General features: G+C 36.3%; 8 protein-coding genes across 13 annotated transcripts in view; 6 read left to right on the top strand and 2 right to left on the bottom strand.

Annotated features, from left to right (window-relative positions):
- The window catches only part of LOC140884554 (uncharacterized), a 2965-nt gene extending 1310 nt beyond the window's left edge, over nucleotides 1–1655 (top strand). For 3 of the 5 annotated variants that reach the window (XM_073291353.1, XM_073291346.1, XM_073291365.1), the window contains 6 exons: nucleotides 1–49; nucleotides 217–335; nucleotides 557–652; nucleotides 736–811; nucleotides 1154–1307; nucleotides 1392–1652. The exon at nucleotides 1–49 is cut by the window's left edge and continues 160 nt beyond it. In XM_073291353.1, coding sequence (XP_073147454.1) covers nucleotides 1–49; nucleotides 217–335; nucleotides 557–652; nucleotides 736–811; nucleotides 1154–1307; nucleotides 1392–1529 — 632 coding nt within the window. In that variant the 3' untranslated portion in view covers nucleotides 1530–1652. Of the gene's footprint in view, nucleotides 50–216; nucleotides 336–556; nucleotides 653–735; nucleotides 812–977; nucleotides 1049–1153; nucleotides 1308–1391 lie in introns of those variants that run through there. The other 2 variants (XM_073291358.1, XM_073291370.1) reach the window with 2 other exon arrangements.
- An 854-nt stretch (nucleotides 1656–2509) lies between these two features.
- Nucleotides 2510–5168, top strand: LOC140894149 (two-pore potassium channel 3-like). Its single transcript, XM_073302761.1, has 2 exons — nucleotides 2510–3860; nucleotides 4504–5168. The coding sequence occupies exons 1-2, from the start codon at nucleotides 2713–2715 to the stop codon at nucleotides 4649–4651; spliced, it is 1296 nt and encodes a 431-aa protein (XP_073158862.1). The 5' UTR covers nucleotides 2510–2712; the 3' UTR covers nucleotides 4652–5168.
- Nucleotides 5169–35948: 30780 nt separating this feature from the next.
- LOC140874601 (WRKY transcription factor 71-like) lies at nucleotides 35949–37791 on the top strand. The gene is made up of 3 exons (XM_073277916.1): nucleotides 35949–36517; nucleotides 36622–36768; nucleotides 37253–37791. The coding sequence occupies exons 1-3, from the start codon at nucleotides 36066–36068 to the stop codon at nucleotides 37647–37649; spliced, it is 996 nt and encodes a 331-aa protein (XP_073134017.1). The 5' UTR covers nucleotides 35949–36065; the 3' UTR covers nucleotides 37650–37791.
- Nucleotides 37792–40440: 2649 nt separating this feature from the next.
- On the top strand, nucleotides 40441–42710 carry LOC140874905 (uncharacterized). The gene is made up of 2 exons (XM_073278385.1): nucleotides 40441–41239; nucleotides 42586–42710. Exon 1 carries the CDS (start codon nucleotides 40529–40531, stop codon nucleotides 41237–41239), a length of 711 nt encoding a protein of 236 aa, XP_073134486.1. The 5' UTR covers nucleotides 40441–40528; the 3' UTR covers nucleotides 42586–42710.
- LOC140874907 (glucan endo-1,3-beta-D-glucosidase-like) lies at nucleotides 42081–43371 on the top strand. The gene is made up of 4 exons (XM_073278388.1): nucleotides 42081–42585; nucleotides 42687–42724; nucleotides 42812–43046; nucleotides 43133–43371. The coding sequence occupies exons 1-4, from the start codon at nucleotides 42519–42521 to the stop codon at nucleotides 43165–43167; spliced, it is 375 nt and encodes a 124-aa protein (XP_073134489.1). The 5' UTR covers nucleotides 42081–42518; the 3' UTR covers nucleotides 43168–43371.
- Nucleotides 43372–43500: 129 nt separating this feature from the next.
- LOC140874906 (transcription factor bHLH144-like) lies at nucleotides 43501–46220 on the bottom strand. Its single transcript, XM_073278386.1, has 4 exons — nucleotides 46019–46220; nucleotides 45251–45384; nucleotides 44727–44860; nucleotides 43501–44617 (listed from the first exon to the last, which is right to left on the bottom strand). Exon 4 carries the CDS (start codon nucleotides 44402–44404, stop codon nucleotides 43712–43714), a length of 693 nt encoding a protein of 230 aa, XP_073134487.1. The 5' UTR covers nucleotides 44405–44617; nucleotides 44727–44860; nucleotides 45251–45384; nucleotides 46019–46220; the 3' UTR covers nucleotides 43501–43711.
- A 1136-nt stretch (nucleotides 46221–47356) lies between these two features.
- On the bottom strand, nucleotides 47357–55066 carry LOC140883175 (tobamovirus multiplication protein 1). Of its 2 annotated transcripts, none has more exons than XM_073289553.1 (13): nucleotides 54596–55066; nucleotides 53824–53874; nucleotides 53366–53399; nucleotides 52706–52792; nucleotides 52372–52423; nucleotides 51568–51733; nucleotides 51388–51483; nucleotides 51218–51278; nucleotides 48871–48935; nucleotides 48446–48520; nucleotides 48280–48355; nucleotides 47846–48012; nucleotides 47357–47758 (listed from the first exon to the last, which is right to left on the bottom strand). In XM_073289553.1, exons 1-13 carry the CDS (start codon nucleotides 54698–54700, stop codon nucleotides 47735–47737), a joined length of 1059 nt encoding a protein of 352 aa, XP_073145654.1. In that variant the 5' UTR covers nucleotides 54701–55066; the 3' UTR covers nucleotides 47357–47734. The 2 variants fall into 2 exon arrangements, with proteins under 2 accessions (XP_073145654.1, XP_073145647.1); XM_073289546.1 differs by having other exon boundaries at nucleotides 47357–47702.
- Nucleotides 55067–58298: 3232 nt separating this feature from the next.
- Nucleotides 58299–60203, top strand: LOC140869420 (uncharacterized). The gene has a single exon (XM_073272960.1). The coding sequence runs from the start codon at nucleotides 58299–58301 to the stop codon at nucleotides 60201–60203; it is 1905 nt and encodes a 634-aa protein (XP_073129061.1).
- The last annotated feature ends 11416 nt before the right edge of the window (nucleotides 60204–71619 follow it).

The following is a 71619-nucleotide window of genomic DNA, read 5'->3' as shown; positions in this document are numbered from 1 at the left end:
CCGGGATCCTGGCAACTTCTTGTAGAATCACCTCAGAAGGATATGATCAGTTATTACTTCGAGTATTTCCGTATACTTGTTATAGCATCACATAACTTGTAGTGGACTGACTGGCTTGACTACTTGTAACTTACTTCCAAGAAAGGATGAGTATAAAAATAATCTGCTGTTTTATGTTTATGACAATGAGCAAACAATTAATTGCTAACTTTTCAGGATGATGGCTATTAATTATGTTGGTGCATTTTGTCTCACCAAAGTTTTACTTCCTCTTCTGGAAAATAGCCCTGTTCCTTCTCGTGTGGTCAATGTCTCATCCTTCACACATTGGAATGGTAAGTTTGTTTATGACCTGCACTAGTGATTCAATGTCATGCTGTTGTCATTAGCCTATGTTTCCACTTCGATTACCGTGCCAGCTGGCTGTTTCTAATGATCCTTCTGCATACCATGTCCACGTCCTTCCCATTTTATTAAAATTTCTGCCTCTGATGATGGTTTGCACTTTCATATGCATCATTGTTTCTGTGTGCATCATTGTTTCTTTCGGTTTCAGTTTGGAAAATGCAGTCAGACAGAAAAACTGTTTCAGGAACGCGATTTATGAAATCTAGATGCTACCCATATGCTCAAATATACGAGTATTCTAAATGTGAGCAACTTGTTTTGAAACTCAGATTAATTTGATTTTTGCCAATTTGATTGCTAAGATATATCACATATTTTGGTCGACAGTATGCCTTCTACTCTTCTCATATGAACTTCATCGACAAGTTGGGCAGGCAGAGAAATCTCATCACCTCTCTGTTGTGTAAGCATCAAGCAATTGTCATTAATTTGGTTTGTATCATATTGTATCATTTCAAACTTGTTTTTGTTTTCTAGCTGAAGTATTGTGATTTGTCTTACGATATTGTCTTTTAGTTCATGTTACGAAATGACACAGTAAGAGCATTGTTTGATTGTTACAAGTCTAGGCTTAAAAAATTGTGCCAAGTTGTAGAGGTTCCAAAGGACTTGTCATTTTTCGGCTTTGGAAGAAAGTCATGTAAAGATCAAACCTATATGAATGTTCATTGCACAAGTGTAACAATTATCATGACTCTGCTTTCAATGCTTTCTAATAAATTTTGGCTTTCTTGATACTCTTAAGTGCCGTAGATCCTGGAGCCGTGAAAACGAATATCATGCGAGAAGTTCCCTCGTGCATCTCCCAGATGGCTTATATGGTCTTGGATCTTTTGGGTCTGCTTCAGTCTCCTGAAAGCGGTGCACGCTCTATTGTCGACGGAGCGCTTGCCCCTCCAGTAAGCATCCCACATTCTAACTGTGTTCTGCTTATCGAATGCATCTTAGTATAATGTCAATTCACTGCTCATAATTTATCTCAGGAAATATCAGGAGTATACTTTTGCGGAGGAAATGGGTGTTGTCTGAAATCTTCTGTCCTATCTCACAATGCGAAGCTTGCTGAGGATCTTTGGGCTACTTCCTGCTATCTGTTTCATGAATTGCAGTTGGCTTCCTGATATTTTTTGTTAGCCAAGATTGTTTCTACAAATTTATTCATTATTTATCAAATCTCACATGATTTCCCTCTTAAACTAAAATATTATCCATTTTCTAGCCAACTTGTATTTGCCGTTGGTCGTATTCCTAAAATTAAATTTTGTGAGAAAAATGGCTCTTAAAATTACAATATACATGTTACTGCTAGACATATTAAACAAGAACCCTTTACGTCTATCACCCAGTTTAATTTTTTTAAAAATAATTTTTCCTTGAAGATTATGAGATTCGGTGGCAGTGACGTTGACAGCCACATACCATATTTTTCAAGAACACTTGGCATGATTTGTGCCATATTTCACGTTTTAACTAAAATTGTTGGGCCAGCCTTTGGGCTTTGGCCCTTTTATTCATAGGAAGACAAGTTTTCTTGCTTCAATTTTTATTTTATTTTTTTGAGATATTGGCTTCAAATTTAAAATTTTAAATAAGTGAAAATTGATCTATGTATAATGTTCCATTTATCACGGCAGAAATCAAATTTGAAAATCTAATCACTGGAATTTTTTATTTGTTCGGATTATGACATTTAATATAATATATACGCATTTCGTCTCAATTATAAAATGTTTTCTTAAATGAATTAAATTGAGATAAAATTGAAAATTTGTATTATTTTCTTGATTTCTATGAATGTATATATATTTATAATCAAAACGATATTACAAAAACTTCTATAAATCGTTCTACAATCAATTTTGTTATTTAACTTGACCATAATTTTTTTTTTTTATTATTATAAATGTGTATCAAGACGATCTATTTCATATATACTTATGATTATACCTCACAAAAGAGTAACTCAAAATATATATGTATTATTCAAGTAAAATATATAGGCTTTAACGCGCGCATGTACATACACAAATATATATATATTACCTAGTTCAATTTGCTAACAATCGTTACCTCTATTCAAAAAAAAAAAAAAAAAAAAAAAAACAATCGTTACCAAATAGCTAGAATGTAGGTTATCCAAGAATCACAGATCCCATCAGATATATCATGGTTCCCTGACTTTTGGTAAACAAGCATTCACGGGTGTTTGCATCCCCACCGTCGCCGCCGTTGCCACCACCGGGGAGACTTGGAATACAGCGGCAATCCATCGAGCTCGAACGCCTATTTCCCCTCGCAACCCAAATGGAAAAAGAACCCCTCCTCCCTCGTATCAGCCCCTGGAAGCCCCAACCATCACCGCCACCACCGCTTTGCCCTGTACCAGAAAACGCTGAAATTACAGTTCCGCCCACGCCCCGCACCCCTTCCTCTAAGGAACTCAAAGACATGCTCATCTTTGGTTCCCCTTCATCTCCATCATCCCTTCTGAAGGAAACTTCCTCTTCGAGCATTCTCGAGGCCTTGACTCTAAGCCTCACGTCCCCAAAACCTTCTGTTACCAATCTTCACGATGAAAGATCCAATCTTGATCCAGAAAACCAAAAATCTTGGTTGCTTGATCCTGACTGTTCAGCTTCTAAAAGCAATCTCCACAGGTCCAAGACTGCGCCTGCCATGTCTACCATCAATGAGATTGACCATTCTCCGTGCTCAAAACAGCCACAGTTTGGTAAATCTTCAATCGTGAGACAGGGTTTTCTGCTTTTGATAGTGTATTTGGCTCTTGGTGTGGTCATTTACTCTGTCAACAAGGATAAATTCAGGGCGGTTGAGACGCATCCTGTGGTTGATGCTTTGTATTTTTGCATTGTGACTATGTGTACTATTGGGTATGGCGACATAACCCCTGATAGTGCTTTAACTAAGCTCTTTGCCATTGCATTTGTGCTTGTGGGATTTGGGTTTATTGATATTTTGTTATCTGGGATGGTTAGTTATGTGCTGGATTTACAAGAGAATTATCTTTTAAGGACTATCAAGAGTAGGGGATCTCATGATCCTGGATCTTATATCATTGATGTGAAAAAGGGGAGGATGAGGATTCGGATGAAAGTGGCATTGGCCTTAGGGGTTGTGGTTCTTTGTATTGGAATCGGGGTTGCTGTTTTAAATTTTGTTGAAAAGCTGGATTTGTTGGATTCGTTCTATTTGTCAGTTATGTCTGTCACAACTGTTGGATATGGTGACAGGGCGTTTAATTCTTTGACTGGTCGGATTTTTGCATCGGTTTGGTTGCTTGTCTCTACCCTTGCGGTTGCTAGAGCCTTTCTTTACTTGGCTGAGGCCAGAGTTGATAAGCGGCATAGAAGGATGGCAAAGTGGGTGCTTGGCCAAGATATGACGGTAGCTCAATTTCTTGCTGCTGATATTGATAACAACGGTTTTGTGAGGTAGTTCTTAACTATCTGTTTTTTTGAAGGAAGTTCTTAACTATCTGTTAATAATGTAGTTAACTTGAAATTGTAGTTGATTGACATATTTAAATCGTGATGGTTTACTAGGTGCTAGTGTATACCGTGCATCCATTTTGAACCTCCTAACTATGCAAGAACCAAGCTATAGTCACTGATGTATAGGTCCAAGAACCAACCAGTGTACCACATTTCCCATGAACCTACCGATGAAATGCGCTTTGAATTTCACTTAAATGGGCAAATAAGATCTTTTCATGTTCATTGCTTCTTGAAAAGTTTTTGTTCTTTAATTTGATGAGATGGCCTGTTTAGGTTGTAGATGATGAGATTGATATTATCCATATACGTATCCCTTATCCTGTGTACTGGACTACTGGTAATAATTGCAGCAGGGTATCCCCATTTAAAATGCAGAGAAATTATATGGTTCGAGTGAAAAGTTCTGTCCGTTTATTTAGCACTATAATACTTCTCTTCGCGATTCCTCAAAGAATGAAATCTTATCATGGAATTCGATATTTTTGTTTGGAGTGCATATTTTATCTTTGCTCTTTCTTGACACTCTGCTCGTTTATATATATATATATATAATTGTTTGTTCCTTCCGTGTTATGTGCAGTAAATCCGAGTACGTAATATACAAGCTTAAAGAAATGTGCAAGGTTTCAGAAAAAGACATCTTGCAGATATGCAAACAGTTTGATCGTTTGGATACAGGAAACTGTGGTAAGATCACTCTAGGCGATCTTATGGAAAGTCACCACTGATCAAAAAGATGCAGGATTCTATGAAGCCACAGTATCATCTGTTGTTTTCTTCTACAAAATGGAGGTTCCTCCCCTGAATTCTTGAAACTGATGGTAGCATACAAGAGTTCATTAAATACAAAGGACCCATGTGACTTCTGCTTTGGTTTGCAATGATCGTGGGTCAACAGATGAAACGAGTTTCTCTACGTCGAAGCATCCGGTTCTTTTACGATACACGGCTCTGTCTCTGGTGGAAATCCATGAGCCAGTTAATGCTAGCAAAGTATGGAGGTTCAACATGTTCGTTTAGTTGTATATATGATAGCCGTTTTTGTTTCTTCTGTAGGTCGCTTAGTAATAGATTGCTAGAAGGAAACTTGAAATGCATGAACTAATTTATGATAGCAGGCAGGGGAAAAAGGAAGAAGAAGAGATGTTTGTGTTTATTAAGGATATAAACATTGATTTTTAACGAATGATCAAATAGATGCTGACAATTTTTTATGTACATACTGAATGTGTGTTTTCATGCTTTTACGCATGGACGAGTTATTCTGAAACTAAAGTTCTGTCTTAAGTTATAAATATCATTTGAAGTATCAGTAACAGCATGTCTGTGCTGCTTTTCTCTCTTGATTTTGGTATAACCTAAACTGAAAAAAAAAAATTGTAACTTCGGAATTAGTTAAACGCCCAAGGAATAAATATATTAATTGTTTGTTATAGTCTATTTTTTCCAAGATATTTATATGTATAAAATAACAAAAATCATATGTATAACAAAAGATTTTTATTTGAAGGTGATAAATTGTATTTTGGTTTTGCATGTTTGGTTCATTGCGAATTTGGTGGTATCGAACTTCAGTTTTTGTGACATATTTTTCGATTATTTTGTAATTTCAGTAACTTTTTGTCGTGAATATTGATGTAACACTGCATACGTCAATATCAACAATAGTGCCAAGTAAAAAAAAAAAAAAAATCAAATTGCAATAAATAAAAAAACAAAGATAATTAAGTACCTAAAACTAAAATTTGACGGCGTAAAATTATAAAGAAACAAATATATATTATCAAAAACTCAAATTTTTTGACAGTCCAAACTTGTAGGTGTACTGTCAACCATGTCGCGTATCTTATTGCTTCTCATGATTTATATCATGGGACAGTTTTAAATTTTAAAAAGTCGTATCTTTTGTTTTTGGATCATTCTATAAATTATAATTAATTGACTGATTAATGAATTTAATCGTTCCACCTAAAAAAACAAATTTTCCCTAGCCTCGCAAAAAAATCTATTTACAATTTCCCGTTGAAGTGTTTCGCAATAAACTTTAAAATAAGATGGGGAGCCATGAACCATGGTTTATTCGTGTTTTTTTATTGGTGAAGTTAACTATCAACATGGTCACATATAAAAATCAAATAAATGGTTGAAAGACTCTTGGTTCATATGATATGACCCATATCATATAATTTAATCTTATTTTAGATAACTAATAACAAATCGGGGTGACCAAGTCAAGTCTTTTTCTCATTTCTTGCAACTAGTAAAGAATCATATGATTATTTGCCTACTATCACTTAGTGATCATACTTTAAAAAGGTGACATATAATCTCAGGAGTTATTAATTAATATTAATATTAATATATGTCTAAATGCATTATATATTAAAGCATTAAAATTTAATCGATTTAAAAAAAATACATTTAAGATTGTGTAAAACATAAATATTTACCGGTAAAAGGGAATAATTGCTTTATTATTTTATTTCTACATAGTTAATTTGTGGGATTTTTCTAATATAGTCTTTTAATGCAACAGAGGGTGGGATATTAATAGACATATGTGGGAATTCAAGTTGCGCTTCAACATAAGTATTTCAAAATTTATAGATCTAAAATGTATTTTTGTTGTTTTAAAAAGTAAAATCATAAATTTCAAATTCACATATTCGATGTGATGTCTATTGTCTATATAATATTTTATATAATTATAATGGATTTATATTTTATCGAATAATGATATCGTTTAAAATCAATGATATATTCTTAATATAACTATAGTATAATGTATAAATAAGTAAATTCAAAATCACATGTCTATCTCGTTATTAATTATTCATATATATATATATATATATATATATATATGGGATATTTATACTCAATTTTTTGTTAAATACACTCTCGTCTTTAATTTTTATAGTATATATTGACAATGATACTCTTTTATTGATTTTTTATATTTTTAGTAAATTTATTAATGATGATCTTAATTCCTAAAATAAATTATTTAAAACATTAAATACGTAAAAGTTTAGAAAAAAATATTACAAATATAATTCATTATCTTAAATTATCGTTACTTTTGTTTTTCGGTTTCTTTTTACCGATTTGTTATTTTTTAATTTTAATTTTTTTTTTGTTTAAATTTTTTTCAACTAAGTGATATTTCATTCCCATATTTTAATATCTTATTCCATGATGATATTTTATTATAAATATAAAAAAATTAAATTTTCAAGTAAAATATATTTATATTTTAAAACTAAAATAAAAATTTATAAAAATAGATAATATATTTGTTTGTTTGTTTTTTTTTTTTACAATAAAAAATGGCTATGGTAATGTTTACAATATTTTATTAAAATTATACAATTTACTTTTAGAAATTTTGTAAAAACAAATAAACATAATATAATAAAAAATTAATTTTAAGTTTTATTTAAATTCGTATTTTATTCTAAATTTTTTAGACCCCAATAGTTTAAAGTATTTTTGAAAATAATTATTAATAATTTATAAAACCTGTTAAAGATTTGAGACAAAATATGAAAAATATTATGTAATATTAAAATTATTTTAATATTATGTAATAAATAAAATTATTTAAATTCGTGTTTTATTTCAAATTTTTTACACCCCAATATTATGTAAGACAAAACTCCTATGAAACGGTCTCAAAAGTCATTTTTTTTAGACGGGTCTCTTATATGAGTTATCCATTAAAAAGTATTATATTTTATGCCAAAAATATTACTTATTATTATAAATATGGGTATGATTGACCCGTCTCACGGATGAGACCGTCACACAAAAGTGTTACTCATTATGTATATATGATAAAAGATTATGGTAGTAAATGAATGAAAATATTTAATTATTAAACGTGGGATATATATTGCATTTACCTTTTAGAAATTAATCAATTTCATCATTAATATATATACTTGAAATAGAATAATGAAGAAAAGTATATCATGTCAGTTTATGTCATAAAACTTAAAAGTGGGGTGCATTTAACAAAAGATGGAAGGTAAATATCAATGCTCATATATATATATATATATATATATATATATATATATAACAGTTTTACTATGGTGAGCAACCACTGTGAGTACTTTTGTGAGCACCTACTCACGTGGCATTTTGCTATGGTGAGCAACCACTGTGAGTATTTATGTGAGCACCTACTCACGTGGCATTTACTTATTGGATGTATAAGATGCCACATCAGTTGTGCTCACAAAAGTGCTCACGGATATATATATGTGTGTGTGTGTGGATCAATCAACATCAAATTAAACACGAAAATCTTTCACATTTCGAGGCTCTAGCCCATCTTCAAATTTATTAATGGAGGTTTAATATAATGCTTCAATTAGAGTTGGCGTGAGACGCAAATTCAGAAGCAATTAGCATTTAAATGTTTTAAAAAAATAAAAAATGTTGACTAGTTCAATACATTCCAAATTTCCGAGTGGAGTAGATGGAATATAATGATTGGGGACATTGACTTTGGTTCTTCTTCTAATTGTCTATATGTGATACATAAAATAGAATAACTATTATTAAATATATAATCTTTAAATGTCAAATGTATATAAAGTTCACGAGTAATTTTTAGAATCATGTGGACTAAATTTTGTCCAATATATTATAAAGTATACCAAAAAAAGGAGCTTAAATAAAAAAGCCAAAGACAACATTTTTTTTAAAGGGGTTGGGGGATGAAACTCAACTTACTACAAGTTTTAAGATGTTATAGAACAACGGGATGTGAACACCTTCTAGCTCGTAGCATGCACTTATTTTTAATTTAATCAACTTGTAATTAATTTGGTGGAGATATAACTAATTAAGGATGGAATAGGATCGGGACCCGTTCCGTAAACCTCTTACCCAATTTTCGTCCCGAAAAAAATCGGAAAAGCTTTTTTCTCTCGATCCCGTACTCGACACATTTCGGGATCCGAATATTCAAGATCTCGTCGGGTAGGAAGAGGAAATCCTAATTTTTTTTCATTTTCAAGATTTCGTTAAAAAAAATGTGATTATTTTATAAAAAAATATTATTTAAATTTTTAAATTAAAAATAAATATTCAACTTAAAACATATAATATTAAAATAATCGGATAATGTTTCAAGATTTTGTCGAAAAAAAAACATCATATTATGCATCGGATAATTATTAATAAAATATTCGAATACAAACAGGGGCAGGGGGACATGGTCCTCAGGCCCCCCCAACCCCAATATATATATATATATATATATATATATATATATATATATAAAGTTTATTATATAATTTTATTATATAATTTTATTATTATTTTTTTTTTTCATTCATAACAAAAAACTAAAAATTTCCAAAATCGATCCAAAAAAAAATAATGACAGTTTTTAGTTATTGCATGAGTACTCCTTGTAGTTAATATCTAAAGTCTAATTAATATAATAATAGTTAATGCAGTATTAAATTTTTGAACTAATTAGTTTTAGAAACATGATCTGCTGACTTCAATTTTTTTGTCTCTTCCTTCCCTTCATCTCACTTTTATGTGAGGATTTCATCTTTCTTTATTCTCTTGAATTCTAATCCACTTTTAAATTTTAGTAAGACATGTTTGTTTTAAACAAAAAAACTTCATTGATATTAATTTTCTATTACTAGATAAAATTATTATTATGATGCAAAGTAAAACTTGAAACTTATAGATTTTCTTTCTATTAAAATATGTCATATTTAAATAAATAATATTCTTAATGACTATTGTTGATATATATTGAGAAGCTAATTGCTCAAAAAAAATTAGTAGATTTTTTTTGAGATGCAAGAGAAACGTTTTAAATTCTAATTTATTCGAAAAATAACGATGTATTTCAGAATTTTCATTAATGATGCATATTGATTATTATTTGATTAAACTATAACGTATTTAAATTTTATTGTTATATATGATAACTTTTTTAATCTTTCTCACTATTGTTACTGGCCCCTCTCAATATTTAATCCTGGCTCCGCCCCTGAATATAAATTACTAGATAAATTTTGTTAAATAGATTGTCAAATTACATCTCCTATTCTACATAGTTGTTCTAATTAGATAATTATAAATATGAATTAATTAAATTATTAATTATATTTTTAAAATAACACAAAAATAAAATATCATTTCGTGATTCTATTATTTGATCATTTTAACAATAAACAATTATATAAATTATGTCCATAATTAATTGTTATATGAGTTGAAACACGATAATATTTAGTTCAACCTATTAATAATAAAATATATTATATTATTATTTTGGGACAGATCGGAAATTTTGTCGGATAAGATTTTATTCCCGATCTCTCTCGATATTAATCGGGATGGAAAAAATTCCTAAAATTTGGGTCGGAAAAATGTCGGGTTGAGATATTTTCGAGACGAGAATGAGATGAGATTCGGGAAGGATCGGGATTTCGGAAATTTTTGACACACTATAACTAATTACATCAATGCAATATTTTTTTTTATTGCGGGGCAAATATTATATTAATTCAAATGGAAATTTAATCTAGGATTTAAAAATGATATCTACAATTTCTTTCTTCTTTTTTCTTCCAAAAAAAAAATTGATTTCAATGTCATATAGGTTTCATACTGGTCCAACCATTATAAGACTATCGACTGAAATGACCGCAATTGCCTCCTACTGTAGTCGTATATTCGTCTAACTGTGATTTAGTCTCTATATTAATATATTATATAATATCATAATTTTAGTATCTATTTTCCTTTTTTAATATTATTAATATTTTTTTTGGCAAATGTGTTGATGTGATATTGTATATGTCAGTTAACGACAAATTAAGATTGCTTAGAGACTACTTAAAATAAACATTGGTTCATGAGTGTGTTAACAAACAATCGATGAAATTGTTCTTCATCTAAACTGCAATAAATTGAGTGTGAATTTATGTTCAAATGCGGAAAAAACTCGAGCCAATGCAACGAGCATTTTGGTCATACAAATATAATACAAATCACGAGACATGTAAGAAGTATTTGTGTGTATTAACTTTATCTCTTTCTATTATATTAAGTTTAAGACTCTCGTATAAATTGAATTAGTACGTTAGTGTCTCAAACATTAAATTAAATTACAAATTAAACCTATTTATTCTAATTTTAACGTAATGAATGGGTTAGTGGAAAATAACTATCATCTCCAACTTCTCCTCATAATTTTGAAAATAACTATCATCACCAATCTACTATCTCACTAAACCTCCCACCCACTTCATATTTTGCTTTAAAAAAAACATATAAAATTTTTTTATTTTACACACGCATGACGTGTCCATTTTCACTAGTTTAAATAGTGTTTTCAACCTCTAAAAATAAGTGATTATATTGCTTTATAAATATGTTAACAAAAAATCGATAGTCACTTATTTTTAGAGGTTGCAAACACTAATTTAATACAGTAGATAATTGAGCATATAATACGTATCATAGTAAAACTCTCAAAATTAGAATCTTAAATAATTAAGGTAGTATTGTAAACATTTAAAATAAGTGATCATGTAATTTGTTAATAAAAACTCATAATCATTTATTTTTAGAGGTTGCAAAAACTACATACCTAAGAGTTTTTGGTCTCAAAATATATCATTTATTTTTTGAGATTGCAAAAACTACATACCTCAGAGTTGTTGGTCTCGAAATATTTAATGCTTGTAGCGCAATGAAAAAGATGTCTGAATTTTTTTGGTTGTGGATGAAAGCTCACTGTTACTTGGTTGAAACCCACATCATAATTCCAACTTCAAATTGAATATTTGATTATTCTTGGGACTAAAATTTCCATGTAAATGAAAACCAAACGTGTGAACATGTTTTATGATTGTGGGAGAGGATCACAGCTTATTAGTACTAGAAAAGGAAACATTATTAAAATATTTTATTTTATTTTTATCTTTTTCGCTGGAAACCGAGACCATTGAATCAGTCATCAGCTGACTTAATAACTTTTTCCAACAAATAACTTTAGACTTTGCAGTCCAATAATATTTATCACATTGTAACATTATTAACGTAACTTTCGATAAACGAAACCCGATCGATCCCTATTTTTTTGTCAAATAAAAATGCAATATACCAAATTAAGATTATAGAATTGATCATATTAAGGAAATATTTTAAAGTAATGTATAAAATTGATTGGTGGATAGGTCAATGTCCCGATTCATTTTGCACTACAAAAATGATATATATTTCTAGAGTTTTGATCACATGAGCAATTATCATGGGCAACAGCTGACGGTCACACCTTATACCTCAAATAAGTGAATGACACGTCAACTATTACTTACGTAATTACCCATAATGATTGTTCATATATAATCAAAACTCTATATTTCTAATGTACCTTTTAATTAAGTCCGCAGTGATTGGGACTTAGTTGGAATCAAATACCAAAGACCATTTACGTACACATATCGACGGTCAATAATATCATGCCCCTTCTTTATTTATTTTCATTTCATGGAAAAATATTCCTACATATTCCAATCACATCCTTTCTCTCTTAATTATTTTGTAACTGTGGATTTTTCATCTACTCTGATTTTTTTGGTCAAAATCTACAAGCGACTCATTCGATATTCTTTTTTTTTTAAAGATTTTCTAAAATTTATTGCAACTAGTGAAAGGGATGGGTTTATCCTTTATCCTTAAAATATATATATTCGCCATCATATTGTTTTTCAATTTTTTAAAATATATACCCTCTCTAAAATTGAATTATTAATTTAATATCTAAATCAAAAAAATTAGATTAACAAGATCTATGTGTACGAAATAAAATATACCTCAATATTTATTAAGACTGAGATTGAGGTTCGTGTACGATAAAAACGTTTTTTTGTGTTTTATAAGTGAAAAAAATTTAAAGTACATGTCTGAACAAAAATTTTGTAAAATGTTTTTGAAAAAAATTAAATTTTTTTCATCCAAGTATAATTTATAAATAACAATTGAGAGGTATTTTTCAATGCTTTTAGAATGGAGGACAATGATGAAAATCAAAACACATTATTTTTAAAATATTAAAATATTTTTATAAAATAGTTTTTCAAACACATTTATTCTTAAAAAAACCTTTAAAATATTTTGTAAAAAAAACTTAAAATCACTTTTATAAAAATGTTTTATAAGTACGTGTCCAAACTGATGAAATACTTGGAGTAACTAACTTTATATCCCATCTATAACTAATATATGATTATAAAATATTTATTCATCATTATCTAGACTTTTGCATTTTAAATAATTATATCATCCACAACATAAAAAGATTTATAGTTTTTTCATACAAAAATTATTTAACACCAAAATTTCTATCATATATGCATTTATAATCGTGTGCACAACATATATGTGCTCACTTGCTATAAGTTCATTGTGAAATATATCGACTCGAATAAAGTGACAATATGCATGTATATAAGTTATGAAGTTACATAAATACAAAACACTACCGATTTGCATGTTACGATATATATAAGAAAATGATATTTACACTCCAAATATTTATAATTATCTTCAATTTGGATATTTTTTTTCTTACAAAATGACCCCTTCATAAATTATTCCATATTTTTATAAAATTAATATGTCATTTCATCAATCCTACAATTTATTCACATGTCCTATATTTCATTAGTTTTATTCAGATAATTTCACGATTTTTTCTTATATTCTTTTGTTTCCTTTAACAATGGAGAAAAATGATGGTATTCAATATTTAGAGTTTGGTGATGCTATTGATCGAATAATAAAATTACCAAACTCCAGAAAATATTGAAGAAAATTCTCACGTACGAAGATTATTGTCATTCTCCAATGAATGATAATTATTTAAATTTCAAGTATTTTTTTTCTTTTTTTTTTGTTCGTAATGATTTCTTGCTATTGAAATTTAATTCCTAGTTGAGATTTTTCTGAAATTTTTAATTGAAAAATTTATGGTGATAAATCTTCAATAAAAAATTGCTTTGTAGTAAAGAAAAAATTTATATTAATCATGATATTAGTGACAACTATGCCTTTTTTTTTTCTCTACCAAAAAATTATGTGTTAAATGAATAATGTTTAATTTGTTTGTTTTGTATCATAATTGAACGAAAAAAAGAGAAATTCACAAGCTATAAGATTATGTGAATTTTTATTCACATATAAAATGCATTATAAATAGATACCATTTTGATCATGTTATTGTTAAGAGTATAAAAAGAAAAACAAAATAAGTAATAATATATAGGACTCGTGGATGTGGAAGAACTACTGTCTTTATTCCAATTAAGTGTTTTGCATTCAAAATTTATACATAATTTTAATCAAAATTTAAAATATTTTTTTCCAAATGACATAGGTACATTTATTTTTTTCTTATATTTATTCAAATATTATATTTTATTGATGTTTTTATCACTCATATTTTTTTCAAGAAATATTTTTGAGAAAAAAATGTAAGATTCTCTATAACCCCATATATATGGTGAGATCAATTGGAAAGATATAGATATATAAAGAATGGTATATTAGTCTTAAAAAATATGAAATAATTAATTGAGGTTAATTTTGTAAGAAAGGACATTAAATATAAAAAAATGAAATGTGTTTATAAATTTTTGAAGTACAAATATAATTCTCAGTCGACATAAACTTGATGTCAGCTTAAACACTATCTTCAACTCTTACTAGGGTAACAATTTATTGGCAGGCAAAATGCTTTTTTTTCGTTTATATATTAATTTGTACATTTTTTTTTTTATTTTGGTCCATTGAATTTTGGAACTTTGGTTTTTTTTTTATTAAATTTTATTTTCAGTTATTTTGATTCAATTGCTGACGTGATAATTTAACATTTCAGCATTTTCCTATGATACGACGACATTTTTTCAATACCACGTCAACATTGGACCAAAATATTTGAAAACTAAAAGTTAGTGTATTAAACCAAACTTTAAAAAGTTAATATACCAAAAAAAAAATCTACAAGTTAATGGACAAAAACGAACTATTTTCCTTTATTGGCATTGTCATTTAAAAGTTAAATAATGAATCTTTCCGTAGGATCTCAAGCATTTATTCTAAGTTTAGGTAACCGGTGAGACAATCTCTGAAAGGTTTTGACAGTATGAAATCACAAAAACACCAGAAAACTTTTCGAGTGTGCGTTATATTTCAGTGTTGTCAACACTTCACGATAACACTATGCAGCAGAATAATTAACTAAAATTAAAAGTAAATAACACACAGATATTTATACACAAGTACTAAGTACTTGTACTATGCCTCATGGCGAAATAATCACTAGAAAATTAAATCAGTTTATAAAAAACAACTAGTGATTGTTTTACGAAAAATCTACTTTTCTCAACAGATTGAGAAAATAAAAGACTTCCTAAAAACTAGTAAAAACTATAATAAAACATCAATAGGAAGTTCTAAACCGAAAAACGAAAACCAAATAAACACTTTCTGAACAACACTTCACTCGTGTGTTCTTCAGTGTTTCCAACACTACTCGGCAACACAATGTAGCAGTAGTATCTCTTCAGAAATTCTTCAATGACTGAACTTTAATACTCTAGAATTTCTGCAGTACTTTCTCTATGTATTTTGCGCTCTATGTTTCACTCTCTTGATCTCTCTATCTCGTTGTTGTACCATCTGATCGGTCCAAGCACTCCTATAAATAGATCTTCAATATGTTTCCATAAATAAGAACCTACAAAGTTTGGAAACAATATATCATCAGAAATCATATATTTCGAATCAAAATATATCTGATATTACCAATTTTAAAACATGTTCTAAGAAAGGCAAAACTATAAATATAGAAATTGAATGCAATAAGGAAATAATTTAAAAGACATGTGCACAACATGTTCTTTCAATCTCCTCTTTTTTGCCTTTCTGGACAAAACACACAAACAAGTGCAAATAACTCCCCCTATCTTATGTAACTAAAGCTCCCCTGAATTTAATCATCTCAGAACATAGTGTTGTGTGATTGTGTTGGCAACACCAACTCTCAACACTTACTAGATCAGAGTAGCAAATAGTTTAATATCATATCAGAGAGTAATAAGGAGCACAACCTAATCAACTCAGAAAAACATTACTAACTCAGAGCAAAATAAGATAAAAAATCCTAAAACCAATTATGATCAACCACATCTAATCATCTGCCTCTTCAACTTGCTCAGCACTTGATTCTACTCCCCCTTTTTGTCCAGAGGGTCCTGGTAGTCCAAGTTTAGTCCTGTACTCAGCCATTAAGGCTTCATAGTACTCGAGATCAGCTTTGGCTTGTGCAATTTTTAGTTCAACATGAGCCATTTGAGCACGAATTGCAGTAGAATTCAACATAATCACAGCAGTGCTATGAATAGACATAGGTGGAGCAGACTCAGTGTTGGCGACACTGGGTACAACACCAGTCCATGGTATCAATCATCCTATTTCCTTTCAGCAAACTAGGTGCGATCTTGATAAGCTCATCTCCTCCAATCAATTCTTCATCATCCTCTTTTGTGAAGCCTTGAGATTCCAGCATACCATAGATCAATGAAGGAAACGGAAACTTAGTTGCTTTCCAACCACCTTCTCGAAAGGTCATAATATTTTCAAACACCAAATTACCAAAGGCCAAAGGAACTTGAGTTCCAATGGCAAACAGCGCAAGGGCTTGTGGCTTAGTTACCACTGTTGTATTGGTAGATGGCGTCCAATTTCTTATCGCAATTTTGTGAAGCACATAAAAGAAAGAAGAAAGCTTTGCAGCTGACAACCTGTCTGGGTGCAGTGGAAATTTTTGAACCATCAGATGGAACTTGTGAAGGTGCAACTGATTTAGCCTTGGTTTTCCGAATATTCGCCATGAAAGTGGCCAGGGAAATTTCTTCATCAGTAGACACTGGAGCCTCTGTGGTTGGCTTTGTGGTATCATCAGCAACAACAGCACTAGATGACTCTTTCTCAGTAGAAGCCACATCATTAGAAATTTCATCAGAAGAATCATCACCACTAGACGAAACTCCTTTCTTTGATTTGGCCTTTTCAGCAACAGAGGTTTTTGTCCTAGCAACCACCTCAAAATTTTGATCCGCAGAATCATCTCCAGATGAGAAATCTGGATCATCCAAAATAGGACGTGAAGTCTCCCCCTTACCACGAAATCTCTTATTGGTAGTGAAATCGGGGTTGAATCCCGCTTGGCGCTTTGACCTTCTCGCTATTGGCTGTGTTGGGAACACACGATTCAACACTGAGAAATCAGGAGGATTCTCAAGGTCGATTTCGTTCCTGGGTTCTCCTGGAGCAATTGCTGCCAACGGTGTAGGTTGAATGGCAACAGGTACAATCGAGAGAATAGGATCAGAAGATAGCTCCGAAGGCTTGTCTTCCTCTTGATAACCCATCTCCGATCGTATATCATGCGAATCGAAAGCTTTTTCTGCCATTATAAACAATTTAGGAAGTAAGGGTTTCAGAGAATTTTTGCAGAGAGAGTTAGAAAAGATTGAAGACGATAAGAGCAATTTCTACAGTGCTTAGAAATATATAGGATATGGGGTTCAAACGATAAAAAAAATCAAAAGCCCCTATCTCTCATATCAGACTAAGAATCTCCCCCTAACGGTAACAATTCTCCAACGGGAAAAAAAAAATCTCTCTAATTAAGGAAATTAAATTTGATTAATTAAGGATGCCTTGAAACTCTTACTTAAGAATATATCAATATTCCCCAAAAATAAATAACTCCACATCGAGTTTTAACTCCACTGAAACATATTCAATCTCAATCAATTCAATTTTCAGCAAGTTGGGCAATTTTTCCAATTTTTGTTCGTCTTTGAACTGTTAACCCTGAGCACGATATGATCACAATAAATGCAAAATGCATGACCTAATTTATGTCTAAAACAGAATGTAATGAAATTAGATCAAAAATGATGCATGCAAAGTGTGTGCAGCAAGTGTTAAGCACCGTATTGGCAGCACTTCTCAACAACACTGTAGTCTTCAAAATGCTTTTGAATTTGTCACACTTCCAGAGCCATGTGTTTCTTCTTTTTTATTTTGATTTAGAAGTGGTAGCCTGCACACTAAAAGAACGGTCTTCATTGGACTCTTTTAGGTAGCTTTTTCCAATTTTCTTCCGATTTTAGTTTGATTTTCAAGACATTGGTCACTGAAATTTTATCAAACCATGATTTTTAATTTTTTAAAACCACTTTTCACATGGGACAAGATCATGGAATACACGAACATCCCTCAACTACTTCTTGGTTTAAAGCATATTTTCATGGCAAGTGTGTTCTGAAAATAACTTCTACAAAGTGTCAGTCAGTATTATCAACCAGTGCAAAACATAGAACAATATGAATATGCAGTATGCCTAAAGTCCTAAAGATGCACATGCATGTTTGGTGTTGTCCGTCAGTGTTGGCAACACTTAAGGATAGCAACCATGAGTGCTTATAAAGAACACATATTGAGAGATTTCCTAAGACTGAAGAATCTCTCGAAGTTTAATGCCTTTGTAAAAATATCGGCCAGTTGGTTATTGGTCCCAACAAACTCCATATGGATCATGTCCTTCTCAACTAAATCTCGAATGAAGTGATGTCTTATGTCAATATGTTTAGTTCGAGAGTGTTGTACTGGTTTTTTGATATATCTATAGTACTTGAGTTATCACAATATACAATTGGTGTTTCACTTTTAAGACCATAGTCTTGTAGCATTTGATTCATCCAAATTAATTGAGAACAACAACTTCCCGCTGCCACATATTCGGATTCAGCAGTGGAAAATGACATACAGTTCTGCTTCCTACTATACCATGAAACCAAGTTGTTACCCAAATAAAAACAACCACCCGTGGTGCTTTTACTCTCATCAACATCTCTTGCCCAATCAGCATCACTATAGCCTACCAAATTAGTATTGGTTTCTTTAGTGTACCATAACCCTAAGTCTAAAGTGCCTGCAACATACTTTAAAATTCGTTTTACAGCTTTCATATGTGTGACTTTAGGATCAGATTGATATCGGGTACACAAACACACACTTAACATAATATCAGGTCGACTTGCACTCAAATATAGCAAACTTCCAATTATGCTTATGTACAAAGTGTTGTCAACACTGTCAGCAACAATGTCTTTGCACAGTTTTTCATTAGTTCTCATTGGTGTTTTCATATGTCTAACATGATCAGTACAAAACCTCTTTATCAAGTTTCTAGCATATTTGCTTTGACACAAGAAGATTTCATCACTCATTTGTTTAACTTGTAATCCTAGAAAATAATTCAACTCACCTACCATGCTCATTTCAAAGGTAGCAGTCATGCTTTCAACAAAATCATTCACAAGTTTTTGAGATGAAGCACAGAAAATTATGTCATCAACATAGATTTGACAGATAAGAATGTTACCTTGTACTTTTTGAACAAAAAGTGTTTTATCTACCTCACCTCTTTTGAATCCAATGTCAAGCAAATATTCCGTGAGCCTTCTATACCAAGCACGAGGTGCTTGTTTCAATTCATATAAGGTTTTCTTCAACTTATAAACATGATCAAGATGATGTGGATCTTCGAATCCTTTAGGCTGTCTTACATAAACTTCTTCACTCAAAATTCCATTCAAAAATGCGCTTTTTACATCCATTTGAAAAAGTTTCATTTTCACGTGACATGTAATAGCCAACAATAATCTAACAGATTCTATTCGGGCTACATGAGCGAAAGTTTCATCAAAGTCCACCCCCTCAACTTGTGTATACCCTTGAGCTACTAACCTAGCCTTGTTCCTTACAATATTTCCTGATTCATCAGTTTTGTTCTTAAAAATCCACTTTGTTCCAATGATATTACTATGATCAGGTGGAGGAACTAAGATCCACACATCATTCCTAACAAATTGTTCAAGTTCATCATGCATAGCATTGACCCAAAACTCGTCTTTTAAAGTCTCACCAACATTTTTTGGTTCAATACTAGACACAAAACAAGAATGTCTTACCTGAGAGTATGCGAAAGTCATGCACACTAACCCACTCATCTTTCGATAATCAACTTTTTCCTTTCTTCGGGTCTGCATCCTTCCTTGTGCATCTCCTATGATTTGTGAAGTAGGATGGTTTTTCTGAATCTTGCTAGGTACATCATGTCCAGCATCTCGTATTTCATCTTCAAAATCATCCTGTTCTTCTGTACTCTGTTCATTCATATTCAGTGTTGGACTTAGTGTTGTGCTGGGTGATTTTTCAGGTGGGACAACACTAGTGACAACACTGGAATCAGTCTGGGGTGCAACTGTATCCAACAGATCATCAACATTGTCTTCAATTGTTTTCCCCTTCAGATCAGCATAATCATCAAATACCACATTAATAGATTCAATGATAGTTCTAGTTCTCAAGTTAAACACACGATAAGCTCGACTATTCAAAGCATATTCAAGAAATAGACACTTATCGCTTTTTGAATCAAACTTAGCCAACTGCATCCTGTTATTCAAAACATAACATATGCATCCAAAAATATGAAAATATTTAAGGTTAGTCATCTTTCCCATGAGAATTTCATAGGATGTCATAGTAGAACCTTTCCTTAAATATACACTATTGGATATGTGACATGCAGTATTTAAAGCCTCAGCCCAAAATCTTTTTGCAATATTTTTGGAGCTTAACATAACCCTTGCCATCTCTTGGAGGGTTCTGTTTTTTCTTTCGGAAATGTCATTCTGCTGAGGTGTCTTAGGTGCTGAATATTCATGTGATATACCTTCCTTTTCACAAAATTGATCAAACAATGAGTTTTCAAATTCCTTACCATGGTCAGTTCGAATCCTGATAACCTTCAAAGCAAACAGATTAGTGATCTGCTTTATCAATTTTTTGAAAGCATCGAAAGTTCCAGACTTTTCTCTTAAAAAACTTACCCATGAGAACCTTGAAAAATCATCAACACACACAAATGAATACCTCTTACCTCCACAACTTTCAACCTCCATAGGTGAAAGAGTGGGTGCCCGGTTAGCCAACTTATGGCTAAGGGCTTTTGTGACTCTATGTATAAACAATATTTGTTTAATATAATTTACATTCATTAATGGCATTTTCTTTGTCTTTCTTCATATTGTTATATTGTGATATACTATTGATGTTTTGATAAAGACCTTAAATATACTATAGTGTAAGTAAGATGAGATAGTGAATAAAGAGAGATCACTATTATAAAACACATCTTATAGTCACTATATATTCTAAACAGTTTTTAGTCAATTGAGTCGTCCGCTAATAAGGATAAGGATCGCTCGAGATTGAGACTAGCATTTGTGATGCCAAGTACCACGTTTCATTGGTAATGAACATGGAGATATTCAAAGCATGCAAATGGATATTCATATGATGAATGATCGAACTACCCTATTCGGACTTTCCAAGTGGTTATCACTTATCGAGTGGATAAAGTCCGCGGTTTTGGTTGTACACCATTAGTCCTTACTACTTGAAACATCATTGAGACTCTATATGCTAGTACTATACTTTGACTCGTTTATCGACTCTATTGGGGTCATCAGGTGTCGGGATTGGGTACAGTTACGACACATATAGGAGTTGATGCTTTGTTGTCAAGGATTCACCACATACTTGCGAGTGTGGATATCCTATGCGATCTGAGGAGATATTAGTGTGACGAATCTCTGGCCAGAGTACATGATGTGTTTTAGGTTACTCGGTTTTCCTAGTAACACATGTGATGTCACTATTTGATCTTCAAGATGTAATGCATAGTTATCGAATCTCGAACGACTCTCGATGCACCAATGGTTGTTGATTCGATCGGGATATACGGATGAAGGGACCGTACTGTACGCTAACCAAAATCTACTGGTTCTTGCAGGCACTATCAGTGATACCTAGGGAATCATGGGGCGATGTTGCTAGACGCTCTTACCATGATTCGTTGGGCGAGTCGGAAATTGTTGTTCCGAGTCACAAGGAGTTGTGAGCCCACGGCTAGCTGTATCCCTGAACCATTGAGGGTCACACAAGTAATGGATTACTAAATCCCGTTGAGATAGTTAAATTTAAAGAGTTAAATTTAATGAAAGAGAAGTTGGACTTCTTAACTAAAAGGGAGTGAAATTTCCTAAAATGACATAGGGATGGGCATTTTTGGAAATCACTGAATTCGGATTCAGAAAAATTATCTTGACTTTAAAAGGTGCAGAAATTGTTTTTGTGCACATTGGTTAAATCGGTTTATCAATCGGAGTCATGATGAATTTTATATTAATTTCTATAATAACGGGCTTGGCTTGTTGGGCTTAAGTTATGGATTGTGGGCCTTAAGGAGTTAGAGTCCTAATATAATCATAACTTAATCTAGTCTAGAAATTATCTATAAATATATGAGTAGTGTTCGAAAATCATAAGCATTCCATCTTGCAATTTTTGAAAATCACTCATAATATTCAAGGGGAATTTTCGAATTCCTCTGTCCCTTTTGAGAAAATTCGGTCTGTGATTTTTGTGAAAAATTACATTCCGAATTAACAGATCAAATCTGTTTATTCTCTTCGATAAACATCTGATTGATTTCTAGTGCAATCAATCAGAGGGTTTCTGTTTTCTGTTCGTGGACCTTATTCCGAAGATTGATCGTGAAGCCATCGGTTCCCGGGATATACAAGAAGAGCAGATTAAATTCTGTTGGTGTCCATAATCAAGCCGTTGCTTGAATAGGTAAAAATTTAATTGTGATTTTATTTTTACTTGCATAATTTAATCGTAAAATTTTGATACCCATGATATGGAATCGTTCCATATCGAAAAATAAAAATTTTTAAACTTTCGCTGCACCGGGTATCATTTCTTAATTGATCTGAACACGTTTTTTCAACAGTGGTATCAGAGCCAGATTGCTCAGATCAAACGATTAAATTAATCGATTGTACAAAATATTTGGCCTCGGTTTTTTGAAAACAAAACGAATTTAAAATTAAAATTTTGACGGAACAGGGGCATCGGGGCAGCGACGAAGCTGCCCGCCTCCACGTGGGCAGCCCTGTCCCACGTGGAGGAGGGGGCAGTCCGGGAATGTCCCGGGCAGTCCGGGAAAAATTAAAATTGATTTTTTAATTAAAATTTTAATATTTTGTAATTTTAGTTTTTGGTCCGATCGAAAATTATTTTTGATTGGTCCACGAGGCATCGGATCAAATTGTTTGAGTCCGAAATTTTTAAAATTGATTTTTGGATAAATTTGAATTTTTGGAAAATTTGTAAATCTTATCCGTTAAATTAGATTTTATAAAATTAATTATTTTGGTACAATTGATGATAAGATATGATCTTATGAATGTATTAGATAAAATATGATTTTATCTTTTAATTATGATGTCATTGCATGTTATCCAATGTTTTAATTATTGAATTAATTATTGGATAAAAGGATGATCGATTACCATGACCAATGTTTTAGGTGTATGTTAGGTAATTTACATTTGGTTTTATTGTTGTTGGGTTTTATTAATGGGCTTGGTTTATAGCCCAAATTTGAATTGTCATTTGTAATAAAAAGTGGGCTTGGTTTATGGCCCGTTACCACCCCTTAAATATGTATCCCCTACTTGTCATCAAAATTTATTGTAAATTTGTTAGACTTAGTGGGAGATAAAGATTTGAAGACAATGGTGGGCCCAATAGACGATAAAGACCGAAGAAATGTAAATGGAAGCTCAATATAATAGGATTGCATTGCATACTTGCATATCACCTAGGATTGGACTTAGACTCGTGATTGGCAACCACGGGTCGATTAGATAATGGGATCGGTCATTCTTAAATAATATATGATATTATTGATGTATGCATGTTTAGACTAAATTTTATGAATCCCGCAAGCATACATAAATTGCATGATGAGACAGATTTTCAAAAATTAAAAATCCCTCATTTTAAATATGATTTAAAATTGATATCAAGATAAACAAAAGGGAATTTAAATATTGTTTAAATATTCCTACCTTCCATCAACGATCAATGTATGGGATGCTACCCGCGGGCACGGTCCGGCTCATATTATTGGGGGGCCCGTTCGTCGGAAAGCTGTACATTAGATCGACACATGTTGTAAGTTGGGTGGAACTCCAATGGAATTGGATGATATTATTGGGGATCCACATGGCGACCGTCCATCACAACTTAATATTGATGGGTCATCTTGACATGTCACATTAAATGACGTCATATTATTGGGCCCTTATTGGACATGAGGTAAAAACATGGGGGTTGCTTTGGAAGCAATTGAGCTCTACCTTTTGAAAATTATGGTTGGCTGATATTATTCGGGACTATAGTTTGTCAATTGGACTCCATGTTCCCATTAAAGAAACAAGTTTCTCGTTTTCACTAGAGGGTAGTGAAATCGTTAAAATAGTGGGAGTGAAATTCATAAAATTAAATTTCGCCATATTTTATGTCTTAGTAAATTAATTAAACAATAACTGATTATTGTCTGTTTCTTTTCAGTATTTCATTACAATGAATTCGCGAAATCCACTATACTCAATTCTCGAACAAAACAAATTGACTGGCGCAAACTATACGGAATGGTTCCGTAAATTAAAGATTGTTCTAAACTCGGAGAAAATTTTCTACGTGTTAGAAAAGAATCCTCCAAAGGAAGCACCGGCTAATATAAGTCCGGAAGAATTGGCAAAACTTGATCAATGGTGGGACCATGATGTCAAGGCCAAGTGCTATATGCAAGATTCAATGTCTGATGAACTCCAGAGGCGATTTGAGGATGCCGTGAATGCTGCTGACATACACATGCACCTCAAGGAACTTTTTGGAGCTTAGTCAAGGTCGGAGAGGTATGCCACCATCAAAGAGCTCATGACATGCCGCATGCAAGATGGGACTTCGGTCCGTGAGCATAGGGTACACATGATTGGGCTCATTGAAAAATTGGTAACACTCGATTTGACTTTGGAGCATGAACTAAACGCGGACTTGTTGCTTCTTTCCCTTCCTTCGTCGTTTGACGGATTTGTGGTGAACTTCAATATGAACAAGATAGAGGCCACCCTTGAAGAGATGGTCAATATGCTTGTGTCTTATGAGGCCACATTAAAGAAGGATAAACCGGTACTCTTGGTTGGCTCCTCTTCTTACTCCAAGAAGGGGCCAAGTGGAAAGGGTAAGAAACGTTCTGCCCCACCCAAGAAAATTGTACCACAAAAGAAGGCCAAGACAAAAGCTTCAAACGTAAACATATCTGGAGATGTTTGCCATCACTACAAGAAACCCGGTCATTGGAAACGTAACTGCAAGGAATACCTCAAGCAGTTGCGAACTGCAAAGGGTATGTTTTACATTGAAATAAATGTTTCACTTAATACTACTTCTTGGGTATTGGATACCGGATGTGGATCTCACATTTGCAATGATTTGCAGGTGATGACAAGAAGTCGTAAGCTTAGGATGGGTGAGACCCAGCTGAGGCTTGGAAATGGTTTCAGAGTTGAAGCCAAAGCAGTGGGAGACGTTTATTTATTTTTGCAGAATAATTTTAAGTTATTTTTTAGAGATGTTTTATTTGTGCCAGATTTAGTTAAAAACATTATTTCTGTTTCTATGTTTGATAGAGATGGTTTTTTTTTTGTAATTTTGTGAATGGGATTTGCAATATTTACAAGATTGAATGTTTGATTGAAAATGGACAACTTGAAAATGATCTATATAACTTAAAATTAAAAGACGTTCCAATTAATTATGTTGATAAACCGGTAACAACAAATAAAAGGAAAAACGATAGTCAAAACACGGCAAACCTTTGGCATGCTAGGCTAGGTCATATTTTCTCAAGGAGGATGAACAAGCTAATGGGAGAGGGCATGTTTGATATGTCTGATATTAACTCTCTACCTACTTGTGAGTCCTGCCTAAAAGGAAAAATGACTAAATCTCCTTTTAAAGCGAAGCCTGAGCGTAGTCAAAACCTGTTGGATTTGATCCATACAGATGTCTGTGGACCATTTAGTATCGGTACTAAATTTGGACACACCTACTTCATTACCTTTACTGATGATTATTCGAGGTATGGGTATTTATATTTAATGAAATATAAGTCTGAATCATTTGAAAAGTTCAAAGAATTCAAGGCTGAAGTAGAAAACAAACAAGGTAAAAGTATTAAAGCACTTCGATCGGATCGAGGTGGAGAATACTTAAGTACCGAGTTTTTGAGCTATCTAAAAGAGAATGAGATTCTCTCTCAGTGGACTCATCCTATGAAACCTCAGCTGAATGGTGTCTCGGAGCGTCGCAATCGAACTTTGTTGGACATGGTTCGATCTATGATGAGCTTCACTGAGCTCCCACCTTCGTTTTGGGGCTATACGCTTGAAACGGCGGTATTGTTGTTGAACAATGTCCACACTAAAGCAGTAGATAAAACTCCATACGAGTTATGGAATGACAAAACTCCTAAGTATTCGTACTTAAGGATTTGGAGATGTCCTGCTTACGTGAAGCAGACAGTGTGAGATAAGTTGGATTGTCGATCCACCTTATGTTATTTTGTAAGATATCCGAAGAATTCAATCGGATATTATTTCTATCATCCTTATGAAACAAAAGTGTTTGTTTCGAGGAATGCCACCTTCATGGAGAAGGAGTTCTTATTAGATAAGAAAGGCAAGATGATGGAACTCGAAGAAATTCGAGAATAACCCGAGATACAAAATAACGACCACACACCTCAAGAACCTTCAACGGACACGCCTATATCTAGGAGATCCGAAAGGACTTCTAGACCTCCTATTCGATATGGTCTTCTTCTTGAAGGGGATCAAAGTGAACCCGACATTGGATGTGATCCAAGAAACTTCAAGGAAGCAATTTCTGATGCGGATTCTAATTTATGGCTTGAAGCTATGCAGTCGGAAATAGACTCGATGCATACAAACCAAGTTTGGTCTTTAGTAGATCCTCCCGATAGAATTATTCCAATAGGGTGTAAATGGATCTACAAGAGAAAACTTGGGCCTGATGGTAAGGTACTTACCTACAAGGCACTATTGGTAGCAAAAGGTTATACTCAAAGACAAGGAGTTGACTATGATGAAACCTTTTCACCAGTCGCAATGTTCAAGTCCATAAGAATCCTTATTGCCATAGCAGCATGGTATGACTATGAGATATGGCAAATAGATGTGAAGACTGCATTTCTTAATGGAAACATTAAGAAAGAAATCTATATGATGCAGCCCGAGGGATTCACATCCATGGGAAGCGAGCATAAGGTATGCAAACTTCAGAGATCAATTTATGGTCTCAAACAAGCATCAAGAAGTTGGAACCAGAAATTTGATGAAACAATAAAGGACTTTGGTTTCATCAAAAACCCAGAGGAACCGTGCGTGTACAAGAAAGTAGTTAAGGATGCGGTGACGTTCTTAGTGCTTTATGTTGATGACATCCTACTCATTGGGAATGACGTAGGGATGTTGCAGTCAACAAAGATATGGTTATCAGGTAGATTCTCGATGAAGGATTTGGGTGAGGTATCCTATATTCTAGGGATACAGATCTATAGAGATAGATCTAAGAGAATGATAGGACTCACTCAAGCAACCTACATCGACACCATATTGAAAAGGTTTTCTATGGATGAGTCCAAGAGAGGACATCTACCTATGTATCATGGAGTTTCTCTATCCAAGTCTATGTGTCCCAAGACTGACGAAGAGATAGAGAAAATGACAAACATACCATATGCGTCAGCCATAGGTAGTATTATGTATGGGATGATATCTAACAGACCGGATGTAGCCTTTGCTCTGAGTGTCACGAGCAGATATCAGGCCAACCCCGGTCAAATGCATTGGAAAGCCGTGAAGGATATTCTTAAGTACTTAAGAAGGACTAAGAATATATTCATGGTTTATGGAGGAAGAGAATTGAAATTGGAAGGTTATACCAACTCTAGCTTTCAAAGAGACGTGGATGACTCGAAGTCAACCTCTGGATTTGTATTCATGCTCAATGGCGGTGCTGTCTCTTGGAAGAGTTCCAAGCAAGACACCACAGCGGATTCCACCACTGAGGCAGAATACATTGCAGCATCAGCTGCTGCTAAAGAGGCCGTTTGGATGAGGAATTTCGTCCAAGAGTTGGGCGTAATTCCTTAAGCTGTTGGTCCAGTTCCGGTATACTGCGACAACACTAGTGCCGTTGCTCAGGCAAAGGAACCAAGGTCTCATCAAAGATCCAAACACGTACTGAGAAAATACCACATCATCCGGGAGATTGTGGAAAGAGGAGACATCACTGTCGAGAGAGTGACCTCTACAGACAATATCGCTGATCCACTTACTAAGCCCTTGCCAGGACCATTGTTTGACAAATATCGCGAAGCAATGGGATTGCGTAGTGTGACTAGTTGGCTTTAGGGCAAGTGGGAGATTGAAAGAGTGGGTGCCCGGTTAGCCAACTTGTGGCTAAGGGCTTTTGTGAATCTATGTATAAACAATCTTTGTTTAATATAATTTACATTCATTAATGGCATTTTCTTTGTCTTTCTTCATATTGTTATATTGTGATATACTATTGATGTTTTGATAAAGACCTTGAATAAACTATAGTGTAAGTAAGATGAGATAGTGAATAAAGAGAGATCACTATTATGAAACACATCTTATAGTCACTATATATTCTAAACAGTTCCTAGTCAATTGAGCCGCCCGCTAATAAGGATAAGGATCGCTCGAGATTGAGACTAGCATTTATGATGCCAAGTACCACGTTTCATTGGTAATGGACATGGAGATGTTCAAAGCATGCAAATGGATATTCATATGATGAATGATCGAACTACCCTATTCGGACTTTCCAAGTGGTTATCACTTATCGAGTGGATAAAGTCCGCGATTTTGGTTGTACACCATTAGTCCTTACTACTTGAAACATCATTGAGACTCTATATGCTAGTACTGTACTTTGACTCATTTACCGACTCTATTGGGGTCATCAGGTGTCGGGATTGGGTACAATTACGACACATATAGGAGTCGATGCTTTGTTGTCAAGGATTCACCATATACTTGCGAGTGTGGATATCCTATGCGATCTGAGGAGATATTAGTGTGACGAATCTCTGGCCAGAGTACATGATGTGTTTTAGGTTATTCGGTTTTCCTAGTAACACATGCGATGTCACTATTTGATCTCCAAGATGTAATGCATAGTTATCGAATCTTGAACGACTCTCGATGCACCAATGGTTGTTGATTCGATCGGGATATATGGATGAAGGGACCGTACTGTACGCTAACCAAAATCTACTGGTTCTTGCAGGCACTATCAGTGATACCTAGGGAATCATGGGGCGATGTTGCTAGACGCTCTTACCATGATTCATTGGGAAAGTCGGAAATTGTTGTTCCGAGTCACAAGGAGTTGTGAGCCCACGGCTAGCTGTATCCCTGAACCATTGAGGGTCACACAAGTAATGGATTACTAAACCCCGTTGAGATATTTAAATTTAAAGAGTTAAATTTAATGAAAGAGAAGTTGGACTTCTTAACTAAAAGGGAGTGGAATTTCTTAAAATGACATAGGGATGAGCATTTTTGGAAATCACTGAATTCGGATTCAGAAAAATTATCTTGACTTTAAAAGGTGCAGAAATGGTTTCTGTGCACATTGGTTAAATCGGTTTATCAATCGGAGTCATGATGAATTTTATATTAATTTCTATAATAACGGGCTTGGCTTGTTGGGCTTAAGTTATGGATTGTGGGCCCTAAGGAGTTAGAGTCCTAATATAATCATAACTTAATCTAGTCTAGAAATTATCTATAACTATATGAGTAGTGTTCGAAAATCATAAGCATTCCATCTTGCAATTTTTGAAAATCACTCATAATATTCAAGGGGAATTTTCGAATTCCTCTGTCCCTTTTGAGAAAATTCGGTCTGTGATTTTTGTGAAAAATTACATTCCGAATTAACAGATCAAATCTGTTTATTCTCTTCGATAAACATCTGATTGATTTCTAGTGCAATCAATCAGAGGGTTTCTATTTTCTGTTCGTGGACCTTATTTCGGAGATTGATCGTGAAGCCATCGGTTCCCGGGATATACAAGAAGAGAAGATTTAATTCTGTTGGTGTCCATAATCAAGCCGTTGCTTGAATAGGTAAAAATTTAATTGTGATTTTATTTTTACTTGCATAATTTAATCGTAAAGTTTTGATACCCATGATATGGAATCGTTCCATATCGAAAAATAAAAATTTTTAAACTTCCGCTGCACCGGGTATCATTTCTTAATTGATCTGAACACGTTTTTCCAACAATAGGTCCCATTAAGTTCATGTGTAGGAGTTCAAGACATCGTGTTGTCCTACAGTGTTGTAACACTGGATGTGACACACGAGTTTGCTTACCTTTTTGACAGTCTCCACACATATATGGAACTCCAGAAGTTAAATTTGGCATCCCACGTACAGCATCATACTGGCTCAGTTTTTTCAATGCTTTGAAGTTGGCATGTCCCAACTTTTGATGTCATAAATTCAAATCATCAACCTTGGTAAATTTGCAAGCAAGTTTCTCTCCAAGTTGATAACAGTTGTCCGATGATCTAGACCCTGTCAAAACACACGAATTACTCTTATCAAATATTTGACATAAATTTTTATCAAATTTAACATAAAGATCATCATCACAAAGTTGACTAATGCTAATAAGATTTGCATTTAATCCTTCAACATGTAGGACATTGTGAAGCTTAGGCAGTCCTTCTATATTCAAAGTTCATTTTCCAACAATCTTTCCATTGGTTCCTCCTCCATATGTCACTTTTCCTTTATCCTGTTCAACATAGTCAGAAAGATACTTCTCCAATCCTGTCATGTGGCGTGAACTGCCACTGTCGAAGTACCAATGACCTGCAATATTAGTTTTTTACGAAGTATAAACAACATTACAACTGAATTTAGCTTTTGGTACCCAAACCTTTTTCTCAGTATTTTTCATCCTGGCAGTGTTCTAGTTCAGTGTTGGCAACACTGATGGCAACACATGTCTGGTATTCCAATACATATAGTCATACCTGAGCTTATAACAGTAAGGCTTGATGTGACCTTGTTTGTTACAGTAATGACAAACAAACTTATGCTTCATTTGTTTTTTCCTCTGAACAGGAGCTTGTGCCTTCAATGGAATTGGTTTTTTCTTTGGAATTGCAATTGGAACACTAGCAGATTTACTGTTTTCTTTGACAAAAACAGTTTGTGACGACTCCCCAACTTCAAACTTGCTATTATGAAATCCTAGACCAGCTCTATCATCTTTTCCCATCATCAAAATTGAATCCAACTTGGTCTTGCTTGAATTATACTTTGCGAGAGTTGCATTGGCTCTTCCAAGCTCTTCTTTGACCTTGCCTAGTTCTAAATCCTTCTTGCTCAGAACAACTTCAATTCTAGCCACTGAAGCTTTCAGTTCACTGTTCTCCTTTGTTAAAGCAGAATTTGTCTTGTTCCTTAATATCCAGTCATTATACAATTCTTCATATATCTTCTGAGCATTATCCCAAGAAAGTTCTACTTCACCAGCTTCCTGATTTGAGTCTCCAGAAACAGATGCATTCAGACACAGTACCTTTTGGTCAGTGTTGTGACCAAGTGTTGTGACACCTGTGATAACACTGTGTTTCTTCTGCATCACCAAAACTGAAAGAGCATTGTGAGTCTCTTCTTCTCCTTTTTATGTTCCTTCCTCATCTTCATCATCACTTAGGGAAGCATACATTCCTTTGCGAAGTCTGGTTGGACACTCATTAGCATAGTCACCGAAGCCTGTGCACTCATGACATTTCACAGATTCAAACTTCTTTGAGATATTCAGTGTTTTTCCTTCTTTCTGAAAGTGATTTTGACTCTTTGAAGGGATGGTATTCTGTTCTGGTCCGCATATCCTCAATGGTTTTCTAACAGTAGGAGCATTCAAAACTTTGGGTTTCTGACCAGGTTTCTTATAACCTCTCATTCTCTTCAAGTAGTTACCAAATTGTTTGGTAAGAAAGGCGATTGAATCATCTCCTAAGTCAGACTTGTTGACTCCCTGTGTCAGATCAACAAAATCATTGAATGAGTCATTAGAAACTTGAAGTGCAATAGACTTACCTTTGTCCTTTTTTCCAAAATTCATCTCTAACTCATATGTTCGAAGTGAACTCATCAATTCATCCAATCCCAGAATTGATGTGTCTTTTGATTCATCAATGACACAAATCTTCATTTGAAATCTTTCCGGCAGTGATCTCAACACTTTGCTCACCAAGCGTTCATTTGAAATAGCATCACCAAAATCAATTGCCTCATTCTCGATCTTCCTCAAGCGGCGTTCATAATCATCAATTGTCTCACTCTCTTCCATTCTCAGATTTTCAAACTGAGTAGTGAGAATCCTTCTTTTGGTTCGACGCACACTATCTGATCCTTCACAGTGCATTTGAAGTTTTTTTCAAGCCTGTTTAGCACATACACAGTTAGTGACCAGTGAAAACACATTAGAATCAAGAGAAGTAAATATAGCATTAAGAGCTTTGTTGTTCATATTCGAAGCAGAAGTTTCATCGGTATTCCATTCCGTTTCTGGTTTGAGGAGAAAATCTTCTTCTCCATCAGTTCTCCTTGGTGGATTCCATCCTTGTAGCACACGCTGCCATGCCTTTTTATCAATCGATTTGATGTAAACACGCATCCTTACTTTCCAGATAGAATAGTTGGATCCATCCAAGATTGGAGGGCGTTGAGCAGTTCCTGAATAAAGTATCTCCATTGTGATGTCCTGTCAAACACAAAAACAGAATCATACTTAGTATCGTCAAGTGAATGTCTCTGACGCCAATTGTAAGGTTTTGACAGTATGAAATCACAGAAACACCAGAAAACTTTTCGAGTGTGTGTTCTCTTTCAGTGTTGTCAACACTTCACGATAACACTATGCAACAGAATAATTAACTAACAGTAAAAGTAAATAACACACAGATATTTATGCACAAGTACTAAGTACTTGTACTATGCCTCATGGCGAAATAATCACTAGAAAATTAAATCAGTTTACAAAAAATAACTAGTGATTGTTTTACGAAAAATTTACTTTTCTCAATAGATTGAGAAAATAAAAGACTTCCTAAAAACTAGTAAAAACTAGAATAAAACATCAATAGGAAGTTCTAAACCGAAAAACGAAAACCAAAGAAACACTTTCTGAACAATACTTCACTCGTGTGTTCTTCAGTATTTCCAACACTACTCGGCAATACAACGTAGCAGTAGTATCTCTTCAGAAATTCTTCAATGATCGAACTTCAATACTCTAGAATTTCTGCAGTACTTTCTCTATGTATTTTTCTCTCTATGTTTCACTCTCTATGTTTCACTCTCTATCTCGTTTTTGTACCATCTGATCGGTCCAAGCACTCCTATAAATAGATCTTCAATATGTTTCCATAAATAAGAACCTACAAAGTATGGAAACAATATATCATCAGAAATCATATATTTCGAATCAAGATATATCTGATATTACCAATTTTAAAACATGTTCTAAGAAAGGCAAAACTATAAATATAGAAATTGAAAGCAATAAGAAAATAATTTAAATGTGCACAACATGTTCTTTCAATCTCAATGATCTATATCTGTTAAACTAGTCGATTCGATCCATCTTTACAATGAAAAGTAATAATTTATGACATAAAAATTAATAAATTTGTATTGGATATGTTGAATATGATATTCATCTTACAAAATTGATATGTTTGATTGTTTCATAAAATTTTTTGTGCTATTCAAAATACTTAATATTGATTCCGTGACCGTCGGTATAGATCCCTAAATGAGTAACGATTCTTTGTAAGGTTAGACGTAACGATTCGATTTTGACCAAAATATTTTATGATCATTAGATGTGATCGTGAAGTCGAAATAATATAATTTTATTTAAATTTTCCATGGCAAAAAACAACGTTATACATAGTAGTTTGAACAGACTAAATTCAAAGGGGATATTATTGATATATATATATATATATATTATATGAAGACCAATGAAAATGTACCCAAAAAGAAAAAAAAGCAGAACTCTATTTTGATTTATAGTGAGCATATTAATTGTGACGTGACACGGGAAGCCCTTCATACGTGCCAGTTTGAAAGTATTACGTGATATTTTTTTTTTTACCCCAAGTACACATATTTGTAATGTATCTTAGAACATTAATATTTTCTCTTATATTTCATTAGCATTTCTTATTAATTATGCCTTGAAAAACATGAAATTAATTTTTAAATAAATTAAACAGGGATAAAGTAGAAGTTTTTATGTAATTTATATTTTTACAATTTTTTTTAATCAATGTAAAAATTATAATCGGATCAGAGGGAGCTGTTCTATATTCCATTAGATATATGTTTTTTGGTATAGGGTTATTTTAGTCAAATTAAGTGATTGGGCACTGTAATAGAACGCTGCACATGGTTTATGGTTCTTAAGATCAAAATAACAACATAGCAATATGTTTTTTGGTCGGCAAGAATTAGGACCATGAATGATGTGCTTTTATTTCGAACAAAACCTCATAGCTGTCACTACAAGAAGACGCTGGCATCAACATTTAATATATTTTTCAACAACAATTTTTTTTTTTCGGAGGAAAATGTCCGATAAAATGAATTTCAAATGCCTTCGATAAAATCACATTTTGTTACGATCTACGAATAAGCAAACATATAAAAATGAAAGCCAAAAAACCTCTTAAACCATTTATTCAAAAAGCATCCACAAGTTATGTGACTATCGGGGTTGATAAGAGTGCATCAAGAGGTTGCTCGTAACATATATGAACGACTTCTGGCAAGCTTTTAGGTGAAGAGAATCATGAATAAACCGATTCTCATCAGAATGAGAAAGATTTTAAAATTGTGTACGACAGTTGAGAAGAGTTTAAAAAATTTTATAAATATTAGTACTCATACAAAAAAAGATGCATTTTTTCTAGCGCTCATCACAAAAGTATCGTAAGATGCGCGTGAGTAAGGACATTAGCATGTTGAAAAGAGGAATGCTGATACGGTAAGGACAGTCATAACATATAGGGTGTTACAATTAGTTAATCGTCCATCCGAACACATCCGTATATCGTTCGCAAAGCATGAAAATAACATGTTAGAAATGGCCAGATTGACTTTTAATTCACTGTATCCCCTTCTTTATGGAACCATATTTGAGGTTTGAAATGATAAATATGAAAAGAAGAAAGAAGAAATTGATATGAATTTAAGGGACAAGGGGGGCAAAGAGATACCAAACTAAGGAGAACCAAAGAGCATCTCCCACGTGCCAAACGATGGTGTCGGCTATGGTCAAATGGCGGTGCATCAGTGGGGACACGTGCCAGGCCATCCTTCTCACGAGGTTAACCAGTTTTCTGAAACATTGACGTTTCCCCAAACACCACATTACGTACAACTGCTCGAAACACACCCAACCCAAGCAAGCAATTATACTCACCATAATATATATACTTTTATTACCACATGCATGCCAATTTTATTTTAATAATTATTATATATTTCATCGATCGTCGCGCACAAATCAAAGTAAACGAGGTCAATCTATTTTTTATATATATATATTTTTTAATGTAGGGAAATACTTACGTATTAACATTTTAATTATGGATCAATTATAGAAAATGGCCAACTAGGTTGAATATTTTGGTAAAAAATTAAATAGCAAGGAGAGACTAATTAATTTTGTCAAACAAAACTTTATTAAAATGGGACCCATTAATATATATAAAAAAATAATAATAATAGGCTACTGACCTCGATGGATCAAAATCTTGGGTTAAATATAAAAAGACTTAATTCACAAGCAAAATTGCCCAAATTGTCAAGTCGTAGCTAGCTAGCTCCTTATAACTCTGCAAACCTACATAATTCTTCTTTCTTAAACCTCCAATATCCATGTCTGAAAACTTCGGCGGATTTTACTATCACCACCCCTTTCAAGATCATGGCCGCAACAGCACCGGCGGGGCCGGAGATTCTCCCGCGGCTTATATGGTGCAGAACCCATCTGTACTTGAGAATAATATGCAAATGATGGATCAGTCTGATTATAGTTACCTGAGTTTCAACGGGTTTCTGCATGGAAGCTACGATCATCGGAACGTTCCGGGTTCATTTGGGTCGTCTTCTGAGGGGTTTTACGCCGTGAAGGAGGAGCGGAAAGCGGCGGTGGACGGTGGCGAAAACCCTACGACGCCCAACTCGTCGATTTCCTCTTCCTCGACTGAGGCAGCAGCAGGTGGTGGTGATCAGGAAGATGTGAGCAAGAACAAGAAATCATCAGATGGTAAAAAAGAGAAACCTGCAGAAGATGGAGAAGACATGATCATGAGCAGCTCTAAGAAAGAGTAATTAGATGTTTATTTATTTATATTTTATTCTTAAATATTACTGATTTTAATTTGTGTGGAAGTTGGAAGTTAATGATTATCGTTGATGAATATTATTGAAGGGGTAGCAAAGGTAAGAAGAAAGGAGAGAAGAAGCAAAGGGAGCCCAGATTTGCTTTCATGACCAAGAGTGAAGTTGATCATTTGGAAGATGGATATAGATGGAGAAAATATGGACAAAAAGCTGTCAAAAATAGCCCCTATCCAAGGTGATCCAATTAAGCTTCAATTTCTTGCAAATTCATTGATCTAGCTAGCTAATTTCCTGCTATAAATAAATTAATTAATTAAACGTACGAACCTAGCTAGCTAGCTAGCTAACAACTTGCATGCATATATCATTATTTTCGTAATCAAAATAAAAAAACTCAAAATGTAACATTAATGGAATTATAAGTACTAAATTCATGTACTTTAATAAATAAATAAAAAAAAAAGACCATTTCGAGAAACGACTACATGCATCTTTGTACGTAGTTTGAACACAACCCACCCGTGTACGTGAATTGCATCCGGCAACCGTGGTCAACGATTATTTAATTTGTTTTTTACAAAAACAATAAAAGTTGTTTGCTAATTAATTTTTTAGTTATAAATAATATGAAGAATATTATTCAATCCGCACTACTTAATTAACAACGTACAAAAGCTAAGCTGCGCAAATATATTATTATTATACCCTTGCGCGCGCAGAAGCTACTACAGATGCACGACTCAGAAATGCCCGGTCAAGAAACGCGTCGAAAGATCCTACCAAGACCCTTCCATCGTCATCACCACGTACGAAGGCCAACACAACCACCATCTCCCGACCAGTCTCCGGGGAAATGTCGCCGGAATATTCCCTCCCTCCATGCTACCTCCGCCGTTGATCACAATGGACGGCCCACCGCCGGCCAACTTTCCAGCTGATCATCAAGAAATGTTTGTTCAATATCAAATGCCTCACAATATCTACGCCGGCGCCGGCAATGTGTATCATCAGCAAACTTTAATCGCACGTGACAATCAACAGTACCATAATATTCCTGATTATGGGACGCTGCAAGATATAATATTCCCCTCAGTTTTCCCCAAGCAGGAGCCATGATCGATGAGACATTCTAGGTATAATTAACCCCTTCCCAGGTTTCTTTATGTATTCCTTTTTATATCTTCTTTAGGGTTTTTTTTTTTCTTCCCCAAAACCTATGAATCAAATTTTTGTATTTAATATATTACTATTAAATTAAGTACATTATGATGTTTGATTTACATATATTGGACTTGGAGTAACGACCACATCTGCCATTAATTGTTCTTTGATCGATGTATTGATTTTAATTATTGGGTATGCTATATGAAATGAAACATTATGTGCAAATTATATAATATAGTTAATTTACATAGATTAAAACACACACATGCAATTAATTACCATTCTACGTTCAATATCCAAAATTCATTTATGATGAGATTGCTATATATGCAATATGCTAAGATTTTAAATTTGAAGTGTGAAATAATCGGGTCAGCGGTCACGTTTAAATTTTGTTGCATATTATTAATGTATGATATTATAACATATTTCACAGCATCAATGTGTGTGTGTTTCACACAAAAATTAACATTTTGTACACGTATGCAGTCACCATTTCAACGCTTGAGAATTGAAATTACGTTTTGTGTAAATTACAGAAATTTCGAAGATCCGAACAAATTAGGGGTGAGTTTATCACGGCATATCGTATGGACATTATTTGACTACATAATTCATATATGACCAAAAAAAAATCATGTTGACGCCATACATTATCATGCATGCCGACGAAACATATGGAAGAAAAATAGAAAGAATCCATTGCTATAAAAATGTTTAGTTTTATGTATATTTTTCTATATATAAAAAAAACAAATTTGTTCTAATTAAATTCAAAATTACAAATTGGGTTAATATTTTTTCCGCCGCCATGCAGAGTTATTAGAAGCAGTAGTGACTAGTGTTGTTTTTGGGTAAAATTTAAAGATAAGATGAATATGATTTGAAATTCATTGTGTCGAATTTTTTTCATAAATCAAATGTCTCATTTTAAATCAATTAAATTAATCAACTTAACGCACCTATGTAATTTCATGGTGAAAATTCTTTGAATAAATGTAATTATGGGAGTAAAATTTTTTTATATAAATTATATTTACTTTTCAAAAGGAAAAACTACAATTTTAGTGTTATATGTTTGTCACTTTGCGATTTCGGACCTCTATGTTTTCAAATTTCAGTTTTAGCTCTGCATGTTTTGATTTTTGACAATTTAAGTTTTTTTTCCTTTAAAATGCTTATGTGACATTATACATGTAAGCTCCACATCATCACCGCATTGATGTCACATCAACGCCAAATCGGAAAAGATTTAAAATTGTCAAAAAAACAAAGATAGTGGACTAAAACTGAAATCTGAAAATAAAGAGGACCGAAATCGCAAAGTGACAAACTTACATGACCTAAAAAACAATTTTTCTTTTTCAAAATAAAAAAAGAAACAATTTCCAAAGAATGACACTTAAAAATTATATTTAACATTTCAAACACATTAATTAGATATATCGCATTTTTCTTATGTATTCAAACAAAATAATTTAAGATTCTCTCTATTTTATTTATGGCCCAAATTTATAAGAAATCTAGTAATCTACTATGATTCGAATTTCTAAATTAACCTCAGAATTAAGTTTTACGATATCGAAATTTTAAATACGGGAGGAAAAAGGAAATAAATCGATAGATTTATGTAGCAAAGTATTAATGAGATGATGTTTACGACTTCTAAAAATAACTGATTATGAATTTTTTATTAATTTTTTTTTAAAAAAATTCATGATCATTTATTTTAAAAGTTGCAAACACTACTTAAAATTGTGAAACACAAAGCAACATTGCTCTATAATTCCCGGGAAAGATCTCCAAAAAATGTTAATGAAGTCTAATAATTTTCAGCAGCATTCTTCCATTAATTACTTTGAAAACAACAAGCTAAGGTAATGAGGAAATCAATAAACTTAGTTACTACAATTTATGCTGCAAACAATATTTATATCGTGATAGCATTTCAATCAGTAATTTAAGGACCAAAGTGAAATTAAATTAAATGAGGAGGCGCCCAATGGATTATTTAACTTTATAAGGTACCATTTAGCCCATACATGCTAGTTGTGTGACTTGTGTCAGAATGGGCTAATGGTGTGAGCTAACCAGCCTTTTAGGTGTTTAACCAAGCCCGGTCCACCTATTTAGGTGGGGTTGTAGATTAATTATTTACGAGTTAATGAGCTAACGTGTTGCGTATGTGTAATATAATGTATGATATTAAAATTTTGTGTTTCGAAAATACAAGTGAGTGAGCAGTTAGATTTTCAATTAAAGAAAAAATGGGAGAAACTGCTGTGAAAAAAGGATAAAACTGGAAGGAAATTTTGGTGTCTCACACCATACCAAAAACAGTTTCTATAAGGGTCTCAACTCTCAAGTATTATAATATAATAATAATAATAATAATAATAATAATAATAATAATATAGATATCTAATTTGACGGAATGACGGGTCGGGGTGGACTGACTCACAACCCACAACAACCAATCATCACGACTGTAACTCGATGGATCTAATTCATTTTGACATCTCTAGACTTTGTATATTGCCCACGTATAACTCATATATAAGCACCATTTGATATGAATGATGATAATAAATTGATTAATCATCCTTATTTTGTTTAATATTTGAATCAAATTATATAAAATATAAATGACTTGCATTTTTATTTTATCCAAATATGTCATTTTATCGTTTATTAAAAAAAATTCATTATTTTATACATGTATATATATATATATATGTATACAATGGGGAAAGGGATGTAAGCGCGATGCCGAATTTCAACCCAACCAAATCTTTGATGTTCCATCCATACATTGAACCCTAATTGAATCGATGTCCAGTTTTATCAGAATGCAAAATAATTCACCTTCTCCACATTCTCAATTTTTCTCCTCTCTAAGACAAGTGGAGAAAAGGCTTAAACTTGAAGACCCCGCGCAACAATCCTCCGCTCTTTCACCACCGCCGCCGGGGGAACGCCGTGAAAACACGGAACAAACTGATTCTCTGGGTACCCCCATTTACCTCAACTACAAGCAACCGCCCCTCACCACCGATGGGAACATCTCAACCCTCCAAGAAAGTGAAGTCCCCCGCGAGTTTCTCACGGATTCCGCAGATTTCCCACCAATTCAAAACAGCCCACCTGGGGAAAATCATTTAAGCGCGGAAACCACCGTTGCTCATGATGAAAGAAGTAATCTTGGTGATGACATTGAGCTGTTGATGCAGCTCTTGCAGCTGTCGGATTCTGGGGAGCAGATGAAAAAGAGAACCAACCTGTTTAATGTGGGTTGTGATGATGGATTTTATAGGAAGATCGCCGGGTTGAAGGGTCCCAAGAGTTTGAGAGAATTAGAGAGACTAGAGGGGTGGATTAATCATTTCTTGAATGGTGAGGAGAGAGAACCGTTTGTATTGGCCCATTTGCTATTGGCTAAAGCTGCTTTATGGCATTCAGATGATAACTGTGATGGATTTGGAGGTTTTGAATTCCCCTCTACCATTGATGAGTTCTTGGAGAAAGATCCACCTTTAGATTAGGTTTATCATTGGATCATAATTCATTTACAGTATTTACGGTAGTATGATTCTTGTTCATGTTTGTGTTATTCTTCACTGTTTCTTGTTCCGGTGCGAAGCTAAATAGCTGAGGTTAAAGGTTCAGTTTTGATTTATTGATTGAGTTGATATGCTGCTATACAAAGAAAAGCTCTACCCTTCGAGTCAGAATTCCAACTAAATTACACCTTTGTGTTATGGAAAACATGATTATACTTCCATGCATGTGCCGCAATAATTGGTCTTTTCATTGTTTCTTTGTGAATAACTTTGGTTGGGACTTCGGTTTCGGGACTCAGAAGGCCATTGAGTATCTCATGGGTATTGCATGAATTTCTGAGCGGCAGATGTTTTGCAATCCGATCTATATCCGCGGGGAAATGTAAATTTTGATATTAAAATTAACAATTTTCATGATTCGGGGTCATACCATAAAAGGGGAGATGCTATGATGATGATTGGGCACCCGGGCCCATTTTATTGTGGGCCCGGGTGCCCAATCAAGGGCAGATGCTGCACCGGGTGATCTCACCCGGTGTAGCATAGCTCGTGCCCTATAAAAGACCCATTTCACAAAATTGAATTACAATCTCTGTGAAGTTTTTGTTATTTACAAGTTCTACAACTACCTTTTCACCATTTTATACGGCGAATTCTGCGGACGTGACTGAAAGTTCCCAAGGAACAGGGGTGGAATTGGAAAGCTTCATTGATTCAACGCACTCTTGTCCTATCCTAAATCTTATTTAAACAACAGGTTCTCATAAATCGTCTTGTTTTCTGATTTACAAGACCCCCTTAAGAATAACAAACATGAATATTCAAAACAATAGTTCACACCATATACTGATTCACTAGAGTCACATAAAAGAAACCATTAGTTGACCTACTCACCAGTTACCAAATTGATAAGTTTCCTGGAATAACACATTCTTTAGACCATATCACTACATTTCTCTTAAAAAAATGTTGTGGCTATCTTTTATCTACATTTCCATGACCATCATTTCTTGTGTCATGCATATCTTTACTTCAGGCCTGTTCCCTCTCTCTCTCTCTCTCTCTCTCTCTCTCTCTCTCTCTCTCTCTTTTTAAATGAAAATGCCAAATGAATGACACTATATGATAAACTAGATACGTCTTTTTACTAGGAAATATTAGATGAATTCTTTTGGCCTTAGGAATCTATAAATTTCTTCACCTTTTCCCAACGTCCAACAATAATCTTCCACCATTCTCCTACTGTCTCTGATTATCGTCCATGGCCAAGTCACTTCTTTCGCTTCCCCTTCTTGGTTTGTCTCTTATAATCTTGCTCTTCGTATCAGGTATGTTCATGATTTTTCTTCTCAGAATCCATTCAAGAAGTTTGATGGTCAAAATAATTTGAGGTTCCCACTGAGGCTGTTGACAAGTTTTTGTGGATCAGGTGGAATTCGGAAGCCTGCGGTCGATGCATCTGGACAGGTAAGAACATTCAACGATTCAAAAAATATCAAGACAGTATTAATTCTTCCACTCATCATCTGAGATATGTTCTTCCATTCATTTCAGGGAACTTGGTGCGTGCCAAGGCCCTCGACCTCAGAACAGACGCTAACGGATAACATAAACTTTGCGTGTACCGTAGTGGATTGCAGCTTGATCCAAGAGGGAGGCGCCTGTTTTTATCCTAGCAATCTTCTGAATCATGCTTCAGTTGCCATGAACCTTTACTACCAGAAACAGGGAAGACATTCTTGGAACTGTGATTTCAAGAAATCGGGAATCATTGTTGTCACTGACCCTAGTGAGTATCCTAGGGCTACTTAACATATACAAATGAACAAAACACAAACACACGCTTAATGACCTCGATTTTCATGGATTTTGCAGGTTATGGGAAATGCAAATTCGAGCTTTCCTACTAAGGGTGACGGCTGCAATGAAGCATTCTGAATATTTATGCGTCCAATAACCAGAGACTAAAGATTTCAATTTCTGTTATTTTCTGTAGTTTGCATATTAATTAAAATCTCATTGAGCTGTTCAATGGAACAGGATCTGTCATCACAAGGATGGTTTTTCGTATGATTTTTAAAATTTTCTGCTTTAATTAGTTTACAGAATTACCATTTCTGTTGTCTATAAACTACACTCACCACCCCCTTACCTCGTCTGCCAGCCGTTGGAGCATAAAAACTTTCATGATTTTGCATTATAATGGAGATCAACGCCTTCGGTCAAAGAGTCAATCAAGAAGCCACAAAAATAGTTGAAAATGATTAATATTAAACCTCGCTTACAAGACAGAATAATTCTAATACGAGTAGCAAATCCTGGGGAGTTGGGATAAAGAAAATAACTGATTATCAGCATCCAGTGGCAGTAAAAGAGAAGACTTACACGAAAACAAATTATGGCATATTAAACCTGGGCAATTAAATATTTCTTGCAGCTGATTTGGTAGGTGAATCAGCTCCGAGCATGGTTTTCTGAATTCCCAGTTTCCAGATTATGCACTTGTGCCTTAAGGGACTTGAGGTATTGAACAGCCTCATCGAGGACGGTCACGGCACTCATCTGTTTGGCTCCAGGAACCATTCTTCTTAATCCCTTCACCATTGTCCTCATTCTCTCACCCTTTTTGTAGTCGCAGTGAATCACAGAAGATGTCCCAAAATCTGACCTCTTTCTGGGAGGCGACTCATAGTTAGAGCACGAATCTGGAGAGTCGCATTCATATTTGGCATCTGTTCGTGCTGTACTCAACTCATCATCGTCATATTCTTCGTTTTCTACATCTTCCATGCTCAAAAGTGCATCAATATCATCTGAATCTTCTTTCAGAAGTGAGAAATTTTTTCCCTCATAGTTTGCATCCTTCCCATCATCTTTGCCTCTCAAGATTGATGCACCATCAGCAAGACCAAAATCGAAGAATTTGGAACCTATTTCGGGATGAAAAATTATCTGGCTTCTGGTATTAGATTGATCAAAGATAACAAAATTTCTGGGGCACGCATCAGAGGGTTGGATATCAACACCATGGAAGGGCCCAAGAGGTTCAATACCCAAGGGCATGTTAAACGCAGAGGGCATATGAGAATTTTGCATAACATAGCCCACTTGACCAGACAGATGAAAGTATGGCTGATCACTGTGCATGATTTTGGCTCACAAACAATTTCAAGTTCAAAAGTAATTGGCAGCTTCAAGGAGGTAAAAGCTCTTGGAGTACGTAGTTATACGCTTAGTAAATCAAAAGCATGAAATCTCTCCTACGCGGTCAGAACTCTAGGTGGTGAATCTTAATGTCCTATCGCTCTTACCGAACCTAGATTACGTCACTGGCTTAAGCAACTGACGGAAATACTCAGCCTGTATGCAAAACACATAAAAGACAACTTAAGAATTTGAACATATTGCGGAAAAATGCTGCAAATCACGCATTTTGGGCATGCATACCAATGAAACACGAAGCACTTACCTGACAAACTTGCATCAATTGGTAAAAAGCAATGCCCCCAACTCTCATTATAAGTTTTCCCAGTTCTTCCACTTTTGTGATTTTCTTTCTGGTAACAGCAATGTGCATTCTAACTCTCGAACGACCAAAATAAACTACAGGAATATAGAAATCAGTTGAGATATGGAAAATCAACAAGATTTAACTAGCAAAGATTACAAACTCGAGAAGGTTAAATAAACAGGTGTCAAAATTACAATCCTCAACGTGCCACTTGTCCACTATAAGTAATACTAGTATACTACCCGCTTAGAATACACACAAAATTCTAAATGCAGAGTCATTTCACCTTAATCATATGTAAGTGTCATGAGAAAGAAAAATCAGACAGACGGGATTGAACACATGATCATATAGCACTGGAAAAAACAAATATTAATGAATTATGTATTGTGTAGCAGCATATCATCCACACGCATCATCACTTCCAGCGGTTCTAAATTGTTACGGTGGTGATGAGATCTCAAGGGAGGAGAGCAACTCACCGGATCAAATTAAAAATCACAGAATAACATGAAAGACGGCTACCAATGGCACGCACTTCCCATGATAATTCGGAGATTCCCAAGGCATGTTCCCTTCTTTGTCACAATCTATAAACTTGGAAAGAACACTTTTTCTGCCATCAAAATGATGAAAAGATTATGAACTTTGACATAACAGAATCTGTATAAGTAACTAGTTAAGGATTAAAAGCATAATAAATATACATGTGTTGATTGCACTCTATAAACTATCCTATTCCTTGGAGTGAAATCATTCATAAAAGGCATCAAAATTCGTATAAAAGCACTGAATTTCCAATATATATCTAACACAGTTCGTATTGAACTACCATGTAACAAAGCTCGTGTCTTTACTAGTTAGACGACCCGCAAACATTAAATGCAGCTATAGAATTTGTAAACTGAATCACAAAACACCAGCTTTATTTAATAAAGTAGCAAATTGTTTCAAAATAACAACATATACATATGCACATCATGAGCAGTTTCACACGCAGCCATACAATGCAATAGATTCCAAAACACAAAAGAAGAAAATCCCGATTCATACCCTCCTCGGCACTCAACAAGAAAACACAGTAGGGGGGAAAGAAACACAGGAAAACGCAAAAAAAAAAAAAAAAGAAAAAAAAGGCAAACACCCGAAGAAAATAATGGGGAAGAATAAGATGATGGAAAAAGATTCTTGGTTCAGAGATAGATTAAAGAAAGAGGAACAATAAGACCGCAAATTCTAAAGATACCAACCAAACAAGGTTTCTTGATTACAAGATCCGAATTCCAAGCCACCACCGAATTTGAATCTCTCTCTCACAAGGAGGTCAACATTTTCCCGTATGGAGTTGATAGTAGCTCATGTGGAGATATCTTATAGGTCAAATGAGGTAAACGAGGACCGTCGGATTGTGGGAGCCGGAATGCGGATGGGTTTGGTGGCCGTAGGATCAGAGATTGCGCGTGACTTGAAAAGGTGAGCCTTCACGAGGTTTGACAAAATGTGTACCAATTATGGGAATTTGTACGGAAGAACCCATCAAGTGTTTTGACATTTTATTCTTCTGCTAAGTTCATTCCTGTATATGTTGAATCCAACCTATTTATTTAATTATTTTTAAGTGACACTTTATATTAGCTCAATATTTGAATTTATCCTATATGTAGACTAAAAAAGTTAAGAGACCATCACGCACAAATTGAATATAATATAGATTATGTGAATTCTTTGTATTTTTACAATGTTCGACATCGAATTTTACCTTAATTCATTTATATCGTAGTTGAACATCCTTTATTTGTGCTCAAGCAAATGAAGTGGTTACGGAAACTTGATGATATCAAAGATTCTGAGCATCTATTTTGGTTTTGTCGACTTGCAATATGGTTTGATGAGTTTAAAAATAAGTCCAAGATGGGAAATTTTTGGCTGTAGGAGAGTATTATTAGCAAGGTGGTCTGACAAAGCGTGCTAAAAGTAAAATGAGACTGGGAAAATTTATTAAAATCTTATTATGATAATTTAACATTTATGTTTGAAGATTTCCTTGTAATAAATGCTTGGCATTTGAAATTGGATTCATCTTATTATCGTTTTCAAAAGAAATGGTGGCTTTTGTTTGCAAGCAGTTTATGGCGCTTTTCCTGATGCGCATGCTTAAAAGCACGCTTTCTGTTGTGACAGCTCCATTTTTCTGGCTTCGTGCGATAAACAATTAATGTTGGCTCTTTGGCTTTTTTGCACTTCCTAGTCTTGTGACTCCACTGTCAACTTGGCATACGAGTTTTGTTGGGATTTTTTTTTATGTTGCATATGAAATGTTTAGTTTTTATGTTGCTTGTTCAAAATGACATGATAATGGCATCAAATCTCTAATGACAAATTTAGGTGAAGAAGCCTATTTTTCTACTTCAATACCCTTTACTCCCGCCTCCCAACTCATGGTCATCCTCTCTAAAGAAAATTTTCAGCATTTTTCTTGATATATCAGATAGCAATCTTGAAGTATGATGATATAAATAGAATTGGAAATATCCATTATAAAATACATTATGCATGTTTTTTTTAATAAGCACACAAATAGACAAAAGTTTCAGTAAATATGCAGGGTTTTTTGCATTGCGGGATACTCGAGATGATGAGTGCAACAAAATCTGTTGAACATAATATTCAATTGATCGAAAATTTACCGATCAACAAAGCATCATGAACATAGAATAAACCAAAGTCTATAGCAAATGTACTTGATTCTTGTTACGGTATACACAAGCCAATATATTTCTCAAATGTAAGGATGGGCGAGCGGCTGCACCCGGAATGCCTTGTGAAGCTCGTCTCCGTTGAGCTTCGTTTCATGAGTTCCACACGTTAAAAATTCAGTATGTATGTCTTTTTTAGGCTGATCGACCCCACAAATTTCGTCTTAAAAATCATTGTCTATCATGTGATAACAAATTCGCATTAGGATATCATATGGGGCTTGCTCTTGATATCTACATTTCAAGAAACAAACATCAAACTGACTATGGAAACAAAATGGTCCATAAAATCCAATCATTGCAGAAAGCAAGCATCGAAACCTGATTCTGCAAGCTCGTTGCAGCAGTCCACCGCTGCTGTGGTTGGGAAGAAACTGAGCCATCACTGATAAAAGCTATCGTCGTTGATTCTTGTAGTCTGTTGGTCAAAATTGGTGGTGGTAGTTCTCTCATCACATACAGCACAAATGCGGAGGGCACCGATGAACCTGGAAAAATACTGTAACTGTAAAATATGGTAGCAACGCTTCACATTTCGTTATTCAATCCCCAAAAATAAATCAAAGGCCATTCTTCCAATAAATAGGAAACAATTTTAACCGAATAAACATAACCTTTATCTCCATAATATTCAGAGAACATAGTCACCTTTAAAATGGTTTGAAAGAGGATAACGTAACCATCTTGAACAGTAGATTAAATTACTATTCAAGTGAAAGCGTTAAATTATAATGAAAAAGTTCCGAGAGAGTTACCCATGAAAAAATACAGAACAAGTAAAACTGATGTATAGGCACCATCTATCTGCCTCTCAGGCCAGTGATAAAACAGCTGCAAGAATGAAACGCCATTTGCCTTTGAAACCTTTTTACCAGAAAAATGAAATGAGAACGCCTAAGAGAATCAGCAAGAAGGACATACCGGTATATTTGTTGCTAAAGCAACAACAGCACTCAACGTAAAACACACAACAGATACAATGGCCAATCCAGCAACCTGTTGTCTCGTAAAGGAAATCAATCATTTTAATGGTAAGAGAAATTAATCATTTGAATGTTAAGAAAAGGTTAAAAAGAACTATCATTCCACACATCATCATAACAAATCGAACCTTGTATAGAAAGGAATATCAAGAAATATATACGCACAATTAAAAATTATTGATTGCATTTGAATAGATTAAACATAGTTACAGCAAATAACGATACACCTTAACTGATGCCTAAACGTCAGATAACTTACTTAGGTAACATGTAATTTAAGAAACTTCTCTGGCTGCCACTTGTCTTAAAAAAAATTATTTGAAAGGAACAATGATAAACCACTTGAGTAAATTGAGTAACTACCTTCCACACTTCTGACGATGCCCGCTCAGATCTCACTCTTCTCATTTTCAAGAACAACATAAGACCTGAATATCAATTTTAAACGATGACAAGAGAATAGACACATATATAGCATGGAAAATATTACAAATCGCGAGGTGAAATTACTTGGAAGTTGGATCAAAGAAATAATAGCAATGGTTGACCATAAATTTTGGTCACCAACTTCTTGTATTATGTTCTTAAACTTACTTTCTCGCAGACGAGAAGGCAGTTGTCCAACAAAGGTTCATGAGCATTTGAAAGTACACAGCGCGTAGAGATTTAAAAATCTAGGAGGTGTTGAAAAATACAATTTCAAGTGATTGGGTCTGATAACAGATTTCTCAACATGCCAACTTTGATGGAAAACCATGAGAGCAATGATTCCGGTATGAAGTATTGTACTGAAACTCGATATAATAATAAATAGACACATCATACTTAAGCTAGTTCTACTTCACTTATTAGTGGTTAAACAAACACAACTATTGTAAAATCTTAGAACGTGCTATGTATGTGCATGTGCATGTCCATGTCTACCATGTTCAGACATGGCATTTGTTCATTTTCAAGATTCCACAAGCTAATAACTACCAAGATCAGTCTGGATGAAATGAAAAAATACTTCCTCTGAGAAAGCAACCGTATAAATCAAGTCACAATATCAGTAAGAATGGGTAGTCTAGAAGTTTATCCCTTTGATGTGCCTTACAGTTGACAGGTTGTCACATTTAATGTGCATTCATCGGTTATTCGACAAATTCAGCAATATTCCAGTGTGATAGGTTATTGTTAACAGTTATAGCACAACTCCCATGGTCGAGTTTTTTACGAACCTAATTACAATGGGCCCAATTACAGTGGGCCTAGAGCAAAAAGGACAACAAAGACCCAAGTCTTTTGTATTTCAAATTACTAGGATGAATAGGGGAGGGAATATGAACAGATGAGCAATTAGGACATGGGGCATTCAGGTTTTCTGTGTTGATAGACTAGCTTGGGCTTGGGGCAAGGAGATCGAGTGTTTCCTTGAGTGAAATGGCAGGGTTGAGAAGATCTTCTTCTCTGTTTTAGGTTCTATTACAACAATTCAGAAACTGTAATGTTGGTTCTTATTTCATTATCAATACATTCATTTCATATCTTTCCTGTATTTGTTCCTGTGGTCGCATCAATTCATCTGACCTGCCGGATTCGATAAATGGGAAGGATGACGACCACGTTGTCTAACGAAAAGTATGAGACAATGCAAAAAATACTGTTGGAATGGGAGTAGAGAGACCGGAATCGAGAGAGAAAGGCACAAAGGGAAGCAATACCGATGGCAGCAGTGCAAAGGGAGAAGGCACTCAAAGAAAAAAGGAATCCTCGGGATGATGCAAACCACAAGCAATATAGGTAACACAAACAATCAAGAGAATTAAGGATGTTGTAAATGTATGTATATTAATGAAGTGAAAAGGAATTTACAATTCAAAATAGAAATACGATACTAAGCACGGAAGAAAGTATGAACTCCCTCCCCTGCCCCACTCTTCCCCTTTTTATTTCCTTCACACCCCACTCTTTTTCCCTCGTAACTAATGTTGTGGGCCGTGGGCTTCCTTGAATGCACTTTGTAGATGGGCCTCTTGTAAATGGGTCCAATCACAGTGGGCCTAGACCAAAAACAGGAACAAAGACCCAAGTCTTTTATATTTCAAATTACATGGAAGAATCTAGAGCAGAGAGGGGGAGGAATAAGTAGAGATGAGCGGTTAGGAGATGGCATTCAGGTTTTCGGTGTTGTTAGACTAGCTTGGGCTAGGGGCAAGGAGATCAAGTGTTTCCTTGAGTGAAGGGGCAGGGTTGGTAAGATCTTCGTCTTCTCTGTTTTAGGTTTATTATAACAAATCGGAAACTGTGATCGTTGGTTCTTATTTCATCATCAATACATTCATTCCATATACTTCCTGCATTTGTACCTGTGGTCGCATAAGAGTTGTCGTGAAGGAACTATATCTACCAAATGCAAGTCAATTGATATTCCTTGGCATAAGATGTCTTAACCTAATTTGTTGAACTCGAATAGTTTGTAAGCTTTAGTGATATCACATTCGTCACTATCGATACCCTGATGAATATGCAAACCTACTTTTATTGGTTCAAGTTTGTTAGATACCAAATCGACCCGTAATTCTCAACTCATAAGTCATAACTCGTGCAATGGGATGCAAGGTTTAATTACATTACAAATATTAAAAGCATGGAAAGGGTAAAAATTGATCCTAGCGCCAAAAACAAGGGAAAAACAATCAAGTCTGTGGGTGAGGCTGAAGGAACTCACCATAGCATGCCAAGGCTCCTCCAAGCAAAAGAACAGCTATGGCAATGAGATCTACGTATACCTGCAAGATAATTACAAACTTCCGGTTATCGGAGAGCCCTCTTGTATAATCTATGGTAATATATCAAACATATTTGACAAAAGGAAACCAAAGTGCAAAGCATACATGCCTCGGCCACAACTGCTGAATCTATTGGATTCATTCCCATGCCAATCCAGATAAGCACAGAAGAGGCAACCATTATTGCAAAAACCAAGACAGTGACCTGTTGAAAATTTTGAAATCAGACGAAGCAAAAGATTGATACAATAAAGATTAAAAGAGTGTGGTGCTCAAATTTCTTGTATACCAAAATCACAACTTTCTGCCGGCTTCCTACACGAATCAACCTAAAGGAGCAACAATTTCTACTACTGTTTGCAGTAGGATCGGCTTTATTCCTTTTTTTAAGAAGAACTTCTTGAGGGCTTTCTTCATCTTCATCATCATCATTTGACTGATGACAAAGGTCAACCCTGCAAATCCCCATTCAAATTGATGTTTATCTTCCCATTGTGAAATATTATCATAATTGTTTGCATTAAACACATATCGGACCCCCCTCATAACAACATTATGGCAAGAATCATCAATATACTATAAATAATAAAAGCACAATCCACTAGAGCACAACAGAATGTCAGAGTATCCATCTAAAGAATGAAATTGCAAATAAACAATTCCATGTCCAATAAGCTCTTAAACTAACTAAAAGTTGTTTTAATAATCTCTGTTAGAAGTAGAATGTTAGTTGATCTCCTTGAAAAATTTTGATTCCGGACAAAATAAATAATAAGTATCATAATATCAGAATTTATGAACTGTATTCTCACCACGTAAATGTAAATAATTATCACACTAGACGTAATTTATTTGAACAGATACCATCTTTTAGCATTCTTTGAAAAACATGTGCAGATAGGCATCAGATGACTTATAGTAAATACAATGCATTGTGCTGGACGGTTCTAATTCACAGTGGAAATGCTAGACTGCGTATATAGCAAACACCATTACATATTCCACTGAAATTGTGAGTACATGAAATATCATGCACCATAAAAATACTGCTACTGAACTCAAGTCATAATTTATCAAGCAAAAGTCAACTTACCAGAATGACAAGAGTAGAAGAAACGCTGCAACAAATAGAATTTTGGGGAGAGCTGAAAAAGGAAACTTTCAAGTGAACATCCCTTGTACAGTCATCATGCATCTGAACTTTCTTAATACCCAAGTAGAGAGTAATTTTCTTGGGTAATGCTACGTGTACACAGAGTCTTACAAGTTGGGTTATACATGAGACTTAAAATCACATGATTATCCTACATGCATTTTTGAAAGATATTTTCCAAATAAAGTGCAAGGATAATCATGTAATTTTAAGTCTCATGTGTAATTCAACGTGTAAGACTCTGTGTACACGTAGCATTACCCAATTTTCTTACCCATGACAATGAAACCACAAGAATGAGACCAGCAACTCCAACCCTTACAAGCCGCAACAAGATTCAACACAAAATAAAGGAAATAGCCTGCCCAAGAAATGTAAAATAGCACAAGTTGTCATAACCAGAACGATAAGCTGCTCGAATTAATAGAAACTTCAAGACAGGGTTAAATAAATTTATCAAGACATAAAAGGTGCGGTTGTTGTTGGGATATTTCTATAATCAAAACCACCGTTATTGTAAAATAGAAGTACCCACAGCACTTTGACTACTTGGAAAATCTATAAGCGCTAGCACTCATCTTGCCCTCTTATTGCTTTTCTACAAACAAACTGGCAAAGTCCCTAAATAGACCCTAGCATTAATTGTTCCAGATATTCCTCGCCCTAGCTGCTATAGTTGAAGAAATAGATAAGAACCTTTAGAACAGAATCAGACAAATCCTAAGTATCATCTGAGATGAGAAATGCAAACTAAATATGTTAATAAAAAAAAAAGAAGAAGAGAGAGAGAGAGAGAGAGAGAGAGAGAGAGAGAGAGAGAGAGAGAGAGAGAGAGAGATTGCAAGCATTCAGCATGCATATATATGGCGCATCAAACTGTCTCCTAAAAGAAATTGTAAAACGAAAATATAATCCCGAAGCTAGTTATTCTAACCCAAGTTGGAGGATCCAATCATTAGATGAAAGACCTGCAATAAAAAATGCAATCTAATCAGTCGACATCTACATTAAACATAACAAGACAATTATAGAGCCATGTTGTAGATTGTAGACATCTAAACCACAAAACTAAAACTAGTACTTTAGAGCCTAAATTTTCCTTTCGTATCAAGTATTAGAGCAAAATGGGTACTCATGCACAAGAGACACGTTCTTCTTGTTATTGGTGGGAATATATAGGAACATCAATTGCTTGGTTAACAGGAGGCTAATGCACTTATAATATTGAACCTGGAACAAGATTTCACCATAGTAATCTTATCCAGAAACAAGAGAACATTGAAGAACAATATTTCCTTTCTACTGAAATTTTCGTGTAATGTAATGTTGCATTATATAGTGAAATAGACAGGTGACAAGTAAAAGAATCGTATAAATCATATGATCACTCACTTTTTGGCGGGTCCAGCCAGCTTCTGAATTCCTTGAATGAATCCTCATCAACTAGTACAATGTTGGAGGAAAGACAAGAGAAATAAGTATGCTAAACAATATATAAGATCAGGATAAATGAAACATGCATTAAAAATTGGGTAGTTATAAACTCGTTTTTTTGTTAGTTCATGTTTGGCATTAACTGAAAATTTTCAAAGACATAAAACCCTCTCTAAAAGAGAAGCCATTGCCACATACTGAGGTATTTTACCAGACATTATGCCACAAGTTACATGTGTAATATACTAATATATTCTGTAGCCGAGGCATTTTGACAGATATTATTAACTTCCCTGAGATATTTAGAAGCAATCAAGTGAGTGAAAGATTCAGCAAGAAACACCCATCAAATTTCCCAGATACCAATGGCATCATACAGAACAACAATAATCAATGCAGCACGCTAACAATAGTACTTTTCTTTTTTGAATTCTAATCATGTCATAAGACTCGTAATATTAGCATGAAAATGGCTTTTGATACTTACTCAGACACATCTTTAATGTTAAAATTGATGGGATTATGTTTACATTTAAGTGCAGAATTCATCGTTTATTTCACAAACACGCGTTCTCGAATTCATTTTTACTTGTACCACACAAACACTACTCAGGAAAACCCAATGCAAGAAGCAAGATTTCTAAAGATGCGTATGAACACATCTAAAAGAAAGAAAAAGCAAAAATTATCGGCACTAAAACATGAACCAATAATTAAAACAAAGAAATACCTGACAAAATGCCAGGATTGCAATCACACCATCAACAGACGCCAGACCCACATCCACTCCCACCACAGCCTTCGGATAGCAACTTCCATCTCTCAATTCCAACATCTTCTTTCTCGCAATTCTCTATACTTTTCACTCACACCATATACACACACACTAAAACATCTGGTGTGTTCGCCTGTATCTCCCAAATACACTTGAAGAAAGTCCAAATACAAACTATATGGATTTATCCTCGTTGGAAACTAGGAATGAATGGCAGAATGGTAACTGGTACGGCTGGTATCGAAAGGGATTTCCTTTCCTTATACGTGGAATCTCAATGGCGCCCAAACATTTTCTGGGAATCCTACAGAATACAGATCTATGTGGGGATTCGGGATTCCTCCTTCACAATCAATCACACCCTGCATATATACCCGTCTTGTATCTATACATTGTACGTCTCTCTTCGATGAATATGTCTTGGCATTTGTGGTACAGGTGTGATGATACTAACTTTTTTTCCATTTATATATATATAATATAATAATATAATTTATATTTATATTTATAATATATATAAAATAATATGTGAGCTTGACCCCGAAAGTGAGTCACATCGAAATTTGACACGGTCGTTGAATCCTATGATTCCAACAACTCGTGATGCCTTCTCCATAAATTATCATGTTTTTTTAACTGTTCATAATTTGAATGTACATGGTCTGCAGGTTTATGTTCTTTAATTTTTATAAGACTCAGGTAGAGCAGATAAAATTTTGTGAAGGAAAATTTTGAAAAGTGTTTTTTTAGAATCTCTCTCAAACACTATCTTGTAAGATTAAGATAGAATAATTCATTAATTATATCGTTATAATTTATTCTTTTTTTTGTGGCGTGAGAATCTGCAGCCGCTAACTTACGGTGCACTCTGGATAAATCCCCGGACTAACGCAATAGCATGCAAACTACGCTAGTCAGGTAAATCATACTAGGCAAGCCATGTGTGACAGGCTAGTCCAAGAAAGTGTTGGCAGGGGAATCAAACTCCTGATATATGGCCAAGAGTTCACCTACTCCACCAACTTGGACACCCTCTTGGGAGCACGATATAATTTATTCTTATTCTCATTATATGCTTTTAGTGTTGTTTGTTAATTATATCTCCCAAGTTTCAGACCTTTCATCTTTCATTCTTTTGCACCCAACTATCAACGTACATTAGTCCCTAATTTCATGTTGCTATGTATATATCTGCCATAACCAGCCTTTAATTTATGGGTGAAATTAAAACCGGGGATATTGATCATTCAATTTAGAGACAACGAAACGACCGTTGAGATGGAATTGACACGTGATCTAAAATTTTATAAATATTAGGGATGGAACACGCAGTTGCGTGTGTCATGTAATATATAATATTTTATGAGTTTTTATGGTAATTAAAAATTAATTATTGAAAAGATGATATAAATTTAATATACTAATATAATCAATTTGATATTTGAGATATATACATGTGAAATTAATTATAAAACAGACATGATACAATTTGGTTGAAGAAAAAATGGAAAATGAGTGATAAAAAGATGTTGAGAAAAAAGTGGACAAAGAAGGGTAGAATTGAAAAATGACAAACCAAAAATTAGTTACTATAAGGTACTCAATTTTTATATAATAGTATACTATAGATAATTAGCACACACAAATCTCTAAAATTAAAAACAAAAACAAACTATAAACGTACAATTACGAATTATCCTAAACTTGTTCTTTGAACAATTCATAACGTGTTCCCCCCATTAAGGAATTACAAATACCTAAAGCTCATAAGCCTGCGTGGAGGCCCAATTTATTAAGAACAAGTAATGTATGCCCTACTAACACGTGGTATATATAGAGTCTATAGTCTATACATATATATATATATATATATATATATATATATATAAATATATATATATATATATATATTCTATATTTTATTAGAAAATCTGTCGGAATATTAAATTTTAACATAAAGTGATTTTATATATAATAAATTTTGTGTAACATATAATCATGTCAATATTTTTTTGGGGTCAAAGTGAATCTATAAGTCTTAATTCTGTATTTCAAAATATAAAATAAAGCATGGTATCATTTAAAACAGACCCATCATATCACAACAATTATTAAATATTTATTTTTAGATGTACCATCAATATAATATTTTATACGTCTTACACATTTAAGCTAAGTTTTTTTATCCGTCCTAAATGTATAATTCAATTTCATATTTAATGTTATATTTCTCACTCTTTTACCGAATTATCTTAATTAAATTAATATAATTAATTACGAGTATGATTATTTTATTTTGTTGAAATATTTATTAAATAAGAGTAAAATAGAGAATTTCAGAATCTATGTGACAACACACAACTTGCCTATATGAACGACGGATGGAGTATCTTGAAATTCCCGAGTCATATTATCCTTAAATGTCATTTGTAGTTAATGTTTAAGGTTTTAACAATAAATGCTTGAAATTAATGTCATAACTCAGAAGTTGAGGCAACTTGCACGGATATGATCCATAAAGAACTTTATTGGACTCAACAATAACTAAAAGGGCCGATGATCCAACTGAGAGATGCCCATTACTGTTTTATTTTACATTCAACATCATTTTGCAGGATCCGTGTGTGGATTGATGAATTCGAGATGATTAATTTTAAAATCATTGATTAATTCAGATTCTTGAACTTGTTTTGATAACTAAAATTCAGCTCCTTTTCAAATTCACTCCATGTAATTTCAATAATAATCGTGATAGATTACAATTACATCATTTGAAATACACCTCTCGAATCAAATCTCTTCTCCAAACGCAACCGATGTGGATATTGATACCCTGGTAAGCCAGGGGTGGCAGAGCCAGGAAAGACCAGGGGTAGCAGGGCTGTTAGTCATGACAGCGAGTAAGATTCTAGCTCGACTATTTTTGGGGAGGAGTAGTGATACCCTGGTAAGCCAGGGGTGGCAGGGCCAGGAAAGACCAGGGGTAGCAGGGCTGTTAGTCAGGACATCGAGTAAGATTCTAGCCCGACTATTTTTGGGAGGAGTAGTGATACCCTGGTAAGCCAGGGGTGGTAGGGACAGGAAAGGCCAGGGATGTCAGGGCTGTATTAAAGCAGGCTAGGAGCTTCAGGATCCCGGGAGACCAGATCTGCATGACTTAGACAAAGCCCATGTCTCAAGGGCATGATCCCCACGACTGCCATAATCCCGAGCCTTCCGCCTCCATCGTGCGTCACAGGTAAACGTGGGTAACTCCTGCACCCACGATCCAGATCGTGGCCACTATCCTGGAAATGCGGAGCGACTCTCTCACTCCAAGGTCTATAAATACCTGGCCACAGGCATTTGTAGAGGTATGTTCATCTAAAATCCCAAAGCACTATACTCATTTTTCCTAAAAAGCCCACTCTATTTCTAAGTCTGACTTAAGCATCGGAGTGGCCCCGTCGGAAAACCTTCCGGCGCCCCACTAACGTGCTTTTATTCTTTTCCCTTGTGAGCAGATCATCCCGATCCAGGAGGGACAAACCATATTTTACACCTACTAGCCCGGTCATCACGTCAGGCCCACTTCACTACCCTGACAACCCGGGCCCCGATTTTATAAACCATCATCATTGGCGCCGTCTGTGGGAAAGCTTGTTCTATAGACGTAGATATGGCTTCTCATGAGCAAACATCACCTGGAGACCACCAGCAAGGCCGGAACATTACCATTCCTATGGAGCAGCTCGAATCATATGTTCAGGATATGATACAGAAGTCGTTGATAGCTGCAAAGCAACCACAATCAAAGGACATAACAGTGGAGGAAGAAAGGAACCGGGGTAATCCAAACCCTAATGCCCAAGTTAGAGAAGGAGAAGAAGAAGAAAGCTCTTGGATGCACTCAATACAGCCTTCTATGGCGAATGAGTTGCATGAACTTAGGAGAAAAGTACAGAAGTTGGAAGAAGGGGGTTCCAAAATGGCTTGGCCTATCAAGATTCCGGGTTGCCCTTTTTCGCAGGAGGTGATAGAGGAACCCTTGCCATTAAATTACAAGTCGGCAAAAATTCGGGAGTATGATGGGAGCACGGACCCAGAGGAGCACCTGGCTCAGTTTGAGAATGTAGCTATGTTACATTGCTATGGGGATAAGATCAAGTGCAAAGTCTTCTTAACCACTTTGGTGGATTCTGCCCAAAGATGGTTTGAGAAGTTGGAGCCCCAAAGTGTTCGATCCTTTGCAGAATTCAAGCAAGTGTTTTTGCAGCACTTCGGCAGTAGCAAGAGGTATAAAAAAACTGCCTATAGCCTATTTGAAGCAAAACAGTCAGGAGAGGAGTCTCTACGAACCTATATCAAAAGGTTCAACAAGATCACTTTGGAGGTCCCGACCTGTGCCCAGGAGACCAAGATCACGGCCTTCACTCAAGGTCTTCGGGAAGGGGAATTTTTCAAATCACTAGTGAAGAAAGCACCCCGGACTTTCGAAGATTTGCTGGCTCGGGCTAAAAAATACATTAACATGGAGGAAGCTCAGAGGCAGAAGAAGGTGGTAACCCGGCGGGAGGGAGGCCAGGAACAAGGACGAAGTAGAGAAAGCCATGATCCCATGGGGCGGTTATCCCGGTATGCTCCGCACCGAGGGACCCGAGATAGGGCTGTTCACGTGTGCGAAGAGGGAGTTGCGACCCAGACCCCTGTTTCTAGGGAGAAGCTCTGGAATTACTGTGCACTTCATCAAGAGTGCACTCATGACACCAGTGAATGCCGAACTCTGCAGCAGAGACATCAGCTACCTTATGTTAGAGATGGTAAGCCTGTTCCGAAAAAGCCCCGAAGTGTGCCTTGGTTTCGGGGGTCACAGACACTGGTTTCTCCCCGGGATGTCACCAGTTCTCAGGAAAAAGGGAAACAAGAAATGGATCATGCAAAAAAGGACAAGACATCAAGAGATGGGCCAGCCAAAGGTATCATTAACATGATATCAGGAGGATCTACTGACAGAGATTCGAACCGGGCTAGGAAGGCCTGGAGTCGGAGGGAAAGTTTAGGGATGGAGGAAGGGCGACAGGGTTCAGAGCCAATCATCACATTCGGATCCCAAGACCTGAAAGGAGTAAACTTACCACATAATGACGCCTTGCTTATACAAGCTCAGATCGCCAATTATGATGTTCGAAGGGTGTTTGTCGACTCGGGAAGCTCAGTAAACGTCCTTTTTCAAGAAGCATTCGAGCAGATGGATCTGCATGGCTATGAGCTGAGCCCGGTAAAAACTGCCTTATATGGTTTTGCAGGGCACACCGTTCAACCCCAAGGGGAAATGTTGCTGCCCATAACCTTAGGGTCAGGAGATGAGAAGAGGACGGTCATGACAAGATTCACATTAGTAGAAGCACCATCTTCTTATAATGTCATCTTGGGGAGGCCGGCTATGAATTCTTTCAAAGCCGTGGCCTTAGCTTACCATCAAAAGATAAAATTCCCAGTGGGAGATAAGGTCGGAGAAGTCCGAGGAGATCAACCTTCTTCCCGAAAATGCTATGCCGAGACAGTGAAGGTAGATTACATGTAGTAGCCCGTAACCAAAATCAGTAATTAAGGGATTAATCATAATTACTTGGGTAGAGTTCGAAAGCTCCGAAGGTGAGTTCGGAAGCTCCGATCAGGATCGGAAGCTCCGAACAGGATCGGAAGCTCCGATCGGTATTACGTCAGGCATGACGTGTGGCAAGATCGGAAGCTCCGATCAGGACCGGAAACTCCGATCACCCCTATCCGGAGTCAACTAGTGATATTTTGACACGTGGCAGATCAGGATCTTCGGAAGCTCCGATGGCAGGATCGAACGTTCCGATCGAGGTTCGGACGTTCCGATCAAGGATCGGAAGTTCCGATCGTTGTCTATAAATAGAAGGCCGAGGCTTCACTTTCATTTGCCAATTCCGAGTTCTCCTTTCCTTTCTAGTCCTTTTGGAGCTGTTTTAGTCTTCTTAGGCTTGGTCCGGAGGTCGGCGAGGCGTTCGGTAGTCGTAGCGGAGTTGTGCCCAAGTTCTGGAGGCATCGACATCAAAGGGCTAACGACGGACGAAGGTATAGCTTTTGCTTCCTATAAATATTTGGGAGTATGCAATAGCTTAGTTAAGGCTTTTAGAGAATTTTAATGATAGTAGTATCATTTGGCAGTGTAGAGCAGACTATAGGCGTGAACCTAGAGTTGGTAGAGCTTGCTCTATTTTGAGGTACGAAAGTACTGTTCGAGATATCCCGACTGAGTATGCATGTATTATGTGACTGCATGATTTATATGCCATGATATTATGCTGCATTCATTTGCATCTTGCTGTATCTCTTTCGAGATGTCTGTTAGTAGGGTTGTACCCTATCCTGTTGTGGATGGACTTCCATCGATTTGGGTCCGGCGTATCCACGGTTATCTCGGTATGGGAGCCACCTCCTGAAGCGACGGCACAACGTACTACATACCAGGGCCCGGTCTGTCTCTGTTATCTGATCCTTGACCTCGAGTCTTTAGGGAGTTCACTTTGCATGCATGTATACTCATACTCTCGCACTGAGCGTTTTATGCTCACGTCTCGTACTTTGTAATTTTCTGGACACCCTATTCCATGGGGCAGGTTTGCGATTGGACGAGGAGGGTGGATCCAGGAGGGGCTAGTCAGTGGTTGGCCAGCTGGAGCTTCGCTTAGGTTTTATTACTGTTATTTGGGTTTATACAGCTATTCGATTTGGTTGTATATTATTGGATAAATTACAGATTCCTTTATTTGGGATTGTATATTTTGTTTATGGTTTCCGCAGTTTTATTCTGATATCTGTTTAATTAAATTAATTGCATGCCTAAGTTCTGTTTAGTAGGTGATCCGGGTAAGGGTCACTACATTTATGGTATCAGAGCATGCAAAAGAATTATTGGAATTTAGTCTCATCTTGAGGTATTTTTGTAGATGTCAAATCGTGACGACCGGAGTTCTCATGGCAGTGTTGGTGGGCGTTGGGGTGATGCCGACCGGGAGCCTCGTCGAGAACGGCGTCATCGTCACCATGACGACGAGCGTTTCACTGTGCGTCGATTCTTGGCTATGGGTCCTAAGCTCTTAGTTGGAGGTGAGTCTCCGGAGGATGCGGAGAACTGGTTAGACCGCATGGAGATGACTTTTCAGACTTTCCAATGCACCGAGGAGCAGAAGGTGGAGACCCTTGGCTATCTTCTGGATGGGCGTGCGCGCAGGTGGTGGAGGTTTACTTCTGCACCTTTTGTTGCGGCGAGAGGAGTGGCCACCTGGGCCGAGTTCCGCACAGCTTTCCAAAAGCGGTATTTTCCTCTGGCACTCCGTCAGTCGAAGGCAGGCGAGCTACTGAGTCTGCGACAGGGAGCCATGTCTATCGATGAGTATCAGCAGAGGTTCTTTGACCTGTTATCCTATTGCCCCGAGATTGCTGATAGCTCAGAGATGAAGTATAATCTGTTCCTTCAGGGCCTTAACCCTGAGATCCATGACCGTGTGGCGGTTGGCGACGACATGTCCTACGAGGGTTTGGTGAGCCGTTGTCACCAGGCGGAGGACAGCATTCGGCGGAACAAGTCTTTCTCTCAGTCGAGACCTGCTAGTTCTTTGGGTCCCCGTGCCCAAACTTTCAAGAAGTCTGGATCTTCTTCTTCCTCTAGTTCTGGAGGTGTTGTCCGTTACGGTAAGAAGGAAAAGTGTGATCACTGTGGGAAGAACCATCCATCCGACAAGTGCCGCAGAGCTTCTGGAGCTTGTTTCCGTTGTGGAGAGACTGGTCATATCCAGAGAGATTGTCCACTGTCTGGGGGAGGTGGTTCTGGTTCTGGTTCAGGATCGGGTTCTCAGGCCACCGTTCAGCAGAGGTCGCAGGGACAGTCTGCTGGGAGTTCTTATTTGAGGCCACGAGCTTCTGGCCAGATGTTTGCCCTGAGACATGATCAGGCTGTGGAGGAGAATGAGAAAGTCATCGCAGGTACATTTCTGCTTTATGGTATACCTGCTCTTGTACTTATTGACACTGGTGCATCTCATTCCTTCATTTCTGCACGTTTTGTTAAGAGGCATAAGTTACCATGCATTGCACTAGACGTAGTGATGTCTGTTTCTACTCCGACGGGCCAATCTGCTTTGGCTAAGCGTCTAGTGATGGGTTGCCCTTTAGAGTTCGAAGGGAACATTCTGTTAGCGAATCTCATGGTCCTGACGATGGACAACTTTGATTGCATTCTGGGAATAGATATGTTGACTACCTATCGAGCTTCAGTGGACTGCTATCAGAGATTAGTACGCTTTCATCCGGAGGAGAGTGAGAGCTGGTTTTTCTATGGTGAGGGAGCGCGACCCCCGATGCCTTTGGTATCAGCTTTGAGAGCCTGTCGAGCTCTGGAGTCTGGCGGGGAAGGCTACCTTATCTATGCAGTTGATTTGTCCGCTGAGAGTTTTGGGATAGAGAGCATTCCTGTTGTGGATGAATTTCCAGATGTATTTCCTGACGAGATTCCGGGTTTTTCTCCTGCTAGGGAAGTCGAGTTTGGCATAGAGTTGATGCCGGGTACTTCGCCTATTTCTAGAGCACTGTATCATCTGGCTCCGTCAGAGATGCGTGAGTTGAAGAATCAGCTACAGGATCTTTTGGACAAGGGGTACATTCGTCCTAGTGTGTCTCCTTGGGGAGCTCCCGTTCTCTTCGTGAAGAAGAAGGATGGGTCGATGCGGCTGTGCATTGACTATCGGCAGCTGAATCGAGTCACTGTGAAGAACAAGTATCCGTTGCCTCGTATTGATGACTTGTTCGATCAGCTGCAGGGCACGTCAGTCTACTCCAAGATTGACTTGAGATCTGGGTATCATCAGTTGAGAGTCCGTGATCAGGACGTAGCCAAGACTGCATTCCGTACTCGCTATGGGCATTACGAGTTCCTAGTGATGCCATTTGGTTTGACTAATGCGCCGGCTATATTCATGGATTTGATGAACCGTGTCTTCAGGGAGTACTTGGACAAGTTTGTCGTGGTCTTCATTGACGACATCTTGGTTTATTCACGTAATATGGAAGAGCATGTTTCTCACTTGCGGATGGTATTACAGACTCTTCGAGATGAGCAGTTGTACGCCAAGCTGGGCAAGTGTGAGTTCTGGATGGATAGAGTGGTCTTTCTTGGCCATATCATATCCAGGGAAGGGATTTCTGTTGATCCAAGTAAGATTGAAGCAGTACTTAATTGGTCGCGTTCGACGACAGTTGCTGAGATCCGTAGTTTTCTGGGTCTAGCAGGGTATTATCGTCGCTTCATTCTGAACTTCTCTCAGTTAGCTCGACCGTTGACGCAGCTTACCCGCAAGGGTGTGGATTTCGAGTGGTCCTCCGAGTGCGAGGAGAATTTCCGTGAGCTTCGACGGCGGTTGACTTCTGCGCCGGTGTTGGCATTATCGTCAGGATCTGGAGGGTATGTAGTTTACACGGATGCTTCTCTTCAGGGGTTAGGTTGTGTCCTGACTCAGAATGGGCATGTGATCGCATACGCTTCTAGACAGCTGAAGCTTCACGAGGACAACTACCCAGTCCATGATTTGGAGTTAGCAGCTATTGTGTTCGCTTTGAAGATCTGGCATCATTATCTGTATGGCGAGAAATTTGAGATCTTCACCGACCATAAGAGTCTCAAGTATTTGTTCACTCAGGCAGAGTTGAACATGAGACAGAGACGTTGGATGGACTTGCTTAAGGACTATGATTGCGAGATTAAGTATCATCCGGGAACTGCTAATCTCACCGCTGATGCTTTGAGTCGCAAGGTGCGACTATCCGCACTTCAGACTTGTTCGATGTCTAGTGCGATCAGTGACTGTTGTACTTCAGGTTATACCATCAAGCATAAGAAATGTATGCAGAGTATCCAGATGTTTGCGATATTATCTGAGCCAGCCTTGTATTCGCGGATCCGAGATGCTCAGATGTCTGATTCGAAGACCCAGCGTTTAGCTCGTCTAGCTAACGAGGGTAGCTCGTCTGGATTTCATTATCAGTCAGATGGCTTTCTGTGTTTGTCTGGTAGGCTTGTGATTTCGCAGGATGAAGAGTTGCGAGAGGAGATTTTGTCTCAGGCGCATCGCACTAAGTTGAGTATTCATCCTGGGAGCAACAAGATGTACAAGGATCTACGTACTCATTTCTGGTGGAAGGGAATGAAACGCAGTGTCTATCAGTTTGTTTCGAGATGTTTGGTGTGTCAACAGGTCAAGGCAGAGCACCGACGACCTGGAGGATTGCTTCACAGTCTGCCTATTCCTGAATGGAAATGGGAGTTTATCACTATGGACTTTGTGACCCATTTTCCGGTATCCCCGAAGAACTGTGATGCTATCTGGGTTGTGCTGGACAGACTCACCAAGTCAGCGCATTTCATTGCCTATAGCCGAGAGTACTCTGTGGATCGCATGGCACGGATATACATTCAGGAGATCGTCCAACTTTATGGAGTGCCTGTGAGCATTGTCAGCGATCGGGACCCCAGGTTTACTTCTAGATTCTGGGGGAGTGTTCAGCGTGCGATGGGTACTACTCTCAGTTTGAGTACAGCCTATCATCCGGAGACTGATGGTCAGTCAGAGCGCACTATCCGTACGTTAGAGGATATGCTTAGAGCGTGCGTCATGGATTTTGGTTCAGCCTGGGAGGATCATTTGCCGTTGATCGAGTTCGCTTACAACAACAGCTATCATACTAGTATTGGGATGGCACCTTTTGAGGCGTTGTATGGGCGACGTTTTCGTACTCCACTCTTCTGGGAAGAAGTGGGGGAGAGACAGGCTGAGGGACCGGAGTTTATCCAGCAGGCGATAGACATTGTTGATCAGATCAAGAAACGGATTAAGACTGCACAGGATCGTCAGGCCAGTTATGCTAATATCAAGCGTAGGCCCTTGCAGTTCGAGGTTGGGGAGAAAGTGTTTCTGAGAGTGTCACCTTTCCGCAAGATTCTCAGATTTGGCCTTAAGGGCAAGTTGTCTCCCAGATTTATCGGTCCGTTTGAGATCTTGGAGAGCATTGGCGATTTGGCTTATCGACTAGCTTTGCCACCGCATCTGTCCAGTATTCACGACGTGTTTCACGTATCTCTGTTGCGACGGTATGTGGCGGATGAATCTCATATTCTGCAGCGGTCTGAGGTTCAGGTAGACAAGGATTTGACGTATGTTGAGAAACCTCTTCGTATCCTGGATTATAAGGATAAGGTTTTACGAAACAAAGTCATTCCTTTGGTTTTAGTTCAGTGGCAGCGCCGAGGCACTGAGGAAGCTACTTGGGAGCTTGAGGACAGGATGCGTAAAGACCATCCTGAGTTGTTTTGATTTCATTCTTTAGGTTGTATTCAGTTGCAACTCTGTAAACGTTTGATTTGAATAAAGAATGTTTCTGATTTTTGTATTTTGCATTCGGTACTTAAGATCTGATTTCGAGGACGAAATATCTTAAGTAGGGGAGAATGTAGTAGCCCGTAACCAAAATCAGTAATTAAGGGATTAATCATAATTACTTGGGTAGAGTTCGGAAGCTCCAAAGGTGAGTTCGAAAGCTCCGAACAGGATCGGAAGCTCCGATCGGTATTACGTCAGGCATGACGTGTGGCAAGATCGGAAGCTCCGATCAGGACCGGAAGCTCCGATCACCCCTATCCGGAGTCAACTAGTGATATTTTGACATGTGGCAGATCAGGATCTTCGGAAGCTCCGATGGCAGGATCGGACGTTCCGATCGAGGTTTGGACGTTCCGATCAAGGATCGGAAGTTCCGATCGTTGTCTATAAATAGAAGGTCGAGGCTTCACTTTCATTTGCCAATTCCGAGTTCTCCTTTCCTTTCTAGTCCTTTTGGAGCTTTTTTAGTCTTCTTAGGCTTGGTCCGGAGGTCGGCGAGGCGTTCGGTAGTCGTAGCGGAGTTGTGCCCAAGTTCTAGAGGTATCGACATCAAAGGGCTAACGACGGACGAAGGTATAGCTTTTGCTTCCTATAAATATTTGGGAGTATGCAATAGCTTAGTTAAGGCTTTTAGAGCATTTTAATGATAGTAGTATCATTTGGCAGTGTAGAGCAGACTATAGGCGTGGACCTAAAGTTGGTAGAGCTTGCTCTATTTTGAGGTACGAAAGTACTGTTCGAGATATCCCGACTGAGTATGCATGTATTATGTGACTGCATGATTTATATGCCATGATATTATGCTGCATTCATTTGCATCTTGCTGTATCTCTTTCGAGATGTCTGTTAGTAGGGTTGTACCCTATCCTGTTGTGGATGGACTTCCATCGATTTGGGTCCGGCGTATCCACGGTTATCTCAGTATGGGAGCCACCTCCTGAAGCGACGGCACAACGTGCTACATACCAGGGCCCGGTCTGTCTCTGTTATCTGACCCTTGACCTCGAGTGTAACACCCGGTACTTTTAATACGTAAATTCGCATGCATAATTAGGGATTTTATTTATTTAGAATTTTAGATTATGGGTTAAATAATTATGTGAAATTATTTGTGCATGATTTAAGTTATTTTAAGTATTTAACCCATAATTAGTGATTTTCATGAATTATTGGTATTTGAATTATTTTATCGCGTTGACGGGACCGTGAACGGACGAGATGACAACTTTCTATCCAAATTATTTTATGAGTCTTTTTAGAGCCCAAAAATATTATTTTGAGTTTTATTTCCTCAATATTTTTAGTATTTAATTTTATATAATTTTAGGAGTCCGTTTTTATTCAAAATAAGCCAAAATAGTGACTTTTAATTATTTTTAAAATTCCCTTAATTATGTATTTCGGGATTTTTAAATTTATTATCAGATTTTAATTGTTAGTTAGAGTTTTTAAGTTATATATTTTAAATTTAAAAACCCTTATTAATATATTTTAATTATCCTAAAACTTACTTTTAATTAAATTAAAAACCTAAACCTATTCTACCCAAACCCCTCACCCGATCACTCTCACTCAGCCGCCTCCATCAGTTTCTCACCCCCATATCCATCGTGTTCTTCAAGTTCTTCAGCCTCCATAGCTCGATTTTGAAGCTTCCAAGCCGGTTGTCATTGCCCCGTCGTCCCGGAATCGTTCTACGCACTCCTTTCTCTTCAAACTACGGTGCAAGGCATGATTTTTCTTCCCTATTTTTGTACCTATCAGATATTAAAGTGTGTGCATTGTGTAGGCATCGAAATTTCAAAGTTTTTCAGAAAAAAATTTGATCTAGGTTGAAGACGCACGGTTCTTTGATGTTTTCATGGTTCATGTTCATATTTTTCCTCCATGGTTGCGCCTAGGCTGCTGGTCTAGGTTCAGAGGGAGTGTGGGGGTTGCCTGGACTCGAATGGCTCGAGTGGTTCTAGCCAAACGAGCCCAGGAAACCACAGTGGTTCGGTCGGGATCCTTGTTGTTGCAGATTAGGGTTCTGTGGAAGTGGCTTCGGGTTCGGTGCTTGGAGCAGCATGGGGTCAGGGCTAGGGTCAGGTTTGGACCGCCCAGATGTGGGCTACGTCTGGGCGGCGGGCTCCGGCCAGGGGCGGCCGGAGCAGGCCGGCAGCAGCCATGGAATGGCTGCTGCCCGCGGCCGAGAGCTGCTGAGAGGGGAGGGTTACGGGTTTCGGGTTAGGGTGGGTTCCCGGGTTGGGTTGGGGCCTGGGTCGGGTCTGGTAGGTCTTGGGTCGGGTCATGTGGTCCGGGTCCGGGTTAGGTGGGTCGGGCTCGGGTATTTTAATTTTAAGTGAATTAATAAGTTAATGGGTTTTTTTATTTGGGCTATTAGATTTAATTAATGAGTGGGCAACATTTAAATAATTACTTGGGCTTAATTAATTTAATTAAGTGAGTCCAATAATTTTTATGGGCTTTAGGGCCCATGGAAATTATTGGGCCAGTCTTTGGGCTTTTGGGCCCATTGGGCCAGATTAATTATTTAATGGGCTTAAGAAAATTAATTGGGCTTAGAATAATTATTATTGGGCTTAAGTATGTTAATGGGCCAGTCTCAGTGTTAATGGGTCAGATTTAAGTAATTGGGCTAGAGTGTTAGGGCCAGCAGTCCAGTACAATCCATGAGAAATTTGCATGTGTCCTGAATATATATTTAATTATTTTATGCATGGGAGTTATTTTTAATATTTATATGTTAGTATGAAATTAAATTAAATATATATGAAGGACACACATTTTATTTAAGTACATGCATTCATGAAATAATTTTATGCATAATTAAATGTTTAAGGTTGAGTAATAATAAAATATTTTATGTTGGAAGTTGAAGTAGTGTGACAATTTAAGGGGGATTCGTCCCCATATGTGACCTATTGAAGGGCAGTTTACTGCCAATTTAAGAGGTGATTCGTCACCGCCACGTACGTTGGTTTCCACGCTAATCAGTATTTAATGTATGATTTAAGGTTACACTACGGATACAACCATGCGATGTTAGAAAATAATTGCTCAACAATGTTTATGTATTATGTTATTTAAGTTAAGTTAAGTTATGTTATGTTATGAAATTTTCATGCATGCTCATTCATGTATATGTATGTATTAGTATTTAATTATTTTAAATTATTTTAAACCCTTGTTATATTAGCATGTTGGGCCTCTAGGCTCACTACACTGGTATGGTGTAGGTGAGTACGTTGAGGATGAGGTTGTACCCACCGGAGGCGAGGATGTATGAGCGGGCATGCAGTGACCCCGTGACCGTGATAGATGTCTGAGTCACATGCATGTTTTATTTATGTCAGCATGTTATATTTTATATTATTTTTTTTCAGTGGTTGTGAGTTTTGAATATTTTATTGAATATTGTCAGTGCATGCAAATTTTAATCATTTTATTTATGCAGTATTTTTAATTAAATGTTTGACTCAGATATTTATTTTATTTTAAAGAATGCATTTTTATTTAAGTATTTAATCGTTTATTTATTTATTTATTTTTAAATCTTTTTATTCTTTGCATATATGTATGGGCATATATGTACATATTTTGTAGTAGCCCGTACCCTAATTGAGTAATTAAAGGATTAATGCTAATTAATTGAATTGGGTATTGGACGGATCGGAAGCTCCGATCGGGATCGGAAGCTCCGATGAGGATCGGAGGCACCGATGATATTACGTCATCCATGACGTGTGGTTGGATCGGAAGCTCCGATCAGGACCGGAAGCTCCGATCACCCCTATCCGGAGTCATCAAGTGATATTTTGACACGTGGCAGATCAGGATCTTCGGAAGCTCCGATGGCAGGATCGGACGTTTCGATCGAGGTTCGGACGTTCCGATCGAGGATCGGAGGCTCCGATCGTTGTCTATAAATAGAAGGCCGAGGCTTCATTTCTCCTTGCCAATTCCGGATTTCCTCTCTATTTCTAGTCATATTCGAGTTGTTCTAGCCTTCCTAGGCTTGAACCGGGAGTCGTCTAGACGTTCGATAGTCGTAGCGGAGTTGTGCCCAAGTTCTGGAGGCATCGACATCAAAGGGCTAACGACGGACGAAGGTATAGCTTTTGCTTCCTATAAATATTTAGGAGTATGCAATAGCTTAGTTAAGGCTTTTAGAGCACTTTGATGATAGTGGTATCATTTGGCAGTGTAGAGCAGACTATAGGCGTGGACCTAGAGTTGGTAGAGCTTGCACTGTATTGAGGTACGAAAGTACTGTTCGAGATATCCTGACTGAGTATGCATGTATTATGTGACTGCATGATTTATATGCCATGATATTATGCTGCATTCATTTGCATCTTGCTGTATCTCCTTCGAGATGTCTGTAGTAGGGTTGTACCCTATCCTGTTAGTGGATGGACTTCCATCGATTTGGGTCCGGCGTATCCACGATTATCTCGGTATGGGAGCCACCTCCTGAAGCGACGGCACAGCGTGCTACATACCAGGGCCCGGTCTGTCTCTGTTATCTGATCCTTGACCTCGAGTCTATAGGGAGTTCACTTTGCATGCATGTATACTCATACTCTCGCACTGAGCGTTTTATGCTCACGTCTCGTACTCTGTATTTTCTGGACACCCTATTCCATGGGGCAGGTTTGCGATTGGACGAGGAGGGTGGATCCAGGAGGGGCTAGTCAGTGGTTGGCCAGCTGGAGCTTCGTCTAGGTTTTATTACTGTTGTTTGGGTTTATACAGCTATTCGATTTGGTTGTATATTATTGGATAATTACAGATTCCTTTACTTGGGATTGTATAATGTTATTGGATTCCGCAGTTTTATTCTGATATCTGTTTTATTAAGTTAATTGCATGCCTAAGTTCTGTTTAGTAGGTGATCCGGGTAAGGGTCACTACATTTATGGTATCAGAGCATGCAAAAGATTTCTTGGGATTTAGTCTCATCTTGAGGTATTATTGTAGATGTCAAATCGTGACGACCAGAGTTCTCATGGCAGTATTGGTGGGCGTTGGGGTGATGCCGACCGGGAGCCTCGTCGAGAACGGCGTCATCGTCATCATGACGACGAGCGTTTCACTGTGCGTCGATTCTTAGCTATGGGTCCTAAGCCCTTAGTTGGAGGTGAGTCTCCGGAGGATGCGGAGAACTGGTTAGACCGCATGGAGACGACTTTTCAGACTTTCCAATGCACCGATGAGCAGAAGGTGGAGACCCTTGGCTATCTTCTGGATGGGCGTGCGCGCAGGTGGTGGAGGTTTACTTCTGCACCTTTTGTTGCGGCGAGAGGAGTGGCCACCTGGGCCGAGTTCCGCACAGCTTTCCAAAAGCGGTATTTTCCTCTGGCACTCCGTCAGTCGAAGGCAGGCGAGCTACTGAGTCTGCGACAGGGAGCCATGTCTATCGATGAGTATCAGCAGAGGTTCTTTGACCTGTTATCCTATTGCCCCGAGATTGCTGATAGCTCAGAGATGAAGTATAATCTGTTCCTTCAGGGCCTTAACCCTGAGATCCATGACCGT

Source organism: Henckelia pumila, chromosome 1 (genome assembly GCF_033568475.1).
Source record: "Henckelia pumila isolate YLH828 chromosome 1, ASM3356847v2, whole genome shotgun sequence".
Classification (NCBI taxonomy): domain Eukaryota; kingdom Viridiplantae; phylum Streptophyta; class Magnoliopsida; order Lamiales; family Gesneriaceae; genus Henckelia; species Henckelia pumila.
This window is presented reverse-complemented; position numbering and strand designations above follow the sequence as displayed.

Excerpts from the sequence above, each read along its gene's own strand:
- LOC140894149 (XM_073302761.1), top strand. The coding sequence starts at position 2,713 with ATGGAAAAAGAACCCCTCCTCCCTCGTATCAGCCCCTGGAAGCCCCAA. Across the intron at positions 3,861-4,503 it reads GATAACAACGGTTTTGTGAG|TAAATCCGAGTACGTAATAT; the intron begins GTAGTTCTTAAC and ends TGTTATGTGCAG.
- LOC140874601 (XM_073277916.1), top strand. The coding sequence starts at position 36,066 with ATGTCTGAAAACTTCGGCGGATTTTACTATCACCACCCCTTTCAAGAT. Across the intron at positions 36,518-36,621 it reads ATGAGCAGCTCTAAGAAAGA|GGGTAGCAAAGGTAAGAAGA; the intron begins GTAATTAGATGT and ends ATATTATTGAAG. Across the intron at positions 36,769-37,252 it reads AAAAATAGCCCCTATCCAAG|AAGCTACTACAGATGCACGA; the intron begins GTGATCCAATTA and ends TTGCGCGCGCAG.
- LOC140874905 (XM_073278385.1), top strand. The coding sequence starts at position 40,529 with ATGTCCAGTTTTATCAGAATGCAAAATAATTCACCTTCTCCACATTCT.
- LOC140874907 (XM_073278388.1), top strand. The coding sequence starts at position 42,519 with ATGGCCAAGTCACTTCTTTCGCTTCCCCTTCTTGGTTTGTCTCTTATA. Across the intron at positions 42,586-42,686 it reads AATCTTGCTCTTCGTATCAG|GTGGAATTCGGAAGCCTGCG; the intron begins GTATGTTCATGA and ends TTTGTGGATCAG. Across the intron at positions 42,725-42,811 it reads CGGTCGATGCATCTGGACAG|GGAACTTGGTGCGTGCCAAG; the intron begins GTAAGAACATTC and ends CATTCATTTCAG.
- LOC140874906 (XM_073278386.1), bottom strand. The coding sequence starts at position 44,404 with ATGCACAGTGATCAGCCATACTTTCATCTGTCTGGTCAAGTGGGCTAT.
- LOC140883175 (XM_073289546.1), bottom strand. The coding sequence starts at position 54,700 with ATGTTGGAATTGAGAGATGGAAGTTGCTATCCGAAGGCTGTGGTGGGA. Across the intron at positions 53,400-53,823 it reads CTGGCTGGACCCGCCAAAAA|GTCTTTCATCTAATGATTGG; the intron begins GTGAGTGATCAT and ends TTTTTATTGCAG. Across the intron at positions 48,521-48,870 it reads CATCGTCAGAAGTGTGGAAG|GTTGCTGGATTGGCCATTGT; the intron begins GTAGTTACTCAA and ends ACGAGACAACAG.
- LOC140869420 (XM_073272960.1), top strand. The coding sequence starts at position 58,299 with ATGGCTTCTCATGAGCAAACATCACCTGGAGACCACCAGCAAGGCCGG.